Below are 70262 nucleotides of genomic sequence, written 5' to 3'. Positions count from 1 at the left end.
GAGAAAGCCTGTTCACACTGCTGCCTTGCCATTGTACAGTTACCACTCCCCTGTGTGTTCAGTGCCGCTTGCCCCTTCTTTAAAGGATCTTCAAGTGTTTCCAGTCCACAAACGAATTCTCCTGTGCTTCCTTCTAAAGCTTCCTTGTCGGCCTGAGAGGTCTAGGTCAATTATGTATCTGGAATCAATTTTTGCCTGTGGCGTGAGGTGGGGATTAAACCCACTCGGAACCACTCAGGGTCAACTTTGAGCTCCATCTGTGGAAGGCACCAGGCTCTCTCCTATTCACGCCCAGGTCAATTAAAGAAGTTGAACTGATGACTGAATACCGTGCACTAAGGTATCCCAACCACACTCAACTTCACTGGTAGCTTCTTCCAAATGTTCAAGGACGACTAAAGCTAGTCGTCTGCAAACTCTTAGAAACAACAGAAAAGAGGGGACCCCTCCTTGTTCTTGTTCTTTCTAAGAGGCCAGCGTGACTTTGGTAGCAAGCCTCGCAAGGGCATTGCCAGAAAGGAAAACCGGCATGTATCCCCCACAAACATGGGTAGAAGAGCTGTGAACTCGACAATGCCGGACTGGCTTCAGAAACGCAGGAAAGAGCATTACACATCACCACCCGTTGGGTTTTATTCCGTGAATAACAACATTTAAAAATCCAATCACTGAAATTTGCTACTTTTATAGAAATAGGAGGGAATTCATACCCTCATTTCAATAGACACAGAAAAAACATCTGACAAATTCAACACCTTCGTACAAAAGCTCTCAGCAGCAGGCGAGGCGCACCACAGTCCTTCTCCGCAGGATCGGGGCCACCCACCTCCCGTGAGCCTCAGCCAGTGCCAGGAGAAAGCACTCTGGGAAGCAGGACCCGCGTGGGCCAGCGCGAGGCCCGGAGCGTAATTACAGACCCGTTTAACTCTTCCTCCGGTTACAGCGGCTTTTCCTTCCTTGTTTTGAGGCTTTGCTGGTGGTGAGGTGTAGACACACTTAGGGCTGTTATTTTTCTCACTGAATTCCCCTGTTTTCTTTATGCCTTGTCTCTGTTTTTCCCTGGGATCATTTCCTGGGAACTCTGCTGTGTCTGATGCTGACGTGGCGGCCTGCCCCGACCCCAGCCTCCTCTGGATTATTGTCTGCAGGGTGCACAATGTTCCTTCACTTCACTTTTTTTTTCTTTCCTCTTCCTTTCTTTATTATTTTATATCAACTTTAGAGACATATAATTCACGAGCCATAAAATGCACCCACCCACTGGGAGGGTACAGTTCGACGGTTCTAAGTGTGTTTGGAGTTGTGCACCCGCCGCCACACTCGATTTAAGAACATGGTCTTCAACACGGCCAGGAACCCGGCCCCCGCCGGACCCCACCTCCCTCACTGCCCAGCCTCCAGCCCTGCTCCAGGTCTGGCACAACCCAGGCCCTGTCTCCTGCTCCTCTCAGTAACCATCATGGGATGCAGGCTCAGCTCCATGGTTACGTGTATCGGTTCCTCATCTATTGACTCCTCATTTATTTTTATTCCTGAACAACATTGCATTGTATGAGGATACCACATTTAATTCATCCACTCCTCAGTTGATGAGCATTTAGGGAGTTTCCGATTTTTAGCCACGATGAGTAATACTGATACAAATAATCGTGTTTTCGTGTGGACATCCGTTTTCCTTCCTCTTGAGGATACACCCAGGAGTGGAATTCCTGAATTGTACGATAATTATAGAGTTAACTTTTAAATGAACTACCAGTTTTTAAATAGTGTCTCATTGTGGTTTTTGACTTGCATTTGCACTTCTTTGATGACTACTGGTATCCAATATTTTTTTTCCACATAATTTTTGGACACTTGTACATCTTTGGAGAAATGTCTTTTTGGACTGTATTTGGATTGGGCTGTTTGTCTTTCCCTTTTTGAGCTGTATGAGTCCTTTGTATTTCCTAGATATAAATGTCTGTCAAAGAAACGTCGAGGTCTGGAAATCAGTGAGGAATGACTTCATTAATCTTGCAATGGGGTGGGGAGCTGTTGCAGTAGGAAAAATGCCCTGGCCATGAGCTATGCATGCAGCTCAGTAGATCCTCTTTTCCATTGGAGATAAGCAAGGGTAGGAGACGCTCGGTGTGGGGAGGGCAGGCCGTGCGATTGGACTCCAGAGCTTGGGATGTCGTCCTCTGTGGGTAGAAAGCCCTCAAGGGGTGTTGAGTGTGTGGCGATGCAAGGGCGAGTCAAACTGCAGGGCTTCTGAGGACAGACGCCCAACTGAGGCTTAGCCATGATGAATAGCCACCATGTCATCAAGTGCCATCTTCAAGGTGGTCCCCATAGACAAATGGTCCAGCCAATTGTTCATGGGAGAAGGAAGGGACCTGGTGTCTGGCCTGGCTCTAGGTCTGTGAGGGGCACTCCTGGGGTCTTCCCTGAGTCACAGCAGCCAAGTCCTTGCAGTCAGCCACTTCCTGGCACACAGAGGTGGGTCACGTCCTGGCCCTGGCTATCCTTAGGGAGAGCCCCCTCAGGTCTAAGTCACATTGCAAACCTGGCCTGGTCTGTGGGTCCCCCAGTCTGTGTTCTGTCACTGACCTGATGTGCCCTTTGAAAGGGTCTTAATTTCCATGAGGTTCCCGTCGTCTGTTCCTTGTCTCTGGTTTGTGTTTCTGTCAACGTATCTAAGAACCAGGCCTGGCCCGCAGCCATGGACGTTCACTCCAGCTTCCCGCCAAGAGTCTCAGAGTTTCAGTTCACGCACTTTGATCTATTTTGGGCTCAATTTCACATTGGGTGTCCAGTAGGGATGTGACTTCATTCCTTGGCCAATGGATGTCCAGTTGTTCAGACACGATTTGTTGACAAGACGGTTCTTCCCGATTTGGACTTGTCCGGGCTTGCGCGTTGAAACACCATGGCTGAAACGGGGAGGTGTGGTCCTGTCCATTGATGTCTATGTCCATTGTGACTTCAGTGCCACGCTGCCTGGATTGCCAGACTTCATTCTAAGTTTTGGAACCTGAAAGGGTGAATTCTCTAACCCACTTCTATTTATTTCAAGATCTTTTCAAGGTCCCTCAAATTTTCGTGTGAATTCTGGCATCCAATAGTCAACTTCCGTGAAAAGTCAGCTGGGTTTGAGGACACTCGCCCTGGGTCTAGCTCAGTTAGGGGCTTGCCACGGCTGGGATCGGGCCACCCAGGTGAAGCCCGGTTTCCAGTGTGGTCTCGAGGGACAGTGAGGCCTTGCAGAAGCGGGGTTTGGGGCAGGTTCTGGGGTCCTGCTGGGTGTACCCTGGGGAGACCATCGGGTAGTCCCTTGGACCTGAGCTGGTTCTCACAGGAGTGAGTTCACAAGCAGATGCTGGCCCTGGGTGGCCCTCTCCTCCCCATCTCAGATGCTACTTCCTCCCCCGTGGAGCCATCAGCGGAGGGGTGCAGTGGACAGGGCTGGCCAGGGCTGGGGCCTTCAGCCTCTGGTGTGTGAGCTTCCAGAACCCAGGCTCTGTCCTAACCAGAACCCAGTCATCTCCTTACCAGAACCAGCCCTCTCCTTACCAGACCCAGCCCTCTCCTTACCAGAACCCAGTCCTCTCCTTACCAGAACCGGCCCTCTCCTTACCAGACCCAGTCCTCTCCTAACCAGACCCAGCCCTCTCCTTACCAGACCCAGCCCTCTCCTTACCAGAACCGGCCCTCTCCTTACCAGACCCAGTCCTCTCCTTACCAGAACCAGCCCTCTCCTTACCAGACCCAGTCCTCTCCTAACCAGAACCCAGTCCTCTCCTTACCAGACCCAGTCCTCTCCTAACCAGAACCCAGTCCTCTCCTTACCAGAACCAGCCCTCTCCTTACCAGACCCAGCCCTCTCCTTACCAGACCCAGCCCTCTCCTTACCAGAACCCACTCCTCTCCTTACCAGAACCAGCCCTCTCCTTACCAGACCCAGTCCTCTCCTTACCAGAACCCAGTCCTCTCCTTACCAGACCCAGTCCTCTCCTTACCAGAACCCACTCCTCTCCTTACCAGACCCAGTCCTCTCCTTACCAGAACCCAGGCTCTTTCCTTACCAGACCCAGCCCTCTCCTTACCAGAACCAGCCCTCTCCTTACCAGACCCAGCCCTCTCCTTACCAGAACCAGCCCTCTCCTTACCAGAACCCAGGCTCTTTCCTTACCAGAACCAGCCCTCTCCTTACCAGACCCAGCCCTCTCCTTACCAGACGCAGCCCTCTCCTTACCAGAACCCAGCCCTCTCCTTACCAGACCCAGTCCTCTCCTTACCAGAACCAGCCCTGTCCTTACCAGAACCAGCCCTCTCCTTACCAGAACCAGCCCTCTCCTTACCAGAACCAGCCCTCTCCTTACCAGACCCAGCCCTCTCCTTACCAGAACCCAGTCCTCTCCTTACCAGACCCAGTCCTCTCCTTACCAGACCCAGTCCTCTCCTTACCAGAACCAGCCCTCTCTTTACCAGACCCAGTCCTCTCCTTACCAGACCCAGCCCTCTCCTTACCAGAACCCAGTCCTCTCCTTACCAGACCCAGTCCTCTCCTTACCAGACCCAGCCCTCTCCTTACCAGAACCAGCCCTCTCCTTACCAGAACCAGCCCTCTCCTTACCAGACCCAGTCCTCTCCTTACCAGACCCAGTCCTCTCCTTACCAGAACCAGCCCTCTCCTTACCAGAACCAGCCCTGTCCTTACCAGAACCAGCCCTCTCCTTACCAGAACCAGCCCTCTCCTTACCAGAACCGGCCCTCTCCTTACCAGAACCAGCCCTCTCCTTACCAGACCCAGTCCTCTCCTTACCAGAACCGGCCCTCTCCTTACCAGACCCGGCCCTCTCCTTACCAGAACCCAGTCCTCTCCTTACCAGAACCAGCCCTCTCCTTACCAGACCCAGCCCTCTCCTTACCAGAACCAGCCCTCTCCTTACCAGAACCAGCCCTCTCCTTACCAGACCCAGTCCTCTCCTTACCAGACCCAGTCCTCTCCTTACCAAAACCAGCCCTCTCCTTACCAGACCCAGCCCTCTCCTTACCAGAACCAGCCCTCTCCTTACCAGACCCAGTCCTCTCCTTACCAGAACCAGCCCTCTCCTTACCAGAACCCAGGCTCTTTCCTTACCAGACCCAGCCCTCTCCTTACCAGAACCCAGTCCTCTCCTTACCAGACCCAGTCCTCTCCTTACCAGACCCAGCCCTCTCCTTACCAGACCCAGCCCTCTCCTTACCAGAACCAGCCCTCTCCTTACCAGAACCCAGTCCTCTCCTTACCAGACCCAGTCCTCTCCTTACCAGAACCCAGGCTCTTTCCTTACCAGACCCAGCCCTCTCCTTACCAGAACCAGCCCTCTCCTTACCAGACGCAGCCCTCTCCTTACCAGAACCCAGCCCTCTCCTTACCAGACCCAGTCCTCTCCTTACCAGAACCAGCCCTGTCCTTACCAGAACCAGCCCTCTCCTTACCAGAACCAGCCCTCTCCTTACCAGACCCAGTCCTCTCCTTACCAGAACCAGCCCTCTCCTTACCAGACCCAGCCCTCTCCTTACCAGACCCAGCCCTCTCCTTACCAGAACCAGCCCTGTCCTTACCAGAACCAGCCCTCTCCTTACCAGAACCAGCCCTCTCCTTACCAGAACCCACTCCTCTCCTTACCAGACCCAGTCCTCTCCTTACCAGACCCAGCCCTCTCCTTACCAGAACCAGCCCTCTCCTTACCAGACCTAGTCCTCTCCTTACCAGAACCAGTCCTCTCCTTACCAGAACGAGCCCTCTCCTTACCAGACCTAGTCCTCTCCTTACCAGACCCAGTCCTCTCCTTACCAGACCCAGCCCTCTCCTTACCAGACCCGGCCCTCTCCTTACCAGACCCAGTCCTCTCCTTACCAGAACCAGCCCTCTCCTTACCAGACCCAGTCCTCTCCTTACCAGAACCAGCCCTCTCCTTACCAGACCCAGTCCTCTCCTTACCAGAACCAGCCCTCTCCTTACCAGAATCAGCCCTCTCCTTACCAGACCCAGTCCTCTCCTTACCAGAACCAGCCCTCTCCTTACCAGACCCGGCCCTCTCCTTACCAGAACCAGCCCTCTCCTTACCAGAACCAGCCCTCTCCTTACCAGAACCAGCCTTCTCCTTACCAGAACCAGCCCTCTCCTTACCAGACCCAGCCCTCTCCTTACCAGAACCGGCCCTCTCCTTACCAGAACCAGCCCTCTCCTTACCAGACCCAGTCCTCTCCTTACCAGACCTAGTCCTCTCCTTACCAGAACCAGCCCCTCTCCTTACCAGACCCAGTCCTCTCCTTACCAGAACCAGCCCTCTCTTTACCAGACCCAGTCCTCTCCTTACCAGAACCCACTCCTCTCCTTACCAGACCCAGCCCTCTCCTTACCAGACCCAGCCCTCTCCTTACCAGAACCAGTCCTCTCCTTACCAGAACCCACTCCTCTCCTTACCAGACCCAGCCCTCTCCTTACCAGACCCAGCCCTCTCCTTACCAGAACCAGCCCTCTCCTTACCAGAACCCACTCCTCTCCTTACCAGACCCAGCCCTCTCCTTACCAGACCCAGCCCTCTCCTTACCAGACCCAGCCCTCTCCTTACCAGAACCAGCCCTCTCCTTACCAGACCCAGTCCTCTCCTTACCAGAACCAGCCCTCTCCTTACCAGACCCAGCCCTCTCCTTACCAGAACCCAGTCCTCTCCTTACCAGACCCACTCCTCTCCTTACCAGAACCAGCCCTCTCCTTACCAGACCCGGCCCTCTCCTTACCAGACCCACTCCTCTCCTTACCAGACCCAGTCCTCTCCTTACCAGAACCAGCCCTCTCCTTACCAGAACCAGCCCTCGCCTTACCAGACCCAGCCCTCTCCTTACCAGAACCCACTCCTCTCCTTACCAGACCCAGTCCTCTCCTTACCAGACCCAGCCCTCTCCTTACCAGACCAAGCCCTCTCCTTACCAGACCCAGCCCTCTCCTTACCAGAACCAGCCCTCTCCTTACCAGACCCAGCCCTCTCCTTACCAGAACCAGCCCTCTCCTTACCAGACCCAGTCCTCTCCTTACCAGAACCAGCCCTCTCCTTACCAGACCCAGCCCTCTCCTTACCAGAACCCAGTCCTCTCCTTACCAGACCCACTCCTCTCCTTACCAGAACCAGCCCTCTCCTTACCAGACCCAGCCCTCTCCTTACCAGACCCAGCCCTCTCCTTACCAGAACCAGCCCTCTCCTTACCAGACCCAGTCCTCTCCTTACCAGAACCAGCCCTCTCCTTACCAGAACCCACTCCTCTCCTTACCAGAACCCAGTCCTCTCCTTACCAGACCCAGCCCTCTCCTTACCAGACCCAGTCCTCTCCTTACCAGACCCAGTCCTCTCCTTACCAGACCCAGCCCTCTCCTTACCAGAACCAGCCCTCTCCTTACCAGACCCAGCCCTCTCTTTACCAGACCCAGTCCTCTCCTTACCAGACCCAGCCCTCTCCTTACCAGACCCAGCCCTCTCCTTACCAGACCCAGCCCTCTCCTTACCAGAACCAGCCCTCTCCTTACCAGACCCAGTCCTCTCCTTACCAGAACCAGTCCTCTCCTTACCAGAACCAGTCCTCTCCTTACCAGAACCAGCCCTCTCCTTACCAGACCCACTCCTCTCCTTACCCGACCCAGCCCTCTCCTTACCAGACCCAGTCCTCTCCTTACCAGAACCGGCCCTCTCCTTACCAGACCCAGTCCTCTCCTTACCAGAACCAGCCCTCTCCTTACCAGACCCAGGCTCGGACCCTTGACTGCAGGTTGCTGCGGCCACCGTGAGGACAATGTCTTCCAACCCAGGGACACGCACGTCTTTCCATTTGTCTAGATTTTTAAAAATTACTTTCAATGATGTTTTGAAGTTTTAAAAGTTTTCCATTTAATTTCATAAGTCTTCTCTGAAGCATTTTATTCTTTTTGATGTTTCTGTAAATGAAATTGTCTCCTTAGTTTAATTTTTGATATTTAATTGCTGCTGTATGAAATACAATAGGTTCCCGTATATTGATTTCCTCGTATCCTGAAGCATTTCTGAATTGATTTATTAGTTCTAATAAGTTTTCAACGCATGCCTCAGGATTGCTATATACCAAGACCGTGCCATCTGCAAGTAGAGATCACTTAGTTCCCTCATTTCCGGATCAGTGCCTTTTCTTTCTTCTTGTCTTTTGCTTCTTTCTTCCTTTTTCTTAGCCTGAGTGCTGAGTGCCATGAAAGAACCCAGCACAATGTGGATAAAACTCTCCTGAGTGGATGTGGTCTAGCACCAAATTTAAAAATCCGTCAATATTCAGGAGTTAGACTCCTGGAGTAGAGAAGGGGAGCTGCAGGGGGAGGAGGGGAGGGCAGGTCATCATGCAGAACAATGATGCACTAATGTGTGTGTGTGTGTGTGCGAGAGAGAGAGAGAGAGAGAGAGAGAGAGAGAGAGAGAGAGAGAGAGAGAGAGAGAGAGAGAATGTTCTGCCTTGTTCTAATCTTCTGGAAAAGCACCCAGTCCTCAACCATTAAGCATGTTGTTAATGCAGATTTTTTTGCAGATATTCTTTATCTTACTGAGGAAGTTCCTCGCTGTTCCTAATTTGTCAAGGGCATTTGTTTGCCTTTTAATTATGAAGGGGTGTCGACTTCTGTTCAATTATTCTCTGCATCGATTAAGAGCACACAGTATATGTTCTCTTAGTTTAGAGATTTGGTGTATGACATTGATTCAGTGTTTTTGGGGTTAAACCAATCTTTCCTGTGTTCTTTATTTCCACCCAGTTGTGCATTTGCTGCGGACCGGCTGGCTGGGCAAAATAGCTGGGGGGTGAGTGACAAGCAACTTGTGAAGACTGATGCACTGGGAGCCGTTTATTGTAGGACTGCAGGGGTATATATACATAACTGAATACACAGCTTGTTTCAATTTAGCATCATCCAGTTACAGCAATCCTCATCATCTTAATAATTATACACAGCTTAACATCATTAGATACAGCAGTCAGTCATTAAGGAATCTCTAGCATCTTAATGGCTAGCTGGTGTTACTACATCTTAATAATTATTACACACCTTAACCCTAACATCATCTTAACGTGTTTGTGGTCCTCTACATGCATTCCTAATTTTCTTTCTGTTTTATAATTTCTAATTGCATCCTATTGTGATTAGCAAATATATTTGGTAGGTTTAAATCATTTTAAATACGTTGGTAATTATTTTATGGACAAGCAGATTGTCTATAGGAGAATGTTCCATGTACTTTAAAGACACATGTGTATTCCCCTGTTGGGTAGAGATTTCTGTAATGTCACTAGGTATTGTGAGTATACGGTGTTCTTTTAGTCTTGAGACCTTTTGCTGATCTGCAAGATGCTAGATTTATTATTGAAAGTGGAATATGGAAATCAACCTTGTTAGTTAAATTGTTTATTTTTGCTTTCAATTTCGCAAATGCTTACTTTATGTATTTTGTGGCTCAGTTGTTATATGCATATATGTTTGTTATTGTTATATTTTTCTGCTGAATTTGTCCTGTTATTATTATAAAATATACCTCATTTTATTTAGTAACAGTGTTTGTTTAAAAGTCTGTTTTATCTAATATTAGTGTATCCACTCCAGCTCACTGCTGATGTTTGCTATCTACCATTTCCATCCTTCTTTTAACCTATTTGCATCTTTGATTATATTGTGTGTGTTATTTAGAAAGTGTGTAATTGGATTTTTTTGTGTGGTTTGACAAGCTCTGTTCTTAGATTGAATTTGTTCAATTCATTCACATTTAATGCTCTTAGGGAACATGTCCATCCTTTTATTTTGTGTTCTGTCTTGTGTCTTTTTGCTTTTTGTTACTGAATTTCTGAATCTCCTGCCCTTTATGTTTTCTATTGTAACATTTGACTTCCTTTAATTTTATATTGGGTAGTTGTTTTTTGTTGTTGTTGCTGTTGTTGTTAATTTTATTTTGTTTTGCTGGGGTGGAGATTGAAAAAGATCCTTTTGCATCTTGGATAACAAGTGCTATCATATACCACTGAGCTATCCCTGAATCCTACAGTAAACATTTATAATAATTGCTTAGGGCTTTGGTATATTTTAACTTATCACAATCAGCTGAAACTTTATATAAAGTGTTTCTAAAGAGTGCAGACATTATATCCCTAAGTGACTCTAATTGCTCTTTCCTTTCTGTGCTTTTATCAATACACATGTGCTGTGAACAGATTAATATTGTATCATGATTATTACTTGATATAATTGTATGCATACTAAGGAATCTGAGTAAAGGAGAACAAGAATATGTTGACAGAATTTATTATATTAAACTTAGTAATTAGTATTTCTGGCTCTCTTTATTTTTCCTATGGATTAAATTTACCATTTTCTTACCCCAGTAAAAATTTGTACCCACACATGTCCTTTGACATTGTTATTGTAGAATACCTTACATTATTTTATGTGTCCAACATAAAATAATTATACATGTGTTGTTTCTACAATTGCTTTTTAAATCAGTCAAGAAAGGGAAAGAGATGAAATATTAATTTATACTGGTTTCTTTTTTTAAGTACATAAATACCTTTATTGATGCTATTTTTTTAAAACAAATTTGAATCACGGCAGTCAGATGCTTGCAACCTAAAAAATTTCCTTCAGTATTTCTTGTATGTTAGGAGTGCTAGCAACAAGCTATCAGGGTTTTTGCCAGTATTTGGGGATTTAGCTGCGGTGGCACACCCCATTGAGCATGCTGTCCCAGTGGCTTGTGGCCTCCATGAACTTCAATGAGAAGTCAGCTGTCAGTCCTGTTGAGAAGTCCCCTCGATGGGTTGGTTACCCTCTGATAATCGGCACCTTCTCTCTCTGTCCTGCCTTTTGAAAGTTTAATCCCAATGCGTCTCAGTGTGGGCCTCGGAATTTGTCTCATTTGTGGTTTCATTGAGCTTCTCAGGTGTGCAGACTTTTCCGTCAGATTTGACACATTTCTTACTGTCATCTCTTCAATATCATCTCCCCCCATTTCTCTGTCTCTTCTTCTTGAATCTCCATTAGACACATTTAATACACTTGACGTAGACCCACGTTTTCCCTAGGCTGTTTTTGTTACTTTTATTCTTTCTGATTCTTGATTCTCAGACTGAATAATCTCAATATTCCAACTTTGAAATTCACTGATTGCTTATTCTCCATGCTCAAAACTGCTGTTTGAAATTCTGTGAACCTTAACTTCAGTTATTGTAACTTTCAACCCCCCAATTTCTACTTCTATGGTTATTTTATTGATGTCCGTTATTTGGTGAAATATAGTTCTCATTTTCTTTATATTTGCTTTCCTTGACACCTTTCAGCACATTTTAAATAATTTATTTAAATATTTCTAGTTAATTTATTGTCTGCACTTCTTCAAGGCCGTTTCCATTAATTGCTTTTCCCCCCTGTATACGGGTGGTAGTTTTTAAAGATTCTTTTCTTGTGCTATACGTTTTGTTGGACATTTTTAATAGTATAGCATAGAAATTCTAGAAATCAGATGTATAGATTTCCTCCGTGTCAGGATTGTGTTGCTGCTTGTTGTAACATTGTTGTTCAGTGACTTTTATGTACAACTTTGTAAAAGTTTGTATCCTTTGACCTGAATTTCCACCATAGTCTGTTTCACATTGGCTCAGTGACTAGCTACTGTGTGAACAGAGATATCCTAACTGCCTGGAAAATAAATACATATATACACACACATACAGATAATATGATCTGAAATGTTCCTCCCAAAAGCTTATTTCTTGAAAGCAAAGTCCCCAAAGTGGCAAGGTTCAGAGGTGGGGTTTTAGGCAATTATCAAGGCATTGACCTCATCAGTGAATTAACCCAGTTTCTGGATTAATCCATTGATAGCTGTATGGACTGCTGGGTTGTAACTGTGGGCAGGTGGAAGTGGCTGGAGGAAGTAGGTCACTGGAGGCGTGGCCTTGGATTATACCTGTCCCTGTCCCTTCTGCGCTCTCTCTCTCTCTCCTCCTCTCTCTCTCTCTCTCTCTCTCTCTCTCTCTCTCTCTCTCTCTCTCCTCCCTCTCTCTCTCTCTCTCCTCCCTCTCTCTCTCTCTCCTCTCTCCCCTCTCTCTCCTCTCTCTCTCTCTCCTCCCTCTCTCTCTCTCCCCCCCCCTCTCTCTCTCTCTCTCTCTCCTCCCTCTCTCTCTCCTCTCTCTCTCTCTCCTCTCTCTCTCTCTCTCTCTCCTCCCTCTCTCTCTCTCTCTCCTCCCTCTCTCTCTCTCTCCTCTCTCTCTCTCTCTCTCTCCTCTCTCTCTCCCTCTCTCTCTCTCTCTCTCTCTCTCTCTCTCGCTCTCTCTCTCTCTCTCCCTCCCTCTCCTTCTTGGTGGCCCTGACCTGAGCCACTTTCTCCCACTGTCTCCTTCCTCCATGCTGCTCTGCCTCACCTCAGGCCAATGGCATCAGCTGATCATGGACTGAGACCTAGGAGACCAAGGGCCCAAATAAGCCTTTCTCCCCCTAAGTTGTTCCTGCCGGGTGTCTGGTCACAGACCTAAACACCTGACTAACACCAGTGGACCTATGTCTTTGCAGACGGACTCTGTGTGTTGGGGCACATGGTGGACCCTGCGCCAGGCCATCCACAGCGCTGCCCTAGGGTCGCTCTGGCTTGAGCAGAGCCTGAAGGTCAAGCCGGGGTGACATCTCGGAGCCTCCCGGGCCTTGATGAGGCTCGTCCAGCCCCGGGCCCGGGGACAGCCTCTGGATCTCCTGGAGGCTGCAGCTGCCCAACATCCTCTCCCCCAGAGCCTCTCCCTGCGGCCCCTCCTCCCAAGGCCAACTGTTGCCCACTGCCCAGGGAGCTGCACCAGAGTGTCCTCTAAGCTTAGCAGCTGTCCAGTGTGTTGAGCAGGGCATGGCTTGGGCCTGGGGGATAGCCACTAAGGTGTGATGAAGGCAAGCCCCCAGGCCAGTCTTCGGGGGGCCACAGACAGACCACCCCCATGGTGCTCTGGGGGGTGGCTCTGCTCTCTCACCCCCACACCGGGTTCTTGTAACCAAACCAGGACTGCACACTCTTCTTCAGGTCATTGCCAAACGGAGGAGCAGGATGGTCCAGGACAGACTGGACGGGCATGAGGCTCACCCCCTGCTGAGCTCAGAGGTTTGCAGGACCACGCACACAGTGTTCCCCCAGGCTGCAGGCCGCGGGGCACTGTCCAGAGCTCCTGCCTTCTGTAGCAACATCTTTGGAGTCTCCACTCTCACCAAACTTTGATTACACTAATTTTTCTCTATTTTCTACTTGTCCTACTTCATCGATCTCAGTTAGTTTCTTTACTATCCCCTTCCTTTTACTTTTTATATTTGATTTAATTTTGATTTTTATATGCTTCAGATGAAAATTTAGATCTTCCACTTTTTGACCTTTCTTCCTTTCTAATGTACGCGTTTAAGACTGAAACTTCCCCTCTCGGTCGTATCCAGGGGCCTTGATTTGTTGTACCGCTCATTATCTGTTAACTAGTGACATTGTAGCGAGAATAAAAGGGAACCAATGAAATACTTGATTCCCCCTGAGCAACACAGGAAAAGAGAAACAAGACCATAAAACAACCGAGTGAGATCGGAAATAAATGGTAAGAGGCAGAGAGAAACCAGCTGCCTCTGTCAGTGCACAGCTTCTAAATGGACTCAGGGCTTCAAGCAGGTGGAGATCGAGGTGGTCAGACCGGAGAAAGGACCAGGCCACTGTGATCAGAGGGCCCTGCTCCACTGCCCACGTGAACCCAAGGGGGGCAGCCTGGTGACACCAGCCTCACATACGTGTGCTGAAGGGGACAGTGCAGCCAGGAAGACCTGGCTCCCAGCCCTGGAGGGGGCTCATCCCGGAGGACATCACAATCCTAAACGTGCATTCACCCCGAGACCACAAATATGCCAGAGAGCGGAGGGAGAGAAGAGCAATCACAGCTAGTGTGGGGGACTGTCACAGACTCAGCAATTCATAAAATAGGACAAAAATCAGCAGGACACCCACCTGGACAGAGCAGCTGATAAAAGCCCTGATTTACGTATTGAAAGTACTGCACCCAACAGGATGCAGGTCTGTTTTTCAAGTGGGAAAGATCATTTGCCAAGCCTGACTGCATGCTGCCCATAAACAAGCTTCAAAACTCTCATAGAGTTGATATTCCTCACGTAAGTGCTCTGCCCACCGTGGAATTAAGCTAGGAATCAAAAGAAAATCTGCAGCCATCCAGAAATTAAACGATTCACCTCCAAGCACTCCAGGAGTAACAGGGCAGTCACACTTAAAATCATAACATGTTGTCCTGGTCAATTTGATGTCACTGTGACCCAAAGTCCTGACAAGAACAACACAGAGGGGGAAAGTTTATTTTGGCTCATAGTTTCAGAGGTTCAGTCCACTGTGGGTCAACTCTATAGTTATGGGCTTCAAGTGAGGTAGATCATCATGGTGGAGGGTGTGGAGGGGAAAGCAGCTCAGGACAGGATAGCCAGGGAGAAGGGAGGGAGAGAGGGAGGGAGGGAGGATGGGAGGGAGGATGGGAGAGAGGATGGGAGGGAGGGAGGATGGGAGGGAGGATGGGAAGAAGGGAGGATGGGAGGGAGGATGGGAAGAAGGGAGGAAGGGAGGGAGGATGGGAGGGAGGGAGGATGGGAGGGAGGATGGGAGAGAGGATGGGAGGGAGGGAGGATGGGAGGGAGGGAGAGAGGGAGGGAGGGAGGATGGGAGGGAGGATGGGAGAGAGGATGGGAGGGAGGGAGGATGGGAGGGAGGGAGAGAGGGAGGGAGGATGGGAGGGAGGGAGAGAGGGAGGGAGGGAGGATGGGAGGGAGGATGGGAGAGAGGATGGGAGGGAGGGAGGATGGGAGGGAGGGAGAGAGGGAGGGAGGATGGGAGGGAGGGAGAGAGGGAGGGAGGGAGGATGGGAGGGAGGATGGGAGGGAGGATGGGAGGGTGGGAGGATGGGAGGGAGGATGGGAGGGAGGGAGGATGGGAGGATGGGAGGATGGGAGGGAGGGAGTATGAGAGGGAGGGAGAGAGGGAGGGTGGGAGGATGGGAGGGAGGATGGGAGGGAGGGAGGATGGGAGGATGGGAGGATGGGAGGGAGGGAGGATGGGAGGGAGGGAGAGAGGAGGGAGGGAGGATGGGAGGGAGGATGGGAGGAGGATGGGAGGGTGGGAGGATGGGAGGGAGGATGAGAGGGAGGGAGGGAGGATGGGAGGGAGGGAGAGAGGGAGGGAGGGAGGATGGGAGGAAGGGAGGGAGGGAGGGAGGGAGGATGGGAAGGAGGATGGGAGAGAGGATGGGAGGGAGGGAGGATGGGAGGGAGGGAGAGAGGGAGGGAGGATGGGAGAGAGGATGGGAGGGAGGGAGGATGGGAGGGAGGGAGAGAGGGAGGGAGGATGGGAGGGAGGGAGAGAGGGAGGGAGGGAGGATGGGAGGGAGAATGGGAGGGAGGATGGGAGGGTGGGAGGATGGGAGGGAGGATGGGAGGGAGGGAGGATGGGAGGATGGGAGGATGGGAGGGAGGGAGTATGAGAGGGAGGGAGGATGGGAGGGAGGGTTGGAGGATGGGAGGGAAGGAGGATGGGAGGGAGGGAGGGATAGAGATAGAGAAAATATAAACCACAAAGGCACAGCCCCGGTGACCCGCCTCCTCCAGCCACGCCCTACCTGCCAATAGTTACCACCCAGTTAACCCCTATCAGAGCATTAGTCCCTAACTAGATTAAAGTTCTGATAATTGAATCATTTCTCCTCTGAGCATTCTTGCATTGTCTCACACATGTAATTTTGGGGGATGGCTCACACTAGGCTGTAACGTGTGTTTGAACTGAGTATGACATAGGCCCCAGGTGGCCCTGGCTGGCATCCGGCAGACCCAGGTTTCACCCTTGCCCAGAACTTGGTCTCACGGAGCCTGCAGAAGCATGAAGGCCCTTGGAAGTCTCCAGTAGCCGGTGCCTGCCCTTCGCCACTAAGTGTGCGTGCCGCCCTTGCTGGAGCTGGAGCCTGGCTCTCCTGCCGGCAGCAGGACGTGCCAGGCAGCGCACTCCTAAGTCTTTGCAGGAACAAGTGCCTGTGGCTCACCCTCTGGTTCTCCTTGCGAAGCTTCTCTTTGCAAAGTGGAAAATATTGCTCTATTCTAAGCAAAGATAAAAGCGTTTGAAGCTCTCAAGTCTCTAATTCGTGTGATTATTCATCCTCACCTGCCCTTTTGAATCATCACCTCGGAGATACTGGATACCCTTGACTTCCAAAGGACGGCTTCTTGGAAATGCAAGTTGAGCTCCAATGACTACATCCACGCTCTGCTCAGCCTGCCCTCCAGCGGCCCGCTGAGCATAAAAGCCTGGTTAATTGCCAGTAAATAGTGGAATCATCTTTTGAAACAATGTAGCAAACATAATTAATTGAAATGATCTCAATGTGTTTCAGTGGTAAAACCACTTATGTAAGATGAACCACAGAGAGGGGAGGCAGGAGCGTGCGGTGTGTGCAGAGTGGTGGCCTCTGCAGGCGATCCTGTCAGTCCTCAACAGTCAGCCTTCGTTTTCTTATGTACTTTTTTCAGCTCAATAGAATAATGATTTATTACCTTATAGATTGTCAATGGAACTGAATAATTGGCAGTGCACTTATTATCTCAGTGTGCTGAGTTGAACGCTGGAAAAAGGAACTGAAAGCTGAGGTGTGAGACCAGGCTGAAGCGGAAGATGCTTTTCATAGAACCAGCAAGGGTGATGCACTCACCTGTCCATCATCCACCTGGCATTTATTAATCCTTCCATCCATCCATCCATCCATCCATCCATCCATCCATTCTTCCATCCATCCACCCATCCATCTATCCATTCATGCATCCAGTCATTCATCCATCAATCCATTCATTCATTCATTCATTCATTCATCCCACAATTCAGTACCTCATTGAATCAGTGATTATACAGGAGTTAGTGGTTTTCTCTGATTCTACCTCAAAGTCACCTGAATCTGGAATTTGTCCCTAAGACAGTGATAGGGTGGAGAAACGACCCCCAATCCACAGCACCTCCTTTGTCCCAGGGCTGGCACTCTGTGTACACATTCTGTCACTTATATCTTTGACAACTCTCAGGCAAGCCGTGCCATCTCCAGATGAGGGCTAGTCATTGGGTCTCCAAGAAGGACAAGCCACCCATGGTGGGAAGGTCTTTGGGGTGGTCCCCAGAGCCTTGCTCCTTCCTCTGTGCCACATGCAGCAAGTGCAGAGTGGCCTGGGCAGTAGGATTGCAGAGACCTGGAGAGCTGGGAGGTTTGGCAGCACCAGGACGTGTTAGGGAGGTAGGGCAAGGTGACAGGCATGGAGACAACTGGCATTGGGAAAAGAATCTGCAACTTATGGCTGCTAGGAGGAGAGGCCATGCCCTGTGTGCAGGGCCACTGGGGCTGTACCGGGACTGCTCAGGAGGCAGGAGGGGTGGGGAGAAGGCAGGGCCCAGGGACTTGTCGTTTCCTCTGAAGGACTGGCGAGGCAGCCTGGGCGGGTTTACAAAAGCTCACGACTGTGTGGTTTGAACAATTTTGCAGACTCTGGATTAAAGAGGTTCCTCTCTAATTGTGTAGGACTTGGCCTTGGGGGGAGGAATATTGGCCAGAGTGTGAGCTGCCCACATGAGGGAAGACGCTGGGTGGGATTTGAGTGCGTGGTTTGGAGGTGGGGGTTACTCACATGCAGGGAGGGCGATTGCTCTCCATGAACCAGCCCCAGGAGAAGCAGTCCCCAGGATCAGCGAGGACCCCCAGACTGCAGAGCCACAGACAGCACCGAAAATAGACAACAGGAAGCACAGAGAAAGCTCTAATTTCTGTTGGGGTTAGACTTTCCACCCAAAGAGTTTTTAAAAAATAAAAGCCTGGTTCTGGGAGTGGGAGGAAGATCCTGCTCTGCTTCAGAGTGGGCTGGCGCCCAGGGTGTGGTCTGTAGGCACTCGCCAGGCCAAGAGCAGGGGTTCCTCCAGACACCAACCAGTGAGGACCAGCCAGTGAGTGTCCTGGGTTGGGTTTCCGAAGCCTGAGACAAGGACTCCCGGGGCAGGGAACTTTGGAGGATCCCAGACGTGAGCAACCAGAGTGGAGATGCACCAAGGACGGGCTGCGGCTGTGGGCACATGAGGTCATTCCTGAGGGGAGCTCTCAGAAGAACCAGGTGCAGATGGCCTCAGCACTGCCACTGCCCCTGGGAGACCCGCCCTCCATCACTGCTCCTGTCTGCGGCGCTCGGGTGTCCTGGGAAGGCCAGGTGGGCCTCAGCGTCCTGCATCAGGGGAGCTCCAGGTAGAGCCGTCCAGGGGAGACGACCCGTTGGCTGCAGGAGCCACTGGGGAGGCACCGCAAGGTGGGGGAAGGTGTTGGGGAACGGAAAAGACGCGTTGGACGCGCCTGGGCTTCCTGACGCTATTCTAATCCACAGGAGCACGTGATGGCAAGCGACAGTTGTGACACTGGTCGTCCTGTCTGGTCTCAGGTCAAGGATCCATGTGCTTCTTTGGGGCACTCGGCTGCCTTCTGCTTTTGGGTGCCGCAGACCACCCAGCCCCAGCCTCCCCACTGGGTTCCAACACGAAGAACCAGATGTCTTCCCCGTGCCAGGCGCCGAGCTTGTTTAACTCCACGTTCACGTCCAGATCCTCCGCAGCCTGGCTTTGTTGTTCTTTCCCGTGGTCGTCTAATCTAAGTTCGGATATTGTTCTCCCCTCCGTACCTTTGCAGAGGGTTGGGTCTTTTCTTGAGCTGAAGGCTTGTGCGAGGGAGGCGTCTGGTTGTGAGTGTCAGACACCTAACTCAGGGAGGGTTAAACGAAGAAAAATGAGAATGTTTTGGCTTATGTAACTGGGAAAATTAGAAAAGCATCTTGCTCCAGGCATAGTTAGATCCAGGAACTCAAATAACATGGCTAATATTCTCCCTGTCTCTCGCACGGCCCTTTGCCCTCTGTTTCCTGCCCATCCTCCCTCCCTCCCTCCCTCCCTCCCTTTCTTGGCTTCGCCTTGTCCTGCAGTCAACTCCAGTTAGAGGCTCTCATGACCACGGGCGGCTCAGGACCCAGACCTCAATAGCAACCAAGAGAGAAGTCACTGCCTTGCTGCTGCTTGTGACACATCCCCGTGGGTGGGGTCCTTGGAAGCCCCTCTGGGATGGGGTCTGAAGTCCTGGAGACCCTCAAAGTGGGCACCGCACCAGAAGGAGAAAAGGAGATGAAGGGAAGGAGCTGCCCAGATGCACGGTCCTGTCTGAGAGACACGTGGCCTGGAGCTCACGTGGCCCCCCAGGCAGAGGGGGGAAGGCGGTGGGGAGAGGGGAGAGGCTCCACTGTGGAGGAGCGTCCTGCTGTGCCGGCCTCCTGCCGAGCATCGAGCATCCTTGGTGGTTAGGTGGCGTGATCCTCCCAAGCACACGGGAGGCCAGGCCAATCAGGGCCTGTGCTGTAAAGTGCAGTCAGGGATGCCCGTGTGTAGAGGGTTGGGACAGGACCCGAGGCCTTGCAGGGGCTCCAAGGCCATCACTCGCAGCTGTCAAGCCGAGCTGGCCTGGGCAGCAGGAACAGGATGTCCCTCACTCAGGCCGAGGCTGCTGGGCAGGGTGGGTGCAGTACATGCCCTGGTAGGTCAGACACGTGGTTGCTGCCTCTGTCCAGAGCAGACAGGTCCGTGGGCACGAGGGCAGAGGAGAGACCTGTCAGCAGGGGACGCAGGAGACACTGGAGTCCTGGGCACACAGGGGCCGTCCTGGAGAGAAGATCCAAAGGAGCATGGCTCAAACCTGGGCTCCTCCAACATGGCCCAGCTGGGTGGAGAGATGGAGAAGAGGGAAGAACGTTCCAGGAGAGGAGAAAGGAAGTCTAGGAAGCGGGGCTTCGGAAGGAAGGCAGCGTCCAGTGTCCAGTTCAACTTTGACAGGATGACATGGGGAGTCTCCTGGGCTGCAGGACAGTGCCACACCAAGACCACTTCACGGCAGTGGAAGGTGAAGAGCAAACGGGGGGCAGGTGGGCGAGTGGGCGGAGCACGTGGCTCATCACGAGTGGTCTCTCCAAACCACGGAAACCACAAACCAGGCAGAGCCCAGGAAGCCACGCGGGGCTGGCGAGGAGGAGAATTCCCGAGGTGGGATGGCCCCCGCTATTTGAATGGCGACTAGCCGCGTGAACTCATCCTATTTTCTTTCCCAAAACATTTTCTGGCCTTGTCCCCTGAGACAACCCAGCAGCAAGGCTGACCCACAGCGCAGGCCTTCTGCCACTCACACTGTGACTGCTGAATGCCAACGTCCCCCTGAAGGGCACGGGGTTCCCACAGTGGGATGTTCCAGACCTGGAGCAGTGACCATCCGCAGGAGCTGGGGTGGCCTGTGCCTGGAGTCAAAGGAGCCTTCCCAGTCCCCTGGGGCATGTCAGAGGGACCTGGGGACCAAAGGAGAAGGCTCCCTTTGGTCAACTACGGGAAAATTGAAGGCACTGTTGAGATTGTTGGTGAAACCATGAGCTCAGGATCTGCAGAAGGGAGAGAGGTGAGGCGCGAGGGGCCAGAGGAGTGGGGAGGAGGGGTGCGGCTAGCAGGCTCCTGGAGTCTAGAGGGGGCGGACACGGGGCTGCAGATGGCCACCTCCTCACGTGGCTGTTCCTGGGCCTTCCAGGAGACCTTTGGTGTCTCTTCTTACAAGAACCCCAGTCGTATCAGAGCAGGGCCCACTCTGAGGACCCCCTTCCCCTTAGAATCTCCCCGAGGACCCGTCTCCTAATACAGTCATGTTGGGCGTTGGGCCTTCAGCATATGAATCTGGGGGGCACAGTTCAGTCCATCAAAGACGGCAAGGGACCCAAAGTCCAGCATGTTGGATGGGTTGCTCTGTGAAGGAGAAACCAGGAAATCAGCCAAGATTTCAAGTGACCAGGACTTGGAGGTGCACAGCAATTTAGCAAAATGGCGGGGACCGAGGGACCAGCAGTGTTTACAAGAGGGTGATGGTGTCTGCACGTGAAGGGTCGAGGCAGCCATCCAGCCCCTGATCCAAGAGCTCTGGGTGCCTGAGAGTGCTGGGCAGGGAGGCACTGGAGTCCAGCGGAAGGGCTCCAGCCTCACCATTCCTGTTGTGCTGAAGGGTCCGGTCACAGGGCAGAGGGTCTTCGGAGGGAAACAACCATCACCCCGACCTGGAATCCCACTTTGAAAGGAAGTTGGAGGGTCATGGGGTGAACTGAAGGCTGAGACTCGGGGATGGAGAGACTCTGGCCTCCCAAGCATCACCCGGATCCTGTCCTTCTTAATTGTTATTCTCTCCTGAGCTCTGCTGATATTTGGAAGTCTGGGCCATGTTTTCTGTTGCAATTATGCGAATTTAGTTAAATGGCCCCACTGTTTACAAAGGCTGGTGCAAGCAGGAAGGTGTCAGGAGGCGTCTCTTCATCATGCTGCAGGGAGACGGCTGGGAGCCGGGTGGGCTGCGGGGCCTTCTGGCTTGTTCCCTTTCTGACTTGGGGGCCTTCTTCAACCAGCAGAAGGTACGAAGCAGTTTCTGTGCCTGTGAAGTATTCTCAAGCAGTAATTATTTTCATTATTAGCTTCACTCCTCTGCAATCACTCATCAGACTAATTTCTTTGAAGTGAGAGGATGAAATTTCAAATGGAGCATTCAAGTTCTTTTAATTGCACTCGAAGTAGGAATCTGCTGTGGGGTCTGTGTTTGGAGGCACGGGGGGCTTCTGCCACATGAGATAAGTCGCAGCCCGGGCAGCTCCAAGGTTTCCAGCATAGCGTGTGGGAAAAGGAGCCAAGGAGAAAAGTGGGAGCTCAACACAATTAAACCCGGAATGGCTGCCTTCCCGAGTAAACTCCTGCGGGTGAGTCGACACTGTTGGATTTTGAGATTAGATTTGTTTTTCAAACCCCTGTTTTCCCCAAACTGATTATTTTTGGTATTTTTGAACACACTTGCAGATTTCCCACGGAAAGTTCCTGTCCCCAACCCAGTTTCGGCTCAGGCCTGGGATCACACTTGGCAACGAGGGGACGGGAAGGTCCCTCTCACTGCCCTCCTGGGCTACACTGGCCCCGCCAAAATGGGACCGGCAGCGGAACCCACGAAGCCCAGACCTTGGCTTAAGGGGTCCTCGTGGAGGACGATGGCCGGACACCACTGGCTGTGGCAACGTCAGGAAGAGAATGAGGAGCAGGGTCTCGGGACATCACAGGGAGGGGCTGGCTTCCAGTCCAGCGAGGGGCCCTGGCAGATGGGTCCGAGGGGTGCAGAGCAGGGGTGCACTGTGGCCACTCTGGGGTGCACCGTGTCCCAGCAGGACTGAGGTTACGTTTCAAGGTGCCGTGGGCGTCCTCGCCCCCACATCCTTGGGGACCTCTGAGCCTGGCGCGGGGCTGCTCACCTTCCCCCCGCGTGCGTGGGCTGCGCCTGAGAAGTGATTTATGGGGCTCCTGCACACGGTCCCTGGCAGTCGGCTCTGTGGACGCGGGAGTCTGTCCATCGAATGCTGTAGTTTAATAATCAGGAAAAGCCCAGTCCATTTGTCATCCTGGGAGCCTGCAGAAGGAGATGGAGTCCGTCTGCAGTTTACTTGAGCTTAATTACCTCTCGGGTCAAGAGAGAGCGGAGACACTGAGAATTGATGGCACCTTGACAGGAGGAGGCTCAGCCACGGCCCGGGCCCCGCTGGGACCTGGAGAGACCAAGGCCACGCCTCCCCGTCCTCTGTGTCCTCACAGGCCTGAGCCCCCGCCTTCCCGGTCCTCCTGCTGACTCCCTGGAGGAAGGAGCCACAGTGACCACGTGCGCCTGGCCTCCCCGGTCCCCGGCACCGGCTCCCACACCCTCACAGTCCCCCCGGGGGTGAGGGCACTTCTGTTACCCACGGCAAGCCGCGTCGGATCCCCCTGGTTTGTGCTGGTGGCTTATTACTGGGGACCCTGGAGAGCTCCGGTGGAGACAGTGAGGCTGGCTGCCAGAGAAAACAGCCCCCTGATCCGAGGGTTGGAACCTTCAACCCTCCCAACTCCTGGTCTCCAGGGACAGTGAGAGGCTGGGACTGGACTGTGATGTCCAATGGCCAATAATCCAATCAATCGCGTCTGCCTAACGGAGCCCCCATGAAAACTGCCAAGGGACGGAGATCACAGAGTTGCTGGGTCGTGGGCACCCTGCGCTGCTGGGAGGTGGCAGGTCCAGAGGGCACCAAGGCTGGGCTGTCCGCGCCACACCTTGCCCGATGTATCTCCGCGGCTCCTGAGAGGCGTCCTACATAATGAAACTGCCATTGTCAGGGTGGACCTTCCCTGAGTTCCATGTCCATCCTGGCACATTGCCAGACCTGTGTGAACCCTGAGTGGGAGGCCGCGGGCAGTAGAGCAGGTCACCTGGGAGCCTGGCCCTCAAGAAGGGCTTCAGTATCGGGGTCTGAGCCCTCCACCCATGGGGTCTGGGCTAACTCTGGGCAGTGTCCGAGGTGAGGCGTGCTCAGTGGGCATCAGGGAAACACCACTGACCGTAGTGTGAGTGGCAGCAAGAAGGTGGACAGCTCAGGAGGTGGCGCTCCCAGGACCACCCCAGACGCCGGCCAGAAGCCTCCTAGTTGCGGGATACTTCATGTATCATGGCCACAGAACGGCTCTGACACGGAGGCTCCTCTTGCATTTTAACTAACTTCGGAGAGAGAGATGAAAACACCTCCTATCTGCAGGTGCCAACAGATTCTTCTAGTTGACACTCTGGAGTTTGGAGACTCAACAAAAGATGGCCTAAATGGCACGGTCACCAAATAGCCAATGGACCTGTCATCGTACCAACTCCTGAGCGTGGTCAGTGCCATGGGGTGGCCTGGTTTTGAGATCTGCCGAGCAGTGTGCCAAGGACCCCGTTACCCCCGGTGATGCTGGACACAGCTCCGGTGGAGACAGTCTCAGGGGGTGACATGCAGGGTCTGAAGCCCCCCACCTTGGAAGGCTCCCACTGCACTGCCTCTAGAGATGGGCCACCAAGCGCCTGCAAGAGTCTCTCCTTGTTGCTAACGAATTTCTTTCTCTCCGTTCACTGTGGAGAGATTTCCATTTCCTTTGTGGGTCAGTTCACAAACCTCCAAAACTAATAAGCTCAGAGCAAAACCCCAGTGAGGAAGTGTTTACTTTTGTTCCTCGGCCACCTGAGCTGGTTTTATTAACACGGCGCTCGTAATTCTACATCTGCAAAAGCTTTGTACATTAATGTGCAGGAAAGATCAGACCCAGCACATGCCTTGTCATGCTCCATAAAAATTTAATGGAAAATAAAACGCACTGTTCAGAGGATCAATACTGTTATTCTCTCTCAGCAAACTGTGAATTATTGTTTTCATAAAATAATAATAATGCCAGCATATTGATGTTGAATGGGGACTGGGTCTGTTGTCAAAAATGAAGTCATATTTAATCTTTTAATGCCTTCCTGCGTACACACCCACACTGGAGCTGGGCATCTGTCGCTCTCCAAAGACAACACCAACCACATTCTCGTATTTCAGCAGAACCACAGTTCCAGGGCCTTGTGCCTTCGTTCTACATGGGCAGACATTAAAGGCCTCTGCTGGCCTCCTCATGGGCACCAGGAGCCCAGGGTGGCTTAGCCCCTGGGATCAATGGCCCCTGCAGTGCTGACCGACCCCACAGCTCCGTGGTCCTGCTCTGGAGGAGCTCATTTTATGGAAACGTGGCAGCCCCTGGGCCTGGCCTGGCTGTAAGTGACAGATTGTCTCTGTGGCCAGACTCAGTGCGGGAACGCTCTCCCCCATGTGCTCTCCATGACCACCAAATCTGCACCTCAGGTCACTGGGGAGGGTCCCTGCTGACCATCAGGACTTGGCTCAGTGCCTGGTTTGCTTCATGCTGATGACCAAAAATGCTGACTCAGAACAGCCTTCGCTGCCGCCCATCCGTGAGGTTTCGGCACCCTGGACCCTGGCTTACTGTGGTGAACCGTGGTCTCCTTGTACGGCCTCTGGATGTCCTTCCTCCGTCCCCAACTCAGACCTGAACGTGGGGCCCGGTGGGGGCCTCCAGGGTGTCAGACAGGTCAGGGTTCTGGTGACAAGATACAGTCCCTCTGGGAAGGTGGGAGCCTGGTGCAGAGAGCCTGTGTGAGCCTGGGGAGGGAGCCGGGCCTGGTGCATCCTACCGCAGGCGTGTGGCTCTCCAGGTCCCCGCGGGGCTGGGTGCAGTGAACAGGGGAACCCAGAAACTCCAACCATGGGGCCCAGGAAGACCGGGAGCAGAAACGTTCCTCTCTGTACCAGGTTCCCAGACAGGGCTCCAGCCCTGCCACCGGCTGCCTGCCGGGGTGGAGGCTGTGGGGCCACCGCGGAGCCCCACCTCTCCAGGCACCTCAGAGGTGCAATGGAGATCTGATAACTCAGGGGACCCTCTGGAGGGTGACATTAACGAGACGAGACTGTTTTGTTTTTTTGTTCTTTTAATTGGAAGAGTAGGTACACCAACTGAAGTTTAGAATAAGTCAGGGGCCTGAACCGAGGTCAGCAGACAGTAGACACAGGCCGAGTCTGGTCTACTCCCGTCTTTACCAATAAAGATTTATTGGAACACAGCGGTGCTCTCTGTGCACGCACTGTCCATCTCTGCTTGTGCATTATAACAGGACAGCTGAACACTGGGACAGGCCGTATGGCCACCAAACTAAAACCTTTACCATCTGGTCCCCGACAGAGAGGAATTTCTCAAAACCCAAGCGAAGTGCCAGAAAGTGAAAGAGTAAAGAGAAAGTGGGTGGTTTAAAAGGGGCCTCCAAAGTGTGAAGAGAACATTATGTGGAGTTGCAGGAAGAGAGAAAAGATCAGCTGCGGAGGGGAGACTCTGCGGACCCCAGGAGTCGGCGCTCCACCAGGAAGGTCCCCGGTCTCCAGTGCCAGGGGCAGGGAGGACTCGGGGGGCTGGGGGAGTACGTGCTGGGCTGGGTTTCTTCTGTCCCTCTAGCAGATGAAGTAGGACACTCTTGTCCCCCTGGTGGCCGTCTTGGAGGAAATGGACGTATGGACTTGTGCCTTCCTGCTTCCTGCTTCCTGCAGAACATTCTATTTCTCAATGAAAACGGCTTAAAGACGCGTCACAGCAGAAAGAAGACCTGCTAGGAGCTGAGCAGTGATGACAGCGAGGCCCATCAAGCCCGGGAAGGGTCAGCCTCAGGGTCGTACAGAAACAACCACCGTCCGTGCTAGAAAGACGAGAGCGAGCAGAAAAACCAGAACTAGAAAAGGCACACCCCAACAAGGACAACAACTCACCCCTAGGAGAACCAGTAAGAAAATCCTGGCAAGACGCATGTTGAGAGGGAGAGAAAGCACAACTTGCCATTACGAGACGCGGGGAGAGAGAGGACCACGATCCTACAGACGGTAAAGACAGACCAGCGTCACGAGCAACCTTCTACCCGTCAACACACGGGAAACACGGGGTTACATGGAAGCATTTCTTTCTTTCCTTTAAAGTTACCTCTTACCAAGTCTGACCCAGGAAGAAAAAGAGGATTTTATTAGGCCTGTGTGGTGTTGAATGCCTGTCCCCTCTAAAACTACCGTGTGTGGGCAGCCGCTCTGAATGACCACGCCTTCCAGTCCTGAAGCTCGAGGCTCTGGCCAGTCACTACGTTTCGTGGGACTTGGGCGTTGTCCCCTCTGGGATAGCCAGGTGTGGCTCCAGGTGCAGGCGTCACCAGGGGTTCAGCTCCGCTCACTGTTCCTTGGAACCCTACCCCGGGCCTCACTTGAATGGCTTCTCTCAATAAGAGGGTTCACAGTGCTCCTCGCTCTCTTTCCTGGGACCCCTAAGGTCAGAGGAGCTGTCACAGGACCCAAGGAAAAAGGCATTTCTCTGCCTCTGTGTGCCTGGTCATTTCTGCCAGCCCAGTTCATCTGGAGTGACCGTAAGTGTTTAGTGGTGGGACGCGACACTGTGTTATAAATGGAGTCCCCATGTGACTGTGCTGGCAGGGGGCTTGGGCAGCTGTTGGAGTCCTGAGTGGGTCAGGCTGCCATGGGGTGGGGGCAGGCCTCTCCCCTGCCCTCTGCCCTGCAAGGGCACAAGTGTCCTCCTCTCCAGGGGGTGCCCGGCTCAAGGCGCCCTCTTGGAAGTGGGAGACCTGGTCCTACCTTGCTGGAGCCTTGTTATCGACTCCCTAGACTCCGAAGCTGTGAGAGAAAAGTTCTGTTGGCTATAGATCACCCAATCTGTGTGCTTTGTCAGAGCAACACGAAATGCATCAGCCCCGTAACTGACCGGCCCCTGAGCTCCCAGTTCAGACCTTCTCATGGAGAGCATCAGCCTCCCCGCTGCCCTGCGAGGGCTTCCCACCACTCAGGGAAGAGAGGGCCGCCATGCTGCCACCTGCACCAGCTCACAGGGGGACCAGGACCCAGGCCACCTCATGTCAGCCGTGTGACCTCGGAGCCCAGGCTGTGGGAGGTCTTTGTGAGTCGGGGACAGTCCGAATCCAGGTCCATTTCTGCCCATGAGGATCCAGCTGCCACAGGAATTATCTGCTCAGGGAGAAAACCGGCAGAACGTGTCCAGCAACCATGTTCAATGTGGGACCCGGGAAGCACATGGCCACGGTGCCCGAGAGAGTGGGGACAGGAGGGAGCCACAGGGTGGCCTGGAGTGGGAAGGACCTGGGGACACTTCCCCTCCCTCGGGGTGGGGGACACACCAGGACCCCTGTGTTGAGAAGATGGAGGAGAAGGGAAGCCACAGGGCGGAGACGGCTTGGTCACGGGAGGGGACACCACGCAGGGGCCCCGTGCTGGAGCCACCCAGGGAGCCCCAGCCCACACCCAGAGCGGAGCCCTGAAAGGCTGAGGGGGGAAAGCAGGCCAGACACCCCGGCTCCACCCCAGGCCCAGGTTCTGACCCAGGGAGGCAGGCAGAGCCCCGAAGACCAGGGCCTTGGAGCACCCAACACCTCAACAGCCTGCAGACACAGGTGACACAGACGATGGCATTGGGGGCGATGACGTGAAAACAGCTGCTGGCCACACACGTGCTGGAGAACGCGGCGGTATCACCACGAGGAGACAGGAGGCGGGAAGGCCCGACTGGGCTTCTCTAGGTGAGGTGCAGGCCAGGGTTAGCAGAGAGCGGAGACTGCGGCAGAGACCTGTGAGGCCACAGCACAGCCAGAACCAGCTGGGGGGACAGGAGGAGAATGACCTGTGATCCCTGCGAGGGGACCAAGGCAGGTCAGAGCGCTTCTCTGCAGGAATCACAGGTGCACAGTCAGAGGGGCACAGAAGCCTCCGGAGAAAGCAGGGGTGAGATGTCCCAATTTTGATGGAAACAGAAGCCCACGTATCCCAGCGTCTCAATGAACCTGACCCAAAAAGGCAGTAGCGGGCCTGTCAGCACACAGCGGTAAAACCCCGGCACAAAGAGAAACCTTAAGTGCACCCAGGAGCAGAAGTAAGTGCGGAAGCAGAGTTCTCATCACAAGTGTCAAAAGACAGCCAGGAACCAGTTTAAAAGGCTGTAGCAGCACGCTCCCAGCCAGAATTCAGTGTGAACAGAAACAGTTCTCAGAGTAAATGCAGAAACACACGGGCTTTTAGAGACACAAAAGGCTGCGAGAACTCAGTGCTCTGCATGAAACGTTGGAGGAATTTTCCAGCCGGAAGGAGGAGATGCCAGGTGAGGGTTGGCTCTGCAGAGACAGAGAGAGCCACAGAGGGGGCCTGCATGTCCACAAATGGCACACAAGTCTCTCTCTCTTTAGACCTTAAAGGCACACAGCTTAATGTGAAAACGATAAGTGCAAAAATAAACATGTATCGTGCCTGTGAACTGATGGTATTCAGATATATGATATCAATGGCCCAAAATCTAAGAGGGTAGAGGGAGCTGTGTTCTCCTCAGAGCTTCACACCACAGTGCGGGAGGCCACCAGGCGGGCAGGAGACGGGACCAGCTGCCAACTGGACCAGCAGACGGGACGGGGCGAGGGGTGCAGGCTGCAGGTGGACAGGTGTCTTACCTGGAGTCAGCAGAACACTCGAGCGATCCAGAAGGAGAAGAAAGAGAATAAGAACACAAAATAGACGAACAACCAAGAGCCAAATGCTAGATTGCAATCCCACCGCGCTGAGGGCCCCAGGATGGGACAGAGGTCTTGAAGATGTGTGATGGACCGGCAGCGAGGCCGGCCAGTCTGCAGGTGCGTGGGCCCCAGGATGCACCCTGAGCACAGCAAGGAGGCGGGTGGCTGTTCCACCAACAGGCGGGGAGGTTGGATGGTGCCCGGTGAAATGCCACAGCAAGAAACCTGACTCCCTCTCGCCCCGCGCCACCAACTCCATCCCAAGGGGATCAGAGACGGAGGGGAGGCAGAAGGCAAGGCTTCCGGGCCACCGAGACGTTCTCGGCAGGTAGCTCCAGGGGTCAGTGGGTCCACTGTGACTCTACAGTATTCCTATTAAAGACAGCAAAGGCCTCTAAACACACACAGAGAACGGAATGTAAACATCCAGTGACAAAGAGCCTGGAACTGCATACAGTAGGAAGATAACTCCCAAGTACACAGTCCTGGAAAGACGTCCTGCCAGCAGGCCGGCGTGTTGGTGAGTCCCCCTGGGAGCGGCAAGGTGCAGATGGCAGGGGTCCAGGGGTCCCGAGGGCCCAGCTCATGGTGTTAGACAGCGAGCTCCCCGCACGGTGGGATGCTCAGGGTCCCTGGGTCAGTGTGTGACAGCTGCCCTGAGCGCCCCTGACTGAAGCAGCCATGACTGGTTCATGGGGGTGGGACATCACCCCGCCTCAGGGCACAGAGGCTGGCACCACCACGGCAGCCACCGATGTCCCCGGATCCCTGAGCCTTCAGCTCTGGACTGGCACCCCATCTCTCATAAACAGTCACAGGGCCCTCAGACCCATGGGGACGGAGTCACACGCACCTGTGGCTGGGACGGGCCACCTAGCCTCATGTCCAAGAGGGACGGGCACAGGGGCCGTGTCATGGGGAGCTTGTGCTGTAATGACCCACCCAGGGACGGAGGGAATCCCCAGGGATCTGATCCCCGCAGAGACATGAACAGCGAGAGGTGATGAGGAGACCACAGAGGAGACCGCGAGCTGAGGCGAAGGAGGCAGACCAAGATGGGACTTTCCCTGCAGAACACGATCAAACTGAAACAGCAAAGCCCAGCCTCATCTCATTCCCGCGCGTACCACACACCTGTAAATGACCAAGGGTCGCGGGATCATACCATGAAAACACTAACGTAAGTGAAGTACACCAGCCTGCGTTTTGGTGCTGTGCTTGCACTTTATTTTGAAGTCATTCGCAGGCTTCCTCCAGCCACACGAGGTTCCACATCCAACGTCTATCAACGTAATCCCTTCTGACAAAAGTAGAGGGGGGAACACGGAATCCCACAGATGACACTGGGAAGACAGCTCATGGAATCTAGACCCATTCGTAACAGCCCCTACGTAAAGCAGGTTTAGTGACGACCACTCAGCATGACACAGACTGTTTACCAACAGCTAACAAGATTGTCATCCTGCATGGGAACACCACGTGTCTTGACCCCATCGCAGCCAGGGTTCCGCCCTGGTGACCGCGGCTCCGCTTGGCCCTGCTACTGCAGAGACGGTGCCAAAACCAGACAAGGAAAGCCTGGGGGTGGACATGGAGAGACGTGACCGCACTGTCCTTCTGCTGCGCTCTGATTGTGTGGGTCTGATGGCGTAATCGTTCAAGGGAGACAGGTAAACAAGACACCAGTGCTAGGGACGGAACTCAGCGGTGGGGGGTGGGGGTGGCCAACAGAACACGTGTGACACTTGGTGTCGTTTCCCTGTGTGGCCAGTGAGCTCCGAAACGCATCAGCCACCAAAACAGCCCAGGGGAGCCGGGCGTGGCTCAGAGGCAGAGCACTGCCCGTCACGCGCGGGAGCACCAACCTCCGCACACGCGGGAACACAAGCCACACGAGCGGTTCATGTAAGAGGGAGACAGGGAGTGGTCTCTGCTGGTTGTTTGGTTCGTGACCTGGGGGGTCGTTTTGGACATAGAAGAAAAAGTTCTGAGATTCCCACGTGGATGAATTAGCAGTGGGAACGGCCCGGGGTATGTGGAAAAGAAAAACAGCAGGAGGCCCCCAGGGTCTTGGAGCAGACTGGGGGACACTCCCTCAGAGGGCTTCCAGAGCCACTGAGCAGAGAATCCTTCCCTGGGCTTGAGCGCGAGGACCGGGAAGTGGTGGGTGGGCACGGCCGTCTTCCTGGAGGAGAGTGGTCTGCTCTGCCCCCAGGTGCCTGCCACGAAGCTTCCCGATGGATCCATGGCAGCTGCCAGGCGCGGTGCGTCTCCAAGGGAAGGTCACACAAACAGGCCTGGAACCCAGAGGGCAGACTAGAAACCTGCTCTGATCCAGTCCCAAGAGAAGTAGGAGGGAGAGTTCCCAGCCCAGGCGACGAGGCGGCAGGCGAGGGGTTAACAACTGCGTCTGAAAGGCGGATGGGAAGGCCCGGACATTCACAAGTGGGGACACACACTCATTAGCAGCCCGAGAAATGCAACATCCCCGCGTGACAATCAGACCTAAAGCCCCGGCGAGCTTTAGCGCCCATGGTTGGCAAGACACCCGGAGAGCAGTCTGGCCTCTGGTGGAGACGAGGCTTCTGAGCCATCAGAAAGCGCCTGACAACACCAATTAAAGTAAAAATATGTGTCCCTCCTTTCTCAGAGAAGTACAAATGCCAGTCCCTAAGGTCAGATGCATAACGAGTTTCCGCAGCTGCGTCGTGAGAAGGCACCCTGAAGGACAGAATTATGCTCATCAGGCAGGGGACGCGGAGGAGGAAGTGGACAAGACACACGCCCCATCCGTGTGCTTGAGAACATGGGTGTCGCATCTCTGTGTCGCGATGTGGGGTGCAGAAGGACATGTGCTGGGGACAGAGGCAGAGGCCTGCGAGGGGATCCCACTGCTCACTCGCGTGAGCGAGCACGTGTGTGTCCGTGTGCGTGGACATGACAGAGGCAAGGGCGATCCGGGATTGAGCCGAGTTCGCCCACTTCCACTCCACGGTGACAGGCAACGGCCTGGGGGCTGAAGAGCGAGAATCTGCAGATCAGACTGCGGCTCCTAACCTCCCCCTGGGCCGTGTCTGCGTCCTTCATCCCTGGGCCTTCGTCCCTCATCTTGGACGTGGTGACCATGAGCACATCTACCTTCTGGTCCTGGGTGGGCAGGGCATGTGTCAGACCCAGGTGAACAGATTAGTGCAGGTGGGAGCACAGTAGGCCCTCACCACTGTGGTCCGATCACTTACAGGACAGGGGGAAGCGGAGGGGGTCGGCTTGCTGACTCTGTCTGTGCGCCCAGTACCGCTCCTCACTGACCCGGGTGGGTGGGTGGGCTTGCTCTCCCTCTGAGTCCCCGGAATCTTCCAGGTATGCAGCTGTAACCCCAGGAAAACCAGTCTTACTTCCTCTTGATCCTGATTTTAAGATTTTTCTTCTCCTACTATGTCAGTGAATAACAGTATTCAAACGGTACCCTGTTTTCTGATTTTAATGGAGGATACTGTCGATGGTTCTATAATAGTATTAATGATAATGACTGAAGGATGCTGTGGGGCTCTTCGCCCTTCAGACCGCGTCTGATGCTTGTTTGGAATGAGTTCACCTTTTCACATTTAACCAGTGTCTTCCATATGGAGTTTGTTGACTGTCTTCCTAGGCCCCTTCCGCATCTTGTTTCCCATTGTCCATGTTTTCAGGAAAAAACGGTGGTGGTAGATGTAAAAAAATTCAACGGTGCTTCTTTCCATTTGGGGGTTGAACCGCTTGGTTTAGTGGCCGGTTTTCCTGGCCCTGCTGGGTAGGGCCTGCTGACATCACGGGGAGAGCCACTTGCACCCCAGCAGGTGGGCCCTGCACCTCCTTGCTCTCCACTTCCGGCTGTGGCTTCGCTCAGGGGCCTGTGCTGGGGGTCGGAGGCTACACCTGTGTAGAGGGAGGGCGCTCCTGGAACCCTGGGCAGGGCTTCCTCCCAGGACGGGGCGTCGTACGTGGGGCTGGCAGTACTGGTTTGAATAAGAGCAGGTGGGGCTGGTTCTCCTAAATCGCATGAGGCAGCTCCGAGGCGGGACTCCAGGCAGGGCTCCAAGGTTCCCTTCTCCTGCAGGGTCTGCTCCACGGACCACAGACCTTACCTGGAGCTTGTTCAGTCGCTGCTTCTTTCCACTGTCCTCTGGGCTGCTCTCCAGCCTTTACTCTTGTGATGGGTCTTTTCAAGTTTTCTGCTTTGTTCTGGGTCTTGGTGTCATTTATAATTTTTATAGAGATTTTTTCAATAAAAAGAAAAATCTTACCTAAGGATTGAGGTGCATCACCTAAGGCTCTATGTCCTCCTGCATCTGCCCCTGCCCCAGGTCAGGAGCTCCCTCCCTCCGGCCCTCCCTCCCTTCCTCCCTCTCTTCTTTCCTCCCTCCCTCTGAACCTCCCTTTCTCCCTCCTTCCCACCCTCCCTCCCTACTTTCCTCCCTCCCACCCTCCCTCCCTCCTTTCCTCCCTCCCACCCTCTCTCCCTCCTTTCCTCCTTTCCTCCCTCCCTCTGTCCCTCCCTCCCCCCTTCCCTCCCTCCCTCCCTCCTTTCCTCCCTCCCACCCTCTCTCCCTCCTTTCCTCCCTCCCTCTGTCCCTCCCTCCCCCCTTCCCTCCCTCCCTCCCTCCTTTCCTCCCTCCCACCCTCTCTCCTTCCTTTCCTCCTTTCCTCCCTCCCTCCTTTCCTCCCTCCTTCCCACCCTCCCTCCCTCCCTCCCTCCCCCCTTCCCTCCCTCCCTCCCTCCTTTCCTCCCTCCCACCCTCTCTCCCTCCTTTCCTCCTTTCCTCCCTCCCTCTGTCCCTCCCTCCCCCCTTCCCTCCCTCCCTCCCTCCTTTCCTCCCTCCCACCCTCTCTCCCTCCCTCCCTCCTTTCCTCCCTCCCACCCTCTCTCCCTCCTTTCCTCCTTTCCTCCCTCCCTCCTTTCCTCCCTCCTTCCCACCCTCCCTCCCTCCCTCCTTTCCTCCCTCCCTCTGTCCCTCCCTCCCTCCTTCCCTCCCTCCACCCCTCCCTCCGGCCCTTCTTCCCTCCCCCCTTCCCTCCCTCCCTCCCTCCTTCCCTCCCTCCCTCTGTCTCTCCCTCCCTCCCTCCCTCCCTCCCTCCTTTCCTCCCTCCCACCCTCTCTCCCTCCTTCCCTCCCTCTGTCTCTCCCTCCCTCCCTTCTTCCCTCCCTCCCTCCCTCCCTCCTTCCCTCCCTCCCTCTGTCTCTCCCTCCCTCTCTCCCTCCCTCCCTCCCTTCCTTCCTCCCACCCTCCTTTCCTCCCTCCCTCTGTCCTTCCCTCCGGCCCTTCTTCCCTCCCCCCTTCCCTCCCTCCCTCCCTCCCTCCCTCTGTCTCTCCCTCCCTCCCTCCCTCCTTCCCTCCCTCCCTCTGTCTCTCCCTCCCTCCCTCCCTCCCTCCCTCCCTCCTTCTGTCTCTCCTTCCCTCCCTCCCTTCCTTCCTCCCACCCTCCTTTCCTCCCTCCCTCCTTCCCTCCCTCCCTCTGTCTCTCCCTCCCTCCCTCCCTTCCTTCCTCCCTCCCTCCCTCCCTCCCTCCTTCCCTCCCTCCCTTTGTCTCTCCCTCCCTCCCTCCCTCCCTCCCTCCCTCCCTCCTTCTGTCTCTCCCTCCCTCCCTCCCTTCCTTCCTCCCACCCTCCTTTCCTCCCTCCCTCCTTCCCTCCCTCTCTCTGTCTCTCCCTCCCTCCCTTCCTTCCTCCCTCCCTCCTTCCCTCCCTCTCTCTGTCTCTCCCTCCCTCCCTCCCTTCCTTCCTCCCACCCTCCTTTCCTCCCTCCCTCTGGCCCTTCTTCCCTCCCCCCTTCCCTCCCTCCCTCCCTCCCTCTGGCTCTCCCTCCCTCCCTTCTTCCCTCCCTCCCTCCCTCCCTCCTTTCCTCCCTCCCTCCGCCCCTCCCCCTTCCCTCCTTCCCTCCCTCTGTCTCTCCCTCCCTCCCTCCCTCCCTCCCTCCTTCCCTTTCTCCCTCCCTCTGTCTCTCCCTCCCTCCCTCCCTTCTTTCCTCCCTCCCTCCCTCCCTCCTTCCCTTCCCATGCTCATAGGTACAAAAGCCCTAAAGGGAGCTCCCAACAGTGGGATGCGAGTAGACTCTGAGGTGGCCCTCGGATGGTGTGGGGCACCCTGTGGCCACCTGAGTGACTGGATCGGGCTGTCTCTGCACGGTGACTTGAACAGAGCAGCGCTCAGGGAAGTGCCCATCATGTGATCAGAATCCACAACATGATTGACAATGGCACCTCCTGGGTGTAATGTCCCTACACTTACGGTGGCCTGTCACACGGCAGCCTCTCTGTCCCTGGGGTTCTTCTCATGTAAGAGTGGAAGCCCAGGAGCTTCCTTGAGGTGCCGCAGGGCTCAGCAGGAGACGCTCGGGTGGCTGTGGAGCAGCAGATGCCTGAGAGTCAGCCCTTGGAGCCCCGAGTTCCCGTCACAGGTTCACCCGGTCGTGGGTCGCGGTAGCAGCCTGGTGGAGGGGCACATGCTGTGGTCCGGGTACTTGGGAGGCTGAGGCAGGGGTCACTGGCGCTCCCTAGGTGGACACCACATGGGACGGCAGAGTGACACTGGGCCTCAAGGGGAAAAGAAAGATCCTTTGCACCAGCCTCGGGCACACATTTCTTCTTGTCACCCCCCTCAACAGCGCAGCCAGCTTCTATCCGCACAGTGTTTACATCCTGTTGGGCACGGTCAGTCGCCTGGAGATGGTGGAAAGCCTGGGGACCACACGAGTCATATGCAAACCCTGCGCCATTTTATCTAAGGCGCAGGAGCAACCCCTGGGTTTTGACGCCTGTGGGGTCCTGGAAGGGATTCCCTGCAGACCCCAAGGTGCCATCTACGATCTCATGGGCCCCCCAAAAGGCCCAGGATGGCGCACAGCAGGCGTCAGGTGCCAAGACCTGTGTGGGGAGGGGCTGCTGTGGAGAGACACTGAGAAAGAACCGCGTCAGCCAAAAGCAACGTGGAAGATGAGAGATGGCGTTGGTGTACAGACGTCTGTCCCTGCACAGTCTGTGTGCAGACATGGTTCTTACGACAAACGAACAGCTTTCTTAATCTGTAAAACAAAATGGTGCAGAAAGACCGAGAGGAGAAGACTGTCAAAAAAAGAAAAAGACCCAGCGGCTGTGGAGGCTGAGGCAGGAGGATTGAGAGTTCAAAGCCAGCCTCAGCAACTTAGCAAGGGAGCAACTCAGTGAGACTCTGTCTCTCAATAAAATATAAAAAGGGCTGGGGATGTGGCTCAGTGGTTAGGCACCCCTGGGTACAGTCCCTGGTGAGAGAGAGAGAGAGAGAGAGAGAGAGAGAGAAAGTGGAGGAGTGGCTTCTTCCAGGACAGCGAGGATTCCCGAGGTGGGACACTAGAAGACTCTGCGGCCTAATTGAGAAAATGAAATAAAACGCACGTGAGCAGGGAGGGGAGGGAGGAAGACCCCCGGCACAGAAGGCAGAGAGCCCTGAGCCTCAGGGAGGCCACATCTGCAGGACGGAGGGGGCCGGCCACAGCCACCCTGGCCGGGTCTCAGCCGGAACCTGCCAATCCACACCAGGCTTTTCTGAGCCCCGCTTGGTCCACCTGTACCCTCCCTTCATCCCATCGGAAGGCCTTACCACTACAGTGGCCACCCCTAGATGGGGCTGGGAGTGGCCCCAGACCTCCCAGGTAGGGTGCCCTGTATTCAACCCGTGTCCCCTGACTCTGGGCTTTGCTCTGCCTTGGTCCCACTGGGCTCTCCCATGGACGCGTCCTGTGAGTGCAAAACACTCCCACATCCGACCAGGCTCTGATGGACGTTCCCCCTTGAGCACCTGCGCAGGCTTGGCCCCGCTGGTCTGTAAGAGGCAAGATTTCCACACGGCCCTCCTCCTACTTACCAGGACCGTCTTTGGCAGCTTAATTCGGGGAGGGAGTAGGGGCTGGTGAGCAGCCGCAAGGAAAACTGTTCGTGGGACTCGTGTCACATCTTTAATAGACACATGGGCTGTGTTGGCCCAGACCCCCTGCCCCCTAGTGCACCATGAAGCTGAAAGATCCCCCAGTTGATGGATTTTTCTGAAAAGATTTTGTGGACCGCGAGCACAGGTTGGAAGATTTCCCTGATCGAGCAGTTTTCACTGTGGGGTAAAGTCCCCAATCAAAACAGCTCCTCCAAACTCTCCGAGCATCTTACTTTATCTTATATAAGGTAATTCATTTTGGAGTTGACAACATTATGAAATTGGAACAAGTCCCAGGGACGCAGAAACGAAAGCACTTGAAAGTTGGTGACATCTGTTTTTATTAAAAGTTGACACCTTTTATCAAATTATATTTATGGCTGCCCCTTTCTCGGTTCAGAGGGGGTCTGGGATCAAGAGAGAGCTTCACTTATTGGCTTCAATTACAAACAGCCAGGGGCGTCTCCATCTCCCGAAATGACGGGAGCGTTGGAGGAATTTCAAATCGGGCAAAACGCGTCTCCACGCTGGCGCTGTGTCCTGCGGGTCAGCGTCCTCCTGCGTCAGCGCACAGACTCCCCAGGCTGCAGAAGTCGGGCTGCCAGGGAGCGGGTCAAGCCATCGCAGCGCCTGCCCGCCTGGCCGGTCATCTTCATCTCAGCCACGGAGGGGGCCGCTCTCCAGAACTGGCGGCCCTCGCGGAAGCTCAGATTGCACCCGTTTCTTGGGAATTCTCTAGTGTCCCTTGCTAGGCCCGTAACTTGCCAAGTCCCTTCGCCAAGTCCTAAATGCCTGTGCCCCCTCCAAATCCAGCGTTGACACCCTGACCCCACGGCGATGCTGAAGAGGTGAGCTGGGGAGGTGGTCAAGTCCTGAGGTGGAGCCATCAGTGGGCTTAGGGACTTTACAAGAGAGGCCCCAGAGCTGGGTGACATGGCCGGGAGGAGCTGTCCAGGAGAAAGGGCCTCGGCAGACGTGGAACCTGCCCACGCCTGGGTCCTGGACTCTGGTCTCTAGACCTGTGGGCGTGTCTCTGTTGTCAGAAGCCCCCGGGCTGTGGTGCCCTGTCACCGCAGTCCCTGGAGACTCGCCCCAGCCCCTCTCCGTCCCTTTGAAGGCCTGGTGGCCATGACCACACCTCACCCCAGGACTCGCCAAGACACCAGAGGCAGGCGGGTGCTCCCTGGGGACCCAGGGGGCAGAGGAGTGGGGACGTCCCTGTTCACCCTCCCCCGGCCGTGTGGCAGCTGGCCTGCAGGCCGCCCCTCGTGGCTTCCCCGGACCCGGCCCTTGGTCTGACCTGTGGGACTGCGAGTGATTGACGCGGCTTTCTTCTTCCTCGTGGGAAGCCGTACGTGCTCCTGGACGTGACAGTGGACTCCAGGGGACGATTTCACTGCGGACGGTCTCACCGCCCCGGGGCTCCGTCCAGTGCTGCCTCATCGCCTCTCTCCTGCCCCAGGGGGACTGCCTCCTCCACATCTTGGTCCCTTGCTTCCTTCGGGTGTCACTGCACACCCCGGGGTCCACGGTGTGGAGTTCTGCCGGTTCCCGCTGGCTGTGGTCCCCTTGCGGGATCTCTCTGGGCCGTCACCGTGAACTGCCACGGCTTCCCTCTTGGGGCCTTGGCCTCTCTTCTGCTGAAAACATGGACATGGTGGAGTCCAAGCCTCAGAGAGCCGGCAGCTGATGATTGGCTCACAGCGGCCCCAGCAACATCTTCAGAGTCCTCGGGTCTGCCCTCTGCCTCCGCCTGCAAGCTGCTGGGCCTCCATCCCCGGTGCTGCCTCTGCTCCTCTGTGCCTCAGGCACTGTGCTCACCCTGCAGGCCTCTTGCTACTCCCCAGCATTCTGTAGTGTGCTTCCACCCCGGGGCCTTTGCACTGGCCGACTCCTGTGCCCAGAATGCTCTTGGCAATCTCCCAGAGTCCACTCGCTCCCTTCTTCACGTCCGTAAGGCTGTGAGACTGACTTCAGTGGTGACCCTTCCTGCCTTGTGCCCTCAGAACTAGGATCCCCACCCGACTCCTGCTTCCTTCTTGTTCATTTCCACTAAATGCAGGCTTTGTGAAGGCCAGGGTGTGTGTGTGTCACTGCTGTGTCCCAGGGCACCTACAAGGCCCTAGATCTACACGTTTGGGGAATGAACGGTGTGTACTCCTCTGTAACTTCCCTCTCAGCCGGATCATCCAGGCTGAGCTGTGCATCTGCCACTCTCCCACCTCCACAGCTGTATAGTATTCCACAGTGCGAGGCACCTTGCTCGTGTACACAGGCCCTGCGGGAGGTCGTCTGGGCTGTTTCCACCTGTGGTGAGAGCCGGGCACGTGGCTCAGGCCACCTCCCAGGTTTCTCCCAGTGGACACGGGCAGGGGTTTCTGGACATTCCCCTGTGAGTCTGTTTTAATCCTGCTGAAGCTGGTTGTCCCCGGGTCTCACAGGCCTCTGCTATACTTTGGGTCTTAAATGTCGCCAGAGACTCGAGACTGAAGGCCCTGTGCTCGGCTAGGTGCTGTGGGGAGTGGCTGCCATGGTGTGCCTACGAGGTGTCCCTGGGAGCTCACGTGTGAGACCACGCAGGGATAATCAGAGGTGAGGGGATCCCGTCACGAGAGCTGAGGCCTGGACAGTGGATTGATCCACTTGATGGACTAACTGGGTGGTAGCCATGGGCAGGTGTGGTGGCTGGGGAAGGAGGTCACGGGGACGTACCTTTGTGGTTTCCATTTTGTCCCGAGCCTCTCCCTGTCCCTCCCTCCCTCCTTCCCTGCGTCCTGGTACCGTGAGGGACACAGTCTTCCCCCACCATGAGGTTCTGCCTCGCCCTGGGCCAGGGCAGCGGGGTCTCCAGGGCAGAGGGGTCACAGACTGTGGACGGAAATGTCCTCTCTAGTCCGTTTCTCAGGGGCTTTGCCACAGTGGGCAGAGCTGGCTGCATGGCCCCCATCTTCCTGGGCTCCTTCGGACCCTGCCTGTCCCCGGGGTGGGCTACTGATACTGGACGCCGCCTGTTCACCGATCGCCTCTCCCCTGAGGAAGCTCCAGTGGCGGGTGGCGGGCAGGCTGGGCTGGGCTGGACGTGGATTCCCCGCTCCTTCCTCCTGTGCTCCCAGTGGATTCCCCGTGGGCCCAGCTGGACCCTCCCGGTCAGGGCTTGGCCTCCACCTCTGCTCCAGCCCCTCCTGGCTGTTGCTCCCAGGGAACCCTCCCGCCCACCCTGAGCCTGACCACGGCAGGTCACCCTGCAGGAAGCCAGGCTCCCACTGACCCAGAGCCGCAGCAGCTTCCAGCCCCTCCTCCAGACAGCGAGTCCCTCCGAGGAGCCCGGCGGGCGCTGGTGCTCTGTGGATCCCACGCTGCAGCCATAACTCAGCGACGTCTGTCAGATTTATTGACTGGTTCGGGAGACAAACCAGAGAACCGTTTTCTGCTCCAAATCATCTTAAGCTCTGGAAAGTGACTCGCGATTTTATAAGTGCGCGTGAGGGCCCACGACTTTCAGAATGGGCAGAAGAAGCCATCAGCCGCTCAGACGTCTTTATTGATGATCCCACGCGGACTGCCGCGAACAACAGGCACCAACTAGTGCCAGCCGGGGGGGACTGTGCACTTTCCATCTCCCGCCCCGGCGCTGGCGGAAGTGGCCACTCTCCTGCAGCTGCGCAGCCTCCCAGGGGCACTTGGGGGCTGAGCTCCTGGAGGCTGCACAAGCCCAGGTCTAGAAGCTTCCATTTCAGCCAGAGAAAGAGAAAGTGAGAACAAGGAGCAGCCTGTCCTTGGAGGCCCAAGGTGGCACCTGAACACACCGCATGCCCAGGAGGCCACCAGGCTGCCAGGCCTGCTGTGCTCACCTCCCTGCACCTTGGAGGCTCTGGAGAGGGGAGTGGAGGCCTCTGACCCAGCTCCCTCTGAGCCAGCTCCCTCTGACCCAGGTGCCCTCTGACCCAGGCTCCCTCTGACCCAGCTCCCTCTGACCCAGGCTCCCTCTGACCCAGGCTCTGAGGCCTCCTCCTCCAGAGCCCTCCCCAGAGACGCCCTCCCCAGAGAGGCCCCTCCAGCGGCTCAGACCCAGCCGAGGACAGAGGGACACAGTGCAGCCCTGGGCTAGCACAGACTCGGGCTGCTGTCCACCTCCGTGTCTGAGCTTGTGGCTGCTCGGGGACGGTAGCTGCCCCTCTCCTAGGCCTGCGCGGGAGCAGGGTCCTTGTTCCTGGAGTCTCGGCTCACACATGGCCTGGAAAGTCTGAGAGCCGGAACCTCTCTCTCTCTTTAAATCCTGTCTCAGGAAACAGCCACAAAATTTTACTGGCCTCTGAGAACAGCCTCATGCCATCTAATAGGGGTTCACCGTGTCCTCTTAATCTGAAATACTGGCTTACTCAGCTTCCCTCCTGGGCTGTAGACCCATGTGGGATCAAGTCTCCACCACCGTGTCCCCAGGTCGCCCTACGGGGAGCACAGCGCATCTTATTTCCTGGGCCAGAGCCAGGAGACGGACTCTGTCATGGTTAGGAAGTGAGGTGTCCCCAGGAGCTCCCTCGTGAGACAATGCAAGAAGCTCGGAGGAGAAATGATGGGGTGGAGAGGGCCTCAACCCAGTCGGTGGGTTAATGATCCTCCGACAGGGACCAACTGAGCGTCACTGAGGTGGTGGGTGTGGCCGGCGGAGGTGGGAATCGGGTGGGGTTTGGGGTATGTATTTGTTTCTGGTGAGCAGAGCCTCTCTCTGCTTCTGGATCATCTTGTGAGCTGCTTCCCTCGGCCACCCTCTCCCACCGTGACGTTCAGCCTCACCTCGAGCCCTGAGGAGCGGAGGCTGCTGTCTATGGATTAAGACCTCTGAGACGGTGAGCCCCTAAATAAACTTTTCCTCCCCTAAAATTGCTCTAGTTGGGGCTGTTCGTCACAGCAGCAAAATCGCTGACTAAACAGAACCGGAAACTCAGGAGGCAGTGTTTGTGTGGACGCTGGCCGGGGGTCCCTGGGCCGACAGCTTCACTCTCTGGCCTCTGCTGCCTCATCTTTAAAGTGGGCCCAGTGGCAATTCAGGTGCTCCTCTGCCTGCAGGGGGTCTCGCTTGACAAACCCGTGACAGGCTGGAAACACATCAGGGCACTTGGGCAGATGCACCTGGCTACAGACCAGCCTCCTGAGCCCAGCCGAGCGGGCTCAGAACACTTTGTCCCACAGCTGGGCAGCGTTGGCCCAAAGCCAACTTTATGATCCAGTGTCGAGCACCTCGCGTCACTCAGCAAGTGCTTTTCTGGGAGGGTTGCACGCACACACACACACACACACACACACACACACACACACACACACACACTTTTGTGCCACTTTAAGTTATAAAATGGTCCTTAGCCAGGGGCCATCTGTGCTTACCTTGGGGTCAGTGCAAACGGGGACAGGTGTTGGCAAGAGGAGGATGTGCAGGTTCGAGGTCTCCCAAGGAAGCCAGGCTGCCCGCTCACACAGCCTCTCTCCCAGCACACTCTCAGGTCCTGGAGTGAGGCAGGGCAGCTCCACGGTCAAGAGCACACTCTGGACAGATGGCTGTCCCCATCCCCTGCTGGGACAGCATTCCCGAGACAAGTGCCCTCGCCCACAAGCTGGGGCTGGCAGTGCCGCCTGCTCCCGGGGTCTTTGAGGATTCGGTGAGATGGAATCTGGAAGCCCTTGGTGCATGTTCTTGCAAGACCCCTGCTGCCACCTTCTCCTGAGCACAGGCCCAGGGCTTCCACGGCCTCCCCACTCAGCAGGTGCAGCCGTGGCGAGTGCTTCCGGAACCGTGTGCACCAAGTGGCCAGCAGCAGCAGAAGCCATTGCTGGACCCGGGTCCAGGTGCGGCAGGTGTAGAGAGGGACCTCCGTTTGTGGCTTGTAGGTGGCATCTTCTCCCTGTGTCCTGTGTGCCCATGTCTTAAATCTCCTCATTTCATAAGGACACCAGGCATCCCGGGCTGAGACCCACCCTGAGGGTTCACTTTACCCCATCACTTTTGTAGAGACCCTGCCTCTGACGAGGGTGTGTCCCTAGGGAGCTAGACGTCCCCCGAGGAGGGGAGCGAGTCGGTTCACAGCATCAAGCTTCGGGAGTCCCGTTTGCTTCACAAATGTTTTTTGAGCCAGTGCTTTCCCCAGACACCATTTTGCATATTTTTTCTTAAGTTTTTTAATAAATAAATGAATTTAAAAAGGAATCAGGAATTCCCCTTCTCACGCACGTAGGATGTGCTTTCAAGTGTGGATAAAGCATCGGGAAGCGGAGTCGTAGCATCACGGGTAGCGATGGGCCTCCAAGAGCTCATGTCAGCTTCGGGTGCGGTGGACGTGAGGAGAGGCTGTGGTCCTGGTCCTCTGGTCACTGTGGAGACGGCCTGGAGCCCTGAGAACCCAGTGCCCTGCCCGTGCTCTGCTGGCCCTGAGGCTGAGCGGACCACAAGGTCACGGAGCAGCTCACCAGGCTCACGTGAGCTCCGGTGGTGATTGGTTATCGATTTAAATCACAAGAATATAGATTAAGAGCCTCTGAGGATCCGTTTTTTAAACTCGGGCTATTGATCATGGAAGATGAAGTCTAAAATGGGGGAGAGTTGGAAATGGGAGGGCACACAGCCGTGCTGGGTCCTCCGGGGGTCGCCGTCCGCCTGGGCTCTGGGGGAGCTGAGGCTGGGTCTGGGGGAACAGGTGGAGCCGCGCCCCCACCCCAGGGCCTTGCTCCTGAACCAGGAGAGACCCAGCTCATCAGGAGGGGCCAACAGCTGGGATATTGACCCACCCACTGGGTTCATTTGCACAGATTTGAACATTCTCATTGATTTTCCTTACAAGATTGAGTATATGTTTCTCCAAGGAAGAAAAATGGCTCTAGAAGTGAAATCATTAGAGTTGTGAGCGCGGTAAATACAGCATAAACTGCAACTCGGAGCAACACTCTGAACAGAGGTTAAGCCATAAAACGGCAAAGCCCCACCAGATACCCCTTGTCCTCTGGACTGCAACCGATGCCCACGTGGGTGTGTGGCCGGGTCCCGCGGATGGTTCCGGCCCACGTCCGCCCCTGCCACCTGGGATTCCTGGCTCCTCCCCAGAGCCTCCACCCCTGCCCCTCCCAGGGTCTCCTCCCCACAAGCCCTCGGCCCTCCTCCCACCGCCCAGGCCCCTGTGACTGCAGGAGCCGCAGCAGGAGCTGGCCCAGGACTGGCTGCCCACCTCTTGGCCCCGCTCACCCTGACGGGATGAGCCACGCACGGGTCTGTGCTCTGAGCCTGTGAGCTCCTGAGGGAAGCCCGGGGCCTCCACAGCGGGGCCTGGGACACCGCCTGAGGCCGGGCTGGTCCTGTGCGTGGCCTTCTGGGAGGAGCGGCCCTCAGTCGGCCTCCATGAGTCCTCCCTCCCGGGAGCACGTGGAATAGGATGGCCTTCAGCACCCGAGCGGCCACTCCTTCCTGGCTGAGGTTTTCGGGCTGTGGACAGTGAGAGGATCTGACTTGGGTCAGGTGGACCTCCGTTGTGAGATGGTGGCAAAGCCCGGAAGCTGCGGAGGCAGTGGCCACAGGACAGTGGACCCCTGAGGTCCTCAGGTGAAGGAGCCTGAGGACCCTGGGGGGCTGTGCTGGCTGAGGAGAGGCCATGAAGATGGGAAAGAAATGCAGGTTGGTTTCTTTATGAAGCCCATGGTGTGGGCTGCTGTGGGCTGCTGTGGGCTGCTGTGGGGTGCTGTGAGCTGCTGTGGGATGCTGTGGGGTGCTGTGGGGTGCTGTGGGCTGCTGTGGGGTGCTGTGAGCTGCTATGGGGTGCTGTGGGCTGCTGTGGGGTGCTGTGGGGTGCTGTGGGCTGCTGTGGGCTGCTGTGGGGTGCTGTGGGCTGCTGTGGGCTGCTGTGGGGTGCTGTGGGGTGCTGTGGGCTGCTGTGGGGTGCTGTGGGCTGCTGTGGGCTGCTGTGGGGTGCTGTGGGCTGCTGTGGGGTGCTGTGGGCTGCTGTGGGGTGCTGTGGGCTGCTGTGGGGTGCTGTGGGCTGCTGTGGGGTGCTGTGGGCTGCTTTGGGCTGCTGTGGGCTGCTGTGGGCTGCTGTGGGGAGTGGGGGAGAGAGCCCTCGAGGGGCAGTGGTCATGGGGTGAGCAGGGGGCAGCCAGAGGGTGTGGAAGAGCTGGGAGATCTCAGGACGGCTTCGTTCACTGCCTTGCTCTCGACTCTGCGTCCTCAGTGAGGGAGAAGGGGTTGTGATGCCAAGGTGTGGCCCTGGGTTACCAAGGGAGCAGCGTGGCAGCTAAGAGAGCAAGTGCAGAGTCACATGGCCGAGGCAGGCAGGCTGGCAGCCGTGGCACTGAGCCTCAGCCTTCCCAGGCTCTTACAGGAGGTGCCCAGCCCAAATCCCCAAGGACCCACAAGTCAGGACAACGTGAGTGGCCAGAGAGTGGACACCAACCACCTAACTGGGAAGGGAAGGTGTGCTCTGCCTGCCCACAGCAGGTGACGTGTGCACTCCTGGAATCACGTTGTTCAGAAACGGGAAGGAGCTGTGGGTGGGCCAGGGGCGTCCCCAGCAGCTGGGCCCCATGGTGACTGTCAGGGCACGATGCTGCCTACCCACGGGCCAGAGAGGCCTGCTCCAGGTCACCCACCCTCCAAGGCCTCGGAGAAGGTGGCTCCTGCTAGGAGGAGGAGCTGGGCAGCACTGCTGTGGGTCCAGTGCCCAGGGGTCAAGAGGAAAGGCATGAGTTAGGAGCATGCGCACGCACACATGGACACGTCTGTCTGTCCACCATCTGCACACACAGAAGCACATCTATCCCTCCATCCACCTAGAGTGTAAACACAAATGTACACACTGAATGTCCACCTGCCCTCTCACCATATGCCCATGTAGACACACACACACACACACACACACACACACACACACAGGTCCACCCGTCTGCAGCTCCGCCCACCCACCTAGACAAATGCACACCCCAGTGCTCGTCCAGCCTCGCGCACGCAGACACATCCTGCCTTTTAAATGAGGTCCTCTAGCTGGGCTGATGGGATCCCGGCGGGCACTTTGGTCAGCCAGCAGGCCACCCTGAGCGGAGAGGGAGAGTGACTTTGATGGAGACCGTGGAGGCGTCTCACCAGCGCGTTGGCAGTCTTTCTGTGATGGAGCACGAGGTGGCGAAGCTCTGCTCTCTGGCCCACTGTGGCCCTCCACCCTGCCGGTGGCCTAGTTGCTGGAGGAGGAGGAGGACCTCTGTCTACCTAGGCTCCCGGGGGAGGGAGGCCGTCAGCCGCTGGCACATGGTGGGCGTTGGGTGGCCTGCTGCTGCAGAGGCCTGCCTCTCTTCTCACAGGAACAGGAAGTTCTGAGTTGATGATATGATTTCTGCATCTCATAACGAGCTGGCTACAAAGCCCCGTGGAAGGGAGGGGTTCGCGGTACACCTGTTAGCAGCAGTCCTACTGTGAGCAATTACACCTCTGACAAAGGGAACAGCAGCCAATCATCGTGGGTATTAATACTCTCCACCTCGGTGCCCCCCAACGTTTGAAACAACACAAAGTGCTTTTGGAACCAAACGGGAGCCACTGGAGCCTTCTACTGCATGCAGCTCCTGGAGAGCCTGAGATCCGAGGCAATTTGCCTTAATAAAGCTGTTTAACATTAATTTAAGGTGGAATCGGGCCAGGTTTAAGAAAATTAAGAAAAATGCACTGAATGGGCACAGCTGAGCCTCCTTCTGGGGAAGCCGGCCGCCTCTCCCCCTCCAGCTGCTGAGCACCGTGCTGGGCCCTCGGGGCTGCTGTCCCACCAGAGTCTGGGCCCCACATTTTGAACCTTCAGACTGTTTCGATGGAGGTTTAGTCTCCTGGTGCTGGGTGTGGGGAGCCAGCTGGCAGGAGCCGGAGCTGGGGTTTGCATCTAGAGGCTGCCACTTGCTCCCCATCACCAGGGCCGTGCACATCGCCATCGTCACTGTGTGGCCTTGCTGAGAGCGGGACACGGGGAGAGCCACCACCTGCCCAGCAGGCATTTGCTGGTGAAGCGTTAGTCACGGCAGCGTGATGTACCAGCGTGGCAGGTGCCCCACCTTGCCAGACAAGGGGAGCAGGAACGGAGCAGGTGGAGAACCGGTCATTAAAACGGCAGTTTGGGCTTCAGACCTCGGAGAGCTTAGGCCCCCCCCCCCATGCGCCCCGGCACAGCGCCACATGAGAGGACCCTCCTTTGTCCTCAGAGACAATGACAGAGCCAGGGTGGTTCAGCCATTCATGAGTGGTCAGCCGTCCAGCTGGGCTGCCCTGGCCAGACCAGGCGGTATGTCCCCCACCCGGGGCTGGTGGGCCAGGTCCCTGCCGTCGTGGAGTGGCCTGCCCACAGGAGGCAGCTGTGGACATGGACACAGGGCTCCGGTTCTAAGGAGAAGCGAGGAAGGTCACCAGGTCTGGCTGGGAGGGCGTGGCTCTGTGTGGGATGCGGTTTCCTGAGAACCAGGTGTGAGCAGAGACCCTGGAAGGGCGGGAGCCCCCTTTCGCACTGTGGCCGGTAGGAGCTGCCAGGGCGAGCCCTCAGAGGCCAGTGAGGGTCGGGAAGGGTGAGCAGTGGAAGGAAAGGCTGTGCCTGTTAGAGTAAAAATGGCGGCCAGGGAGCTTCATACGGAGATGTGTGGGCCAGAGCGGGGCGGTGGATCGATCCTGGGGGAGGACAGTCCTTAGGGGATCACACATGGGCCCAGCTGAGGAGGGACTCCGGGGACCCAGCGCAGAAGCACACTGGCTTCAGGCAGAGCGGGCTGGACAGGGTGGAGCACGGGGCAGGAGATGGGCGTCCAGGGCAGGAGATGGGCGTCCAGGGCAGGAGATGGGCGTCCAGGGAGAGGACACAGACGGCTTTGAGGTTGAACCTGCAGGGCTTGCGGACGGCTGGCTGGGAGACCAGGGAGAGCAGGCAAGATGGCCTCTGCTGGAAATCCAGGAAACGCTTCTGCCCCACCCAGGCGGGAAGCGGATGAGAGGCAGAGTCACCCCACGCGGGGCTCGCTGTCCCCCTCAGGCCTCTCAGGTGGTCGCCGGGGGCATTGCTCACACAAGGCAGGAATTTTGGAGCTAGGCCAAAGCTGGCGTTTAGATTTGGAAAACTGGGGAGAATCTGAAGTGGAGGTGAGGAGGGTAGAGGAGTGGCTGCAGACCTAGGGTGGCCTGTGACCCCATCTCCTGTGTCCCTAGCCATGGGGATCACTGCCCTTCAGCATGGGTGGGACACGTAACCTGCCTCCAAACTAAAAGGTTCAGCCAAGGTGCTGACCCTGCTTGGGCAGGTCACCGGGGTCACAGTGCTGTGCTGCCGGGCTCCATGTCCTGAAGACCCCTGCGCTGGCCTTGAGGACGTGGCTGCCTGTCATAGGCCCCACTTGGAGGGGCCACAGGACGAGGAACCCACAGCCAGCAAGAAACAGAGGCCCCTGGCCAGGACGCCTCCAGGAACGGAGGCCACCAACAGCCTGTCACTCGGCCACCGTCCTTCTCGTTGGGCCTCAGATGAGACCCCAGCCCAGGGACACCTCCGCTGCAGCATGGCATGAGCCTTGCCTGAGTCCCTGACCTCAAGAAGCTGCACGATGACCGGCGGGCACAAAGCCGCTCTGCTCCGGGAGGCGTCACGCTTCTGCGGAAAACCCAGAGGAGAGGGGACAAGCACAGAGACCCGGGCTGGGCCTTTCCCAGGAGCCCCCGAGGGCTGCCAGAACTCCAGCAGGCCCCGAGTACGCGTCAGATTGGCTTTGGCTGGATGCAACGGACGGGGTGGTGACGGCCCAGCTGGCCAGGTGCCCGAGAGCCAGCCTCTCCCTCGGGGCTGCACGGAGCCTGCTGCAGCAAATTAGCTCTAAATAGAAGCGGAACATATGGATTGGGAGATAAGCTTCCTTGGGAAGAGACAGCCCTCGGCCACGCTCCCCTTCCCGGCCCCTGCTCTTCCCCCTCCCCGCCCGCTGCCAGAAGCCGGGCGCCAACCCCTGCAGCCCGGTGCTCCATGGTTATTTGCAGTGGGATTTTTATTGCAATGTCGGAGTTTTTCATATTTGTCTTCCACGTCCTAAAGGGCAGACGCTCTCGGGCGTCGATGCCGGCTGCCCAAGCAAGTGACTTCTGGCTTCTCTGCTGGGTTCCAAAAAAGTGCTGCTTGGTTCTGCTCAATAACCGCCCGGCTCATTGTGCTGCTCCCCGGGCTGTGGACTGACCCTCTGATGGCGTGTTCATAGACCACAGGAAGGACGGGCGCCGATGCCCTTCCCTACCACGTGGCATCCGAGGAGCCTCTGGGCTCACTGCACCAGCATTTATGCAGCACCTGCTGGACACCAGCTCGGTCCTTGGTCCTGAGGGGCAGAGGCCAGGATGTTCAGTTCCTGCGGTGGGCACATCCATCACCAGCTGAGGAGCTGCTGTCTGGACACTTGGCTCTTCTGCCTCCCACTCAGGGTGCTGCCCATTAGCAATAGGCAGGAGTGAAGAGGCACCCAGGTGGCCAGTCCCACCCACCACTTCAACACAGGCCCGTGTAGAGTCACACCCTTGGGAAAGGGAAAGGGGTGGACGAGGCAAGAGGACACGTGACTGCAGCAAGGCCACCGCGACTGGCCCCCGAGTGGGTGCAGGTGGGGGCTCTGACCATCCAGGAGGGGATGACCTTCCTGGGCTTGTGACTTGCAGAAGGCCCTTCCTGTCGATGGATAATGAAATCGGAACCTGGATTCCACTGCTGTTATGGAGATTGAAAGTGGCCCTTGTGTGCAGGGACTGGTCACACAGGAGGTCAACACAGGAGTGAGAGATGTGGGCCAAAACCTTCCTGCAAAGAGGTCTCATTGAGTGTAAAAGCAAGGCCATTTTTTTTGAAAGTTCATAACTTCATTCAAAAAGCCTTATTCAGTAACTACTAATTCAGCACCTGCCCCCACCAGGTGCTGTCCAAGGTCCTGGGGCTGCCACACACCAGCCCTTATGCGAAACAGTGTGGAGGTTCTTCAAAGTGCTAGATGTGGAACCACCATGGGACCTGATCCCACTCTGGGGTCCAGAGGAGAGGAAGCGCCTGTGCCGAGGAAAAGTCTGTGTCCTGTATGGTCACCATGCTACTCACAGAAGCCAAGGGTCCCGTATGGTCACCATGCTACTCACAGCAACCAAGGTGAGGAGCCACGCAGCTGTCCATCAGCCTCTGTGTGCATGGAGAAAATGTGGCACGCGTGCATGCATGGAAGGACCACACCCGGTGATGTTGTTCAGTCCTACAAGGATGGAATGCTGTCACCAGAGAGCGTCATGTTAAGTGAACTAGGCCAGACTCAAGAGGACGAAGACCCGTGGTCCCACCGGCAGGTGGACGCTGAGGAGCTGAGCTGTGGGAGAAGAGGGGGGAACGTGGCCACAGGGAGATGGGGGCCGCGTGAGGGGGGGAAAGGAAGAGGGCAAACGGCCAGGGACACAGTCAAATAGGAGAAGACTTCCACTGTCCCACAGCACGGTAGGGTCACCACGGTTGGTGACAACTGACTGTGTATTTAAAAATAGCTTGTAGGGAGGATTTTGAATAAGAAACTCAAAACATGTGCCATCAAAAACTAACTAACCTACCTGGTGTGGTGGCACACGCCTATAATCCCAGCGGCTCAGGAGGATGAGGCAGGTGGGTGGTGAGTCCAAAGCCAGCCTCAGCAACTTAGTGAGGCCCTAAGCAACTCAGGGAGACCCTGTCTCTAAATAAAACACAAAAATGGGAAAACGGGCTGGAGATGTGGCTCAGGGGTTCAGTGCCCCTGGGTTCAACCTGGTACTCACCCAACCACTGAGCAGGCAAATGAACCAGACACTTCCCAGAAGAAGAGAGACAAAGGGCCAACAAACTTACATTGAAACGGCATGCTCCGTCTTTAGCAGCCGGGGAAATCCAAATCCAAGTTGCCCGGAGATTGCACCTCCCACCCGTCAGGTGGCTGTCATCACGAGCCACATGGTGATGACGCCTGCAGAGGTGTGGACAGGGCGGCCCTGGCGCTCTTGGGAGGACCGTAAGTCAGTACCACTGTGGAAATCCGTGCCGAGGTTCTCGGAGGACCAGGCTCGGCCCCCTGTGGCCCGCGTTCCCACTCCCCCGGGCTGCAGATCTTCACAGAATGAAGAAATGATCCGGGTTTGAGGTGATGGACGTGCCGATTGCCATGACCTGATTACACATGGCACCTGTTGAAAAGTCACACCGTACCCCACACAAAGGCTCAGTGATTACGTCTCCGTTCACAGTGAAAGTCAAAAGGAGATCCAGAAAGGGTGGCATCGGGGCCACGGAGGCGGCTTCGGAGGCGCCCGCAGGTCGCTGGGTCCAGCTGTGCATCTTGGTTCTCACTCGAATTCCTCTTGCAAGTTGAGCCTGAGCTCCTGCTGTGGGGGGGGGGGTCAGAGCCTGGAGGCAGAGAGGCCCGTTCGCTTGGTCCGGAGGACACGCTTACTCCCTCTTCCTGAGAAGCACCAGTCGCTCTGCACGGGGAGCAGGCCTCCCGCACACACACGGTCAAGACTCTCTCGGGAGGTCACGTCCTCTGCCTTAATCCACCTGCCCCATCTGTCTGGTGAAGGGCAGCTGTGCCCCGGAGCTGCGGTCACGTCAGGAACACACCACCAGCCGGAGACCTGGCCCCTTGGAGATCTATTGCACATGCTTTAAAAACGGACCGGAATGAGGTTCCTGAACAAAGCATGTGAAATGTTTTAGACACACTTTAAATGAGATTATTATAGACCCAGAGACTGTTCCTGCCTTAATTAGAAAAAATCTCGATGCTCACACTGGGAAGCTAATTGGCACCACCGAAGCACTGAGTGAGTCCTAATTTTGCTACTTAGAGGCACACCTGGCGACTCGCCGCTCGGGCAGCAAGGCTATAAAAAGCAGCAGCTGCCGTGAGGCGAAGGCTGCAGGACTGGCTCAGGACAGGGAGCAGAGGACTGGCTGCCGCTCTGTCACCAGCACCATGCATCACACTCGAGCTGGAGCCAGGGGACAAGGACGCTGTCCCCCGCCCAGACAGGAGGCTCCACTGACGCCGAGGGGAGGGGCTCCGGGGTGTCCTAGAGGATGTGCAGCAGGGGACAGAGCCACCCCAACACTTCCAGGCCCCTTCATACAGAGGCATGTGCAAGAGGCCGGGGAAGAGAGAGTGAGGGAAACGGAGCCCTGCAGCCCAGAAGAGAGGCACAAACAGGGAGAGATGCCCAGGCTCCTCCCCAGGGCCCCCTGGATGCAGCGGCCAGGCCCTGCTCCCAGGCCCCAATCCAGGAGGTTGAGTGGACACAGGAGGGGGCCTCTGCTGGCCCGGCAGGCCCTCCCCTGTTTGGGGCTCAGAGGTAGACCAGCCTGTGCACAGGGGATGGGACGCCCTGCCAGGAGGCCCTTCAGAACTGACTTTGGTTAAACTGAAGCGCTTTTGCCAGTCCCCCTGCTCCTGCAGCAGGACAGTACAGCAGCCACGCGAGAGCTTGGGCTCCCAGTGTCCCTCAGAGGCTGAGGGCGTGCTGAGGGCGTGCCCCCCTGCAGGCAGGTTTGGGGGGGCGGTGGAACCCGAGTGAGTGCGCCATGTGGGAGGCTCAGGTCAGTGGCGACATGGCCCCGCACACGGGAGGACCTCAGCCCTTCCTCTGGGTCCTTTGCACTCCCCACTGTGAGGGAGACCGTGCTGTCCTGCCACGGATCCCACCCTGAGGCCCTGCCCGCCTGCAGGCCTGATCCGCAGGCCCACCCGGCCATGAACTGGGACCTCTAAAACCGAGCGCTGAAGAAATAAGCCTTTTCTCTTTACAACTTGATTATCTCGGGTATTTGTTAAAGTGACAGAAAGCTAATCAACACAATCATGCATCTGTCAAAACAGAAGGATCTTGCCCAAGATGATGGACGGAGAGCAGAAATGACTTTCACTTGGCTCTCACAGGAGTTTCTGTTTCCAAGGTAGGGAAAGCAGTCAACACAACCACACGCACACACGTGCACACATGCACACACACGCACACACACGCACATGCACACATGCACACACACATGCACACATGCACGCACACACATGCACGCACACACATGCACGTACACACACATGCACGCACACACGCACACACATGCACACACATGCACACGCACACACATGCACATGCACGCACACGGACACACATTCACACGCACACACATGCACACACATATGCACGTGCACACATGCACACATGCACATGCACGCACACACATGCACGTACACACACATGCACGCACACACGCACACACATGCACACACGCATGCACACATGCACACACACATGCACGCACACACACATGCACGCACACACATCCACACACACGTGCACACATGCACACACATGCGCACACATGCACACACATGCACACGCACACACATGCACACACATACGCACGTGCACACATGCACACATGCACACACATGCACACACACGCACACGCACACACATTCACATGCACACACATGCACACACGCACACCCAGGACAGCCACTCTGCTTCTCAGAAAAGCTCTCGTTTCTCCTCTGCCCCATCTTATCTCACAGTTGGGGAAATCCGCTGACACCCCTCAAAACTTGCAGATTCTGAAGGCAGCTGCCTGAAGGCGGGCATCTGGCCCCAGGAACGTGGATGCATTTATTTCTCTGAATGAAACTTTTGAGTAATTGACACATTATGTAAGCCCATAGCAGCCCATTGCTACTGAGGAAAGTTCTGGAAGCTAACACAAGCCCACTGGGGAGGCTGAGGCCTTATTACCTTCTCCTTTCCCACGGGCCTCCCCATCGTCTTGGAAGGGAAAGTTCCGGCCTCCAGGATGAACGCTTCAAAAACATTTTGCCAAAGTAGGGCACAGGTGACTTACCCAGGCTGAAGGGCTTCCTCGGCTTAGGCGTAAGTACTGGTCTTAGTTAATATCCCTTCAGACTTCAAAGGGTGTTGCAAAGACCCAGAGGGAAAGCGGGGACAGGGAGCCTGCCGTGACTTGGACCACAGTGGCCCGCACAGATGTCGGGCCGAGGAACGCCCACACGTGTGGGTTGAAGAGGGCTTCCTTAACTTCTGCGTTGGCTTTTTAGAAAATAGCTTTCTCTTCTTTGAAGACTCTTGGAGTGTATTAGCCTGAGGCAAGGACTTAAATGGGAGTAACTCGGTGTGATTCCAGGAGGAAGGCCAGGGTCAGGGAAGAGGAGATAGAAAGAGGGAGAGTCATGGGGGGGGGGACCCCTCACAGCCACGGCCCCTCTCTGAGCAGCCATCGCCAGGTGTGGTAAATAAAACACAGGAATCCCGAGAGGGCGTGAAATTCAGGTGACCACAGAATACTTGGAGTCTCCCTATGTCCACGCAGCCTTTGTTGTACACTTATGTCAAACATCCCTCATTGCCTGTCTGCTTTCCGAGTTTCGTGGGGTGGCCGTTCTTGACCTGAGGACCTGTCAGGTGGAGCCTCTGGACGCAGCTCAGGAAGGGAGGAGCCGGCCCCCCCACTGGCTAGTGAAGGGTCTTGGCTCTCCGGTGCTCGCAGCTGTTGGGGGAGGGATCTGGCAGGCCTGCCGAGGTCTCGCCCAGCCAGCAGACCACCGAGAACCCTGGGGTTCAGAGGTCGAGGTGTCCCAGGGCCTGAAGTCAGAGATGTCAGGCTGGACCTCTGCAGAGCTGGCCAGAGACCCTGCAGAAGTGACCTCCGTCAGGGCAGCCCAAAGAAGGACCCAGAAAGGGCCCGTGTGGGGCCTGGGAGGTGGCTGCGACGCAGGGTCCCTGGAAGAGGTGCGGCACAGTGGTAGGTCCAAGTGCATTTGTCAACTTGGTCTTGAGCCTACTGTGCTCAGGGCAGCGCAGGAGACCAGCGGCTGTCGGGGCCTCGCTCCAGCTGGGTGTGGCCCCTGGTTGACAAATGGGGGCGACTCGTTCCTCAAATACCTTGTACCATTCTCCACGCTGAGAGCTTTTGAGTAATTGATGCCTTACATAAGCACACATCAGCCTAACACTAAGTGAGGAACGTTCTGGAAGCTGAAGCGAGCCCTCTGGGGATATTTACGTGGGTCTATTTCTGGGTTCTCTGCTCCATCCCATTATCTTCCTGCTCATCTCTCTGCCACCCGTTCCAGATCACCATGGCTATGTGCTGTCGTGAAACTGCATAGACCGAATCCTCCCTCTTTTTTTTTCCTTTTCCAAAATATTTTAGCTATTTCATCTTCTTTGTGACTTTCAGAATAATCTTATCTGTATCTACAAAAAAAAAAACTTGCTAAGATTTTGATACAATTTGTTTTAAACTTGTGTGTTGTTATGGGAGAATTGATACATTTGTTCTCTCGAATCTCCAATTCATGAACACAGTGTGTCTCTCCATTCCTGCAGATTCCATTTCTTCCACCAGCATTTTGTGGTTTTCAGTACACAAATATTGTGTGCTGAAAATTTTTTAAAATTTTCCTAGAGGATACTAATTAGGCAGAGGAATGGGTTTTACTGCAGCAGATGTGTGCATACACATAACACGCTTGGATTATAACTACCCCATCATGCTTTCTCTGCCCCGTGACCTGGAGGGAACAGGTGGCAATTGTCCTCCTGAGCCTGGCTTATTTCACTTAGCATTATGATCTCTAGTCCCTTCCGTCTTCCTATAAATGACATGGCTTTTTTCTTTTTATGGCTGAATAATACTCCATTTTTGTGTGTAATGTCTCTTTCTCTTACCCATTCATCCACTGACAGGCACCTAGGCTGATTCCAAAACTTGCCACTTGTAAATAGCGCTGCAAGGAGCACGGGTGTGCAGGTGTCTCTATAGGATGCCGAGCTAAATTCCTGGGGCGTATGCCGAGAGAGGAATGGCTGGATTGTATGCAGTTCTATTCTGTTCTATTTTGAGGAACCTCCATATTGATTTCCACGGTGGCGGTTCTGACTCACATTCCCACCAAGAGTGTGTAAGGGTCTCCTTCCCCACATCCTCACCAGCACTTATTATTACTTGAGGTCTTGATGATAGCCATTTTAACGAAGGTAAAATGAACTGTTTGGGTCATTTTGATGTGCATTTCCCTGATGGCTCAAGACACTGAACATTTTCCATATAATCACTGGTCATTGGACACCTTCTCCAGGGCAGTGTCGGTTCAGTTCATTTGCCCATGTATCACCAAGTTGTTTATTTAGTTGATATTAAAAGTTTTGAGTTTTTTTTTTTAATTCTGGATGTTAATCCTTGGTCAGAGCTATACAGTAAAAATCATGGAACACTGAAGAAAGAAATTGAACAAGACACTGGAGGGTGAGAAGCCTCAACCCTGTTCATGGATGGGTAGACTCAGTATTGTTTAATGGGCACACTACTGAAAGTGGTCTACAGATTGCATTTTGTTAGTGTTACACTTCTCATTTAATTTTTAAGTGATTGAAAATACTGCACTTTAAATTTCAGTGTCCATGTGTTGATTGCTGATATATAAAAATACAGTTGATGTTTGTATGTTTACTTAGTATCTAGCAACCTTTGTTCATTCTTTGGTCTCTTTCCTCGGGATTTTCAATGTGGATGACCATACCATCTGCAAATAGGGGTGCTTAATTCCTTCCTTTCCCCCTTCAACAATGTATCACATATCACACGAGAAGGGCGAAGGCACACATCCATTCTCATGTGATACATTGTTGAAGGGGGAAAGTGCCCAGCTTCTCACCATTAAATACAATGCTGTAGAGTTTCTTACAGATGTTATTTATCCCGTTCAGGAAGTTCCCTTATATTTTCATTATTATAACGATTTTTTTATCATGATGGATATTGGATTTTGTTAAATATAATTTCTGCATTAATTAATATTGTCATGCAATGTTCCTGCCTTTGCCTGTTAATATGAAATAACCCATTACTTGATATTAAAATATTGAATTAGCCTTTAGTCCCTGGAATAAGCCCCACTTGGTCATGGTGTAACTGACCATGACCTGTTTGCTGATATTTTGTGAAGGATTTAAAATATCAATATGGATAAGGGACATTCATCTGTAGTTGTGATTGAAATTTTTTTGCTCTTTTTTTTTTTTGGATGTCAGTATTGATACCATACCAGCTTCATAGAATGAACTGGGAAGTACTCTCTTCTATTTTCTGAAAGGCATCATGTTCTGACGATGTTCTTTTAAAACTCTTTGGCAAAATTCTCCAGGGAAAGAGTCTAGGTAGACCTCCTGTGTTAATAAACCGCTTTTGCAGGGACCTTCAGCAATGGGGTGAAATAATTTGCAGCGTGTGGGGAGGATGCCCGCCCCCGGCCCTGTCCCCCTCCGTTGGGTCAGTGACAGGGCAAAATGACATCTAAAACAAAAGGAGAGACACAGGAAGAAAACTAGTGATGGGAAGATCAGAAAGCATGAAGAATGAACCAGCCGATCTGAAAAGCAACCAGAGAGAAACTACGACGAGAAGGACATTAGGAGGGAAAATCTATTTTCAGCTCTAGACAGAGATGGAAAGGACAATGAGGAGGAAGAGCCCAGGACACAGCGGAGACGGGCTCCAGGAGGAGATGGGTCAAACTGCAGAGGAAGCCCAAGGAGGAGATGACCAAGACATGGAGCAGGGAGGAGGAGATGGAAAACCAACCCGTGTCCAGGAACCACCACAGGCTTGGCCGCTGCCCCCCACCCTCCCTCCGTCCCAGGGTCTGTTACAATGCAGCCTATGAATAACTAGGGGAAAAGCTCAAGGCTTCCACTCCCAACGTAAGGACAAGAGATGGGGAGTTAAGCACCCTGACTGGATCAGCACACACACTGTTCCTCATAGAGATGTGCAGCTCTTACACGTCCATCAAAAAAAAAAATCAGCTGTGGAAGGAGGTGGAGATGCTGACTACAGCAGCTGGATCATTACATACTGTATCCTCGCATCCAATTACCATGCACCTAATAAATATGCACAAGAAAAAGAATAATAATTAACAACGGAAGAACTGAGAAGGTCAGAGAAGGAGAGAGATTGTTAGATCTTTCTATAAAGAAAATAAAATTATCTGTGAAGGAATAACAATTAGGAAGAGAGAACCATAGATGTACCAACACACTGAAAAGCAATTTCACAGGGCCAGGGGAGGATAACAACCGGTGTGGAATTCCACACAAAGCTGTGTGACTCGAGGTTGAGACTGATTTAAAACATTTCCCCAAGTATTTCTGACAAACACCAAGTGATTTTATAAGGGAAGTTCTCATAAAATCAAATCTACCACTGTGTATGGGCACCGAGTGTTGGTAAAGGCATGGAGAGACAGGTGCTCACCAGGCTTTAGAGAGCATTTGAATTTAGCTGGCAAAGCCCAGACCAGCCTGGAACCCATACATTTCACTCCTGTTTCACCCAGAGCTGACACCCTGCCTGCGTGCCCAGGTGACCTGCAGATATGTCCCCTGCAGCATTGTGGGGAAGGGAGTGGGGAGGAACCCAAAGTCCATCAACTGGGAATCAATCGATGGCGGCACAGTTCAGTGATAGAGTCTGCTCAAGCCACCCCAAAAGATGATTCCTCTTCATTTAATGCATCCTGGATAGTGCTGGGGAAGTAGGATGAATTTTAAAAGGAGAAACAATTAGCTGTTATGAGCTCTAACAGGAGTTCATGCATAATGACACCAAAAAGTTTTCACAAATTGGCAGTGTGTGTGTGTGTGTGTGTGTGTGTGTGTGTGTGTGTAGAAGGTAAGTGGAAATATTTACAGGAAAGGCACATACAGAGATTTTTGAGAGTAGTTACTTGCAGGTGTTCTTCCTGTGAAGAGGAGGGAAGAAATCCTTAGTCCCCTGTCCGTCACTATGACAAAATGCTTGGGGCTGGGCGCTGACAGGGTGACATGCACCTCACAGATCTGGAATTTCCAGGGCCAGGGGATAGCACTGACCTCTGGTAGGACCCTCTTGGCTACACCACCTGGCAGGTCACCACAGTGGAAACATATGGGGGAGGGAGCAGGAGACCATGTGACAAGGCAAGAAGCCCAGACAGACTGGCTCTGAGGTCCCCAGAGGCACAGCCTGCCACAGTCTGGCGGGGCACAAAATAACCGAGCCGCCACACAGCCTTGTAGGTTCAAAATAGGAACTCCTTTATTCTCCGTAATCCTGCAAATGCTGTGCATGCGGCCTTCTTCTGGGACACACCACACACCAACCGGCATTCCCTCCTATGGAAATCCCTCCTCCTACAGTTCCCCAACCAATGGGAACTCCCCGAGAATACCGTGAGAACTCCAAAGTAGAAGGCCGAGAGCCGAACAGCAGGGATCTAATATACAATTGAATACACAGCTTAACATAACCATTATCATCTCAATGGCTTGCTGGGGTCACCTCTGGCAAAAATGCCATGCGTGAATCCGACTGGGCAATGGCTCTCAGCAACAGCCCTGCTAACCTGGAGCTCTCCCCAGGCTCTGCCCTCACAGGTCCACCTCCTCCCGCCCTTCCCAGGAGGTGAGTGGAGGGGCAAGACACAACTGGGGCAGAGACAGACCTCGGGAGGGGCGCGCGTCGATTCCCTCATCCTGGACGTGATCTTAACTGAAGTGGCGAATGACTTTTACAGATGCGCTGAGAACAAGGTGGTTTGTTGTATTTTCCTGTGTTTGCCATTTAGGCAGAGGTGGACAGGACCGTGCAGAGTGGACAAAAAGGCCCCAGGGAGAGGCTCCGGCAGAGAAGTCGGAGCTGGAGTGGAGAGCTGGAGCAGCTGGAGCCGGAGAGCAGGTCTGGGCGGCGGAGGTGCAGAGGCCCGGGCACAGCCAGGCCCATTGTTTCCTCTGCCTACTGCTGCGTAACAAATACCCCAATGCAAAAGTGGCTTATTTGTCCTCCTCTGCGCCTTGGTCTGCCAACTCTGCTCGGCTGCCTGCCTCACTGGCCGCCTGTGGAGGTGGCTGGGCTGGGTCCAGCTCTGATGGCCTCATGGCTCAGCCGCCCGCCCATGACATCTTTCAAGCCAAGTTTCCTCATGCTGTGGTCCTCCTGGACAGCGCTCCAGGGGACAGCCCCTGTGCAGAAGCACTCATCCATCTGTGGGCACTTGCTGACGGCCACTGGTCCCTCAAGTCCCAGCCTGAGGTGGGAATGCATTCATGAGTGGGCTTGACTCGCCGGGTCTCTCCAGCAATCTGCCCTCCCTCATGATGACCAGGACAGCGTTGTGTTGACACAGAGATAAGCAAGAGCCAGGTGCGGAAGCCACAGGCAACCTCAGGAGGAGAAGCAGACGAAGCCAAGTGTGAGTGGGATGACTTGCCCCCGATAAACCGGGAATTACCATGATGAATTTTTGTGCTGGGGATTGAACCCAGGGGCACTTACCACTGAGCCACACCCGTGGTCCTTTTTAAACCATATAATTTATTTAAATACAGGGTCTTGTTAAGTTTCTTAGTGCTTCACTAAGTTGCTGAGGCTGGCTTTGAACTTGTGATCCTCTTGCCTCAGCCTCCCCAGCCACTGGGATTACAGGCGTGTACACCTGTAACAGCCATCTAAACCATGCATGATATGGGTGAGAAAGGACTCTTTAACAAGGTGATAAACTGCTAAAATAAAGGAATAATAAATTTGATTATGTTAAAATTATGAATAATTACCAAAAGACACCTTGGAGTGGAAAGGCATTCTGCAGAGTAGAAGAAGGGATTGAAACAATATGATGAGCAGTGCACCAGTGTCCAGACGATACAGAGAACTGTTAATCCACACAGGGATGAGGAGCAACCCACAGACCCCGTCAGAGCCCTCACGGGCGTTAAATACAACACAGAGCACAAGAGCTTGCTAAGAAAGGTGAAATCCAATTGTCCAGAAAACAAACAGAGATACTCAACCCCATGATTAATTAGGAAAATGCAAAGTAATGCCGTAACGAGATGCCAGGGCCTCTGCTCTGCTGTTCTGTCATTTCCTGGTGGGGGAGGGCATATTTTTATACAGGAGACCTGTGCAGGGAGTTTTCAGAGCTGCGAACGGACACTGCTCCAAGTGTCCATCAGCCGTAGATGGATATGGAAATCGTAAAACCAAATGAACACAGCAATGTGACGCCGGTGGGAGATGAGTGAGTTCCAGCCATGCACACCGGCTCCGGTGAAGTCTCACACGCCAATGATCCGCTAAAGAAGTCGCAGAGAACACGGCGGTCCAGGCCTTCCCTGGAAAGACCGCCAGCAGGCTGGGTCTGGACTCTGCCCATGGAGTGTGTGCCCAGGTGCCAAAGCTGTCAATCAAACAAGAGCATAGAGTGTGGTCATCGTAAGCAGCTGGGGGAGAGGTGACCTCGAGGGGGAGGGGTGTGGTCAGGGGAGGCCTGGAGGGCCTGGAGGCCTTCTCTCCCGCCCTGCCAAGGTCCATTTCCTGCCTGCACAGTGGCTTAACAGCTGCCCCTGAGCAGTGATTCTTAACCAGAGAAGCATGACAGGTGGCTTGCAGGGGTCAAGGATGGTGGCGGGCACTGGGGCGGGGCCTTGCAGGGAGGCCAGGCACACCCAGGTGGAGGCACTGCAGACGGAGAGCTCGGCCATCAGGACTGATGTCCAGAGACACAACTGGGGGCTTCGTCAGCGCCCAACGTGACAACTCAGGAGGGAAGGTCTCTCCTGCTACCAGTTTTAGAGGCCTCTGTCCGTGGCCTTTGGTGCCATAGCTCTGGGCCTGCGGGGAGGCTGGGCCTCTTGGAGGACGGGCCTGGGGGAGGAAAGCTGCTCAATTCCTAGCAGCTGGGAAGCAGAGCGGGAGAGGAAGGGACTGGGGACAAGAATGTCCTTCCAAGGAAGGCCCCCTGTGGCTGCCCTCCAGCCACACCTACCCGCTACAGTCCTGCCCTCCAGGAGCCCACCAACCTGCAGGCATCACACTCCTGGGGGCAGAGTCCCCGCCTCCCAGCACTTCCCAGAGGCCGCCCTGGGGGACACACCTTCAGCACCTGAGCCTTTGGTGGCCTTCTAGATCCAAGCCACACTGTTAAGTGATGTCCTTAAATTTCCAGCCCCCGCGGCTGTCTTTTAGATATCTGCAGCCAGGCGGAGGGGCTCGCTGTGCAAACCTCATTCATTCCGTGCACGCGGTGTTAAGCAGCCCCAGAATCACGAAGCAAATTCACAGCACGCCCAACGCTAATTGTGCTATATCCTGTGGGTAACCAGAGACGGATCCGCTCACCTGGAGGGCGGGGCACCTGGGAGAGGCTCCAACAAGTGTCCCTGAGGAGGCATGGCCGCCACTGAGCCGGCACCCCCTGGGGGTGGGCAGCTGGGCTGCAGAGCAGTGTGCCCCGTGCTCAGCCACAGCTGATGCCCGCAGAGGCCACACGTGACCCACAGCTGTCCTCCCCTCCCGCCTGTTGTCACACAGGTTCAGCAGGGTGGCTCACTCCACAGCTGCGGGACCTCCCGGGCACTCAGGGCAGTGCTTCTCTCTGGACAGTTTTGTTCCCACCACCTTCCTGGTGCTCCCCAATACCAAGTGAGGAGGTCAGTGATCCGCCCGCTGGTCCATCGCCACTCTCGGGACACCACCCACAGAAGTGAGATGATGTAGAGCCTGGCGTGAGACCAGAGTGGTGGCTGCCTCCACAGGGCTGTCCTCCAAGATTCCACCCAGGTTCCTGGAGGCTGCACTCCTGGGGCCAGCAGGGCAGGTCACGCTGTGTTGCTCCCTGTGTCATCCCACTGTTTTGTGTGCCTTGGCCAGGGCTCCCAGAGGGACTGTCCAGCACCCCATAGCTGGCCTAGGCCTGCTCACAGAAATAAAGCACAGATCATAAATGACGTTCACATGCCATTTCTCTTGACACTTGCACCCAGTGTCGATGAAGAGAGGTGCGTTTCATAGAAGAGGAAACCGAGGCCGCTGGTGCTTGGATAACTTGCCCAGGTTTCAGAGGCAGGAGCCAGATTTAAACCACAGCCTCTGAGATGGACAAAGATTTCCCTGAGGTTCCGCCATTAGAGCTGTCCCTGAGCTGGCACACAAGGCCAGGGTCAGGGGTGGAGGAGCCGGCCAGGGGTCCAGCAGGCTCGCTTTCAAATTCTCATCTCGGCCTCCACTGGGCCTGGCACATCTGGTCTCCCCAGACTCTGTCCCGCACCTGGGGCTCTTTCTCCAAAACCAGTGCAGGGGAGACGGCTCATCAGGAGAACCAGGATGATTGTTCCTCTGCTTGAAACTGTGGAGGCTAAAGATTGAACCTGGGTGAACTGGGGGACTCCGGTGGGAAAACCAAAGAAAGCAGTTTTGAAAGTGCACGGAGGAGCCCGGAAGCGGCCGCCTGGTTTCACCTGCGGTTTGCGCCCAGGGGCTTCACGCACTGGGGGAAGAGAGCTTCCTTCGTTGTGTGTTATTATCATTTCTGTCAATTACGGGGCCTGTCTGCAGGACGCTGCAGCGAGGAGAGACTGCGTCGTGAAGGGCTTGATGGCAGAGTGTGTCCCAGGCAAGGAAACGCCATCGCCAGACGGAACGCTCTGGAATCCGGCAGGTTGGGGGGGGGGGGCCCAGGAGGGGCCTGGTGTCGACAGGCAACAAAACACAGAGTGAGCCGGGTGGGTGAGGGGCGCTGCTTCTGATTTTATTTTTGTGATTCAGGCCCAGAGTCTACAGACTGGAACACGGATTTCATCTCAGAATGAATTTGTGGAACATCTGCTGGAGTTTCCGTCTGTTAGGGCTGACACGGAGCGGGCAGGGGGCACAAAGCACACGGCAGAGCGTCGCGTGGAGGGCCAGGAAAGAGTCTTCTAACTTTCAAAGCTTTGATGTATTGTCATATTCAAGAATTAATTATAGCCGAAGGCCACTGGAATGGGGGGGACAAAGCAGCACTGGGAGAGCCGCACATCTGGGGAGATGCTGCTCCTTGTGCCCGGGAAAGCTTCCCTGACCCAACTTCCCTGGCTCCTGAGCTACGGCAAATGTCCCTGCCTCCAGGCCGAGTCTCCTGGGGCCAGAGAATCGTCACCATTCACATGTCTTTCCCTGTGGGTCCTAGGGAGAAAAGCGCCTTCTGTACAGCGGGCATCTGTGGCTGCAGCTTTCAAATGAAGATGCACGACTGGTGGTGTCTGGCCCCTGCCCAAGGTCACCTCTGCTGCTCATTATGTGCTCAACAAGATCCTGGTCCAGGCAGCGAGAAATGGCCAAGGAGGGTGAGGCCCGGAAAAGCTCGGGAAGAGAGGCGTCCGGATGCTTCTGCCTCTCCTGAAACCACCATCACCTCAGCCCCGGGCGCTGCCATCTTCCCACCAGCAGGGGCTTGGGCGGGGGGAGCAGGCCAGGCCACCGAGGAGCCACCTCCCACCTCACAGGGGCTCAGAGACGGCTGGCACGGCCCCCACAGAGCTGTGGTCAAGTTCATGTCCAGGTTCCCTGTAGCAGGTGCATCTGTGCAGGTTCATGGTCCCCGTCACACAGCACCCTGGGGACATCCGGAAAACATGGGGACTATCGGCACTTGGGGATGTCGTTGTCTTAAAGAATTTGAGACCCAGGTGCCACCTTGTTTAGGTGCCTCGGAGGAGTCCAGCAGGAGGAGCCATATGAGTGGGGCTGGAGTCACCTTGGGATCCCCGGGAGGACAGCGGATGTGGATGGGCAGGGGTGGGGCCAGGGAGGAAGGCCACCGAGGACAGAGGCAGAGACTGTGAGACGAGTTAAACCAAACAGGCTTTGCAGATGTGGCGGGAACCCAGCGCTGGGCAGCCAGGGAGTTGGAGGGGCAGTTTGGTCATGAACCTGGGATGGGGGGCAGTAAAGGAAGCTTTGATCTGGCGTGTGGGGAACCCTAGGAAATCTGGGTGGGCCCAGATGCAACCAGTTGCAGCCCGTTGACTGGGAGGAGATGGCACATTCAATCCCCCCTGGACGGGGCCAAAAGCTGGGAAGCCAGGTTCTCAGTCCTGCCACTCAGTGTTCCTGTGGAGTCCTGGAACAGGATGGAGAGCAGCACCCAGTGTCTCCCAGGTGAGCTAAGAGCAGGGTGGGTGGGGGAGGAAGGCAGCGCGGCTGGGAGGGGAGAGGGCAGGTCTCAGATCTGCGTCTGGCCAGGACCAGGCCTGGCCCTCCCGGGCCATGTGTCCCTCCTAAGGGTAAGCAGCTGCCTGCACGGCTCACCTTTCCCTACCTCTCCTCTCCTGCCGCCCAGACCTCCCCTCCCGGCCCTGGGCTTCTCAGAGGGCCAGGCTTTGCCAGGACACTTCAGAATTCTCAGAGCCCACTCAGGGCAGGGCCCCCAGGCCTCCAGCCTTGGGGATGTTTTTCAGCCTCTGGGAAATGAGGGAGAAAGGGAAGCAAAGAGTCCAATTTCTCTGAACCCTTTAGACACGCCCAAAATTCACGGCACTCACAGCGGGTCTAGTGCCCTGTTCACAGGAGACTCCAGACTCCCGAGGGCCAGGGTGGGAGGCCTGGGAGCCTAATTTGAGCCACAATAGTCCCTGCTCCAGAACGAGGGAGCAGGGTCAGTTTATGTCCATAAATGGATGCAAGCAGCAGGATTCCCACCCCCACGGCCTCTTTCCTGAGCATTGAGTGAAGTCAAGAAAGTCACTAAAATGTCACCAACGACCTTCTTCCCCCCCAAAACTTCTGAGTTACTCTGCATGCAGTTGAGCATGGACCAAACCTCCTTAGGATTCTGTTTAACCGCCTAATCGCTGGTGTGCAGAGAGCCCAGTCTAGCAAGAATCCTGTGAGCGCAGTTTAATTTCACGCTGATGTCCTCTCACATCCAGTGATGCCACACCCTGCCCTTGGGCTACTCGTCCCCTCCCAGAGGTGCCTGCTGAGTCCTGCCCCCCCTCCCACAGTCCTGTCCCATGGTCCTTCAGACTGTCAAACTCTACCGAGCGTCCCTTAAACTCCACGTCTGTAATGTCCACATGGGGCAGCAGGAGACAGCTGATTATGAAAGTCACTGCCAAGTGCACGGGTGAGTGCTGGGTTGTAAGCTGGACAGTCGCCGGGGAGGAGCGCAACAGCCCTGGGTTCTCACGTGGGCACATCTGCCAGCAAGGGCAGGCCAGGGACGGGGGACGAGAGTGCCAGGGACACAGAGGTCTGCACAGCCCCTGCTTGCTGGTGTCACCGACACACAAGCGGAACGCAGCCGCGTCAACCGCCCTCCCTCAGCCTCCAAAGATCCCGAGTGAGCTCCCTCAGGGCGCAGGGGCGGCCAAGGAGCCTGAATTAGAAACCCGGTTCCAGGAGCCAGCAAGGTACACCAGTCTAGAACAAGTGTCTGCTTGACTTGAACCACTAAACAGCGGCACATCTGATAATTATTTTCTAATGATATGTCTTTAGACCTATCTTCCCACACAACAATTAGCTCTGGCATGTTTAAAACCCTGGGAGAGTATTTTGAGACATAAAGGACCAGAAGGCAAGTCAACAAGAATAAATTTGTAAAAGGATCAGGAGTTGTAGCCCAGGAGCACCCACCACGGCAGCATAAAACCCTGGATTTGTGCATGTTTGGGGGGTCACAAGATACACTGAACAGCAGGTAAGGTTAGAGCTATACTGTGTGCATCCGCCTGCTACAAAGTAACCTTAAAAATGTGGGCAAGGTGATGTAAATGCTCAGAAATACTCTTGTGTTCTGTTCTCTTTCTGGATTTTTCTCCTGCTTACAGCATTTATTCCTTGCAAAGTATGCAACACCACGCATGTGAATTAGCAACACAAAAGAGAAGTTGGCTTAGCCTTTAGGTCTCTATTAGGAAAACCCTGGGTTCAATTTAGCCTATTGCCCAGAGAAAAATTTTTCCAGACTCTAGTTGTATATGTCATTTCTCTTTATAAATATGCGTTTGCATAGGAAGCAATCCTTTGTAAGTTGTTTGTGCAAGAAAATGAATTGGTGCTTTTTTATTTCAATGTAAATAAAATGAGCTGTAATAACCCCCAATTAGCACATTAAAATAAGTTGAAGATTTGTTTTATCATCTCATTGTAGAGGAAAAAAAGGCAGCAACGAGAGCCTCATATTAGTGACAAAAACAGAACCAGTTGTTTGCCTTCAAGAGCAGAGAAAATCTAATTTAAAACTCTCTGCGAATCTTTGATAATTAATTTCACACCAAACACGCCATTAGAAGGTCTATAAAACATCTGATCATTTACAGAAAAACCAAACCAATGATTTTCCCCAAAACAAGAATGTCGACAATAAAAATTTAATATGCGTAATGAGATTAGGAGGGGAACAAAGCCAAATCAAAAGTTTTGACCTGGCTTTTTTCCCTCAAAGGTGGTGACTTCCGGTGTGGCCTTGAACTTGATAAGGGAAGGGGCTGATCGTGACCTTTTAAGTGGCCAAAGTGACTGAAAGTCTAGGAATGGTCAGAAAGCTAGGTGGGCATGGGGTGGGGCCGTGCATGTGTTTGATCATGTGTTGCGCCGTGTGTGGTGTGGCCGTGCTTGGGCATGTGCATGAAGAGCACGCAGAGTTTGCGTGGGGCCGGTGTGTGCTTGCACACGTGTGTGTGAGGCTGTGTCTGTGGTGAGGTGCTTGGAGAAAGGAATAAGGAGGGGTGAGTTAGGTCCTGTTTGCATAGGAACTAGAGCTAGCAACTTCTCTGTGGGTACTTGCTAAATTAGTTATTAATTACTGATTAACTAATTATTATTAGCTATTAGTCTCTGATCTTTATTAGACTAGTCCTAGATGACAGGCGCTTTTCATAACATCCTGGGGTCATAACATTCACCACACCTGGGTAGATCCTCCTGCCACACAGTGTGGGTGGGTGGGTGGGTGCGGCAGGCGCTCCAGGGCGTGAGCTGCATGGTCATGTCCAGGGTGAAGTGGAGGACTTCTCAGGTTTACTTAAGACTGAAATGCTGCAAAAATTGCCCCATGGACTTTCCCTGCTTAGCTACAGCCACCATGAAACCCTCGGCCAGGGTCCCAGCCTCCGCTGTGTTCTGCGGGGAATGACCAGCAGGTGGGCTGCCCACCTGAGATGCCTCCTTACCTGCCTGAGTCCAAGCAGAAGTGCCTGGTCCCCTTGCTGGTGCCAAGTGTCCTTGCTGGACAGTGCTGTCCTTGCACGTCTTTCCTGGAATGAGCCACCTCTATGGGCAAACAGGAGCCCTGGCTGAAAACCAACACAGGGTCAGTGCACGGCCGCTTCCTGGCTGTCCCTCCTGGGCAGAGCTCTCTGGCTTTCACCTGTGCCAGGGTGCTGGCTGGCAAGGCCCTGCCCTGCAGAGAGGTCACTGGAGCCCCAGGGAACGGGGAGTCCAAGGTCAAGCCTTAGCGTGGCAGGATGTAGGGCAAGCCGGGGACGTGGGGGGAAAGACAGATGGACGGGAGCTTCGCGACGCCCCTTAGCAGGACCAGCCGTGACTATCTGTTGGTAGTTTTGTTTTGTCTTGTACCAGTTAAAGACGAGAATTCCTAGGAGAGCGAGCGCTGGTCGAGCCTGGGCCCTGGGTCCTGCCTTCGCTGCGGGAGCATCCTCCCCAGGGCAAACACGGGGTTGGCCTTCACCCTTATTGCTGCCCGAGCCTCCTCCAGGACACCGATGCTGTCACTGTAGAGGATCCGCCCCGGGGAGTGGGTGCCCAGGGCTGCCTTCCTTGACCCAGAGGGCCTCCTCCCTGCGGAAACGCCTCCACCCGCCTCGTCCTGCTGCTGCCGCCTCGCCCTCCTGAGTTGGGCTGTCCTTCCGACCCCACTGTCTCCCCACCTCTGCTATCCCCGACCCTGTCCCCTGGCAGCGTCTGACCTACCCTGTGTCTCCCTCTATTTTGTCCCAGGACAGGCTCAAGCCACACTGGATCCACCTCTCACCCCAAACCCTACAGTTGGTGCCCAGCAAGCTCCAAAGAAAATCTCGGACTCACGGTGCCAGCAAAGCTGCCGGGCTTCCTGCCCCACCCTGCCCTGCCCTGGGCGGTCCTGCTGCCTGGGCTGCCTCGGTCAGCCCGTCCTCCTGGGGCACGTCCTTCCACCTGGCCCTGCCCCGGGCACCCTTCTCAGCCCTCATCACGGCTTTGGCTTCCCTGGTGGTCACTGCTCCCCTCTCCCTTCCTCACCTCCGCCGATGATGTCCCCACCTCACTCATTGCTGTCCCTTGAGAAGTCACCTCTGTGCAGGAGGGAGCTCTGCTAGGTGCCATGTCTCGCTCTGCCCTCAACACTTGGAATAATCCCTGCCGTGTGGTCAGTGCCCGCTGGTGCCCACTGATGGATGAAGAGACTTGTGGGAGACTGCCTTGGCGTGCCCGGCACCCGTGAGCACCGCGGGTGCTGGTTCGTTCACCTGCGTTTTGATTTAGTAAACAAGGGAAAGGCGATTGGTGATTCTCATCCTCTGTTTTAAAAATCTGAATGCATTTGAAAGGAGTGCTCTGCCGCGTGCGGCTGGCCAGCATTAGATCTTCCTCCAGCGACGTTCCACGGGAGTCAGGCCAGACTATCAGGTGGCCACTGAACAAGAAAATGAAAACCCGGAATAGGGCAAAAGTCACCCCGCCGTCCCTCCAGGGCCCGCGTGCTCTGGATGCGTATTGAGCCTCGCCGTGCCGAGTTTCCGCTGAGCGCTTTGTGTGTATTAAATTGCTAATTCTCACGGTCATGGTGTTAGTTTTCTACAGCTGCTGGAATCAATGACCACAAACTTGGTGGCTTAAATGTGCAAATTCATTCTCCTCTTTCTGGAAGCCAGAAGCCAGAACCCCCGTGTGGTGGTGGGGCAGGGGCGGGGCGGGGGCCGCGTTTTGCCTGTCTGGGGAGGACTTCCTGCCTCTCCTGTGTTGGTGGCTGCCAGTGTCCTGGGCTCCTGGCTGCATCCCTGCATCTCTGTCTTCACGGCCACCCTCCATCTAGGTTTCCTACAAGGACAATGTCCCTGGATCAGGGCCATCTGGAGGTCCTAAACTCACTGACTTTTGCAAAGACCATTTTCCTACCTGGAGTCACACTCAGAGTTTTGACATGGACACCTCTGGGTGCATTTCAGGTTCTCCATGACGCGCCATGCCGCAGTCCCTACCACGTCCTGCACAGGTCAGCAGCAGGACGGGACTGGGGAAGGGGAGCAGCCCAAGGCCGACCTCCAGCCAGCACAGAGGGA

General features: G+C 55.1%; 3 long non-coding RNA genes across 4 annotated transcripts; all 3 read right to left on the bottom strand.

The window, feature by feature from the left end:
- Positions 1-25503: 25503 nt before the first annotated feature.
- Positions 25504-36448, bottom strand: LOC144367839 (uncharacterized). The gene is made up of 2 exons (XR_013427344.1): positions 35414-36448; positions 25504-33375 (listed from the first exon to the last, which is right to left on the bottom strand). It is a non-coding gene; the product is annotated as an uncharacterized LOC144367839 (long non-coding RNA).
- A 963-nt stretch (positions 36449-37411) lies between these two features.
- Positions 37412-47233, bottom strand: LOC144367838 (uncharacterized). 2 transcript variants are annotated; one of them, XR_013427343.1, is made up of 3 exons: positions 42470-47233; positions 40356-40482; positions 37412-38727 (listed from the first exon to the last, which is right to left on the bottom strand). It is a non-coding gene; the product is annotated as an uncharacterized LOC144367838 (long non-coding RNA). The 2 variants fall into 2 exon arrangements; XR_013427342.1 differs by having other exon boundaries at positions 37412-38724.
- Positions 47234-49096: 1863 nt separating this feature from the next.
- On the bottom strand, positions 49097-52126 carry LOC144367837 (uncharacterized). The gene is made up of 2 exons (XR_013427341.1): positions 50971-52126; positions 49097-50818 (listed from the first exon to the last, which is right to left on the bottom strand). It is a non-coding gene; the product is annotated as an uncharacterized LOC144367837 (long non-coding RNA).
- Between the last annotated feature and the right edge of the window lie 18136 nt (positions 52127-70262).

Source organism: Ictidomys tridecemlineatus, chromosome 11 (assembly GCF_052094955.1).
Source record: "Ictidomys tridecemlineatus isolate mIctTri1 chromosome 11, mIctTri1.hap1, whole genome shotgun sequence".
NCBI lineage: Eukaryota > Metazoa > Chordata > Mammalia > Rodentia > Sciuridae > Ictidomys > Ictidomys tridecemlineatus.
This window is presented reverse-complemented; position numbering and strand designations above follow the sequence as displayed.